Source organism: Choloepus didactylus, chromosome 15 (genome assembly GCF_015220235.1).
Source record: "Choloepus didactylus isolate mChoDid1 chromosome 15, mChoDid1.pri, whole genome shotgun sequence".
NCBI classification, from domain to species: Eukaryota; Metazoa; Chordata; class Mammalia; order Pilosa; family Megalonychidae; genus Choloepus; species Choloepus didactylus.
Window position 1 is genome coordinate 71838994 of NC_051321.1, and position 69806 is coordinate 71908799.

The 69806-nt window shown below is 51.0% G+C and overlaps 3 protein-coding genes and 1 long non-coding RNA gene across 18 annotated transcripts in view; 2 read left to right on the forward strand and 2 right to left on the reverse strand.

Annotated features, from left to right (window-relative positions):
• Positions 1-15724: 15724 nt before the first annotated feature.
• On the reverse strand, positions 15725-19551 carry LOC119510362. The gene is made up of 2 exons (XR_005211903.1): positions 19416-19551; positions 15725-16361 (listed from the first exon to the last, which is right to left on the reverse strand). It is a non-coding gene; the product is annotated as an uncharacterized LOC119510362 (long non-coding RNA).
• Positions 19552-22523: 2972 nt separating this feature from the next.
• On the reverse strand, positions 22524-41416 carry ZNF503 (zinc finger protein 503). 14 transcript variants are annotated; one of them, XR_005211893.1, is made up of 10 exons: positions 40135-40260; positions 31709-34476; positions 29727-30166; positions 29066-29143; positions 28782-28866; positions 25503-25724; positions 25077-25335; positions 23835-23905; positions 23591-23750; positions 22524-22721 (listed from the first exon to the last, which is right to left on the reverse strand). XR_005211893.1 is itself a non-coding variant. In XM_037804636.1 (2 exons), exons 1-2 carry the CDS (start codon positions 40435-40437, stop codon positions 37693-37695), a joined length of 1938 nt encoding a protein of 645 aa, XP_037660564.1. In that variant the 5' UTR covers positions 40438-41416; the 3' UTR covers positions 37656-37692. The 14 variants fall into 14 exon arrangements, 1 of the variants encoding a protein (XP_037660564.1); XR_005211892.1 differs by having other exon boundaries at positions 23835-25335; positions 29727-29928; XR_005211898.1 differs by lacking the exon at positions 25077-25335.
• Positions 40668-47586, forward strand: LOC119510358. Its single transcript, XM_037804639.1, has 2 exons — positions 40668-41355; positions 46295-47586. Exons 1-2 carry the CDS (start codon positions 41009-41011, stop codon positions 46821-46823), a joined length of 876 nt encoding a protein of 291 aa, XP_037660567.1. The 5' UTR covers positions 40668-41008; the 3' UTR covers positions 46824-47586.
• Positions 47587-65351: 17765 nt separating this feature from the next.
• LRMDA (leucine rich melanocyte differentiation associated) overlaps positions 65352-69806 on the forward strand; it is a 1132756-nt gene continuing 1128301 nt past the window's right edge. The window contains exon 1 of one of the 2 annotated variants that reach the window (XM_037804641.1): positions 65352-65617. In XM_037804641.1, coding sequence (XP_037660569.1) covers positions 65414-65617 — 204 coding nt within the window. In that variant the 5' untranslated portion in view covers positions 65352-65413. The remainder of the gene's footprint in view (positions 65618-69806) is intronic. The other variant, XM_037804640.1, reaches the window with a different exon arrangement.

Genomic DNA, 69806 nt, shown 5'->3' on the forward strand with positions numbered 1-69806 from the left:
TGGGTTTCTATACCTTGTAACCAAAAGACCTTTTATGAGAATATTTATTGAGGGCCTATGTGCTAGTAATTTACTGAATTATCTTATTTAATCTTCACTAGCATCCTGTAAGAGAGACATTATTATCACTCTGAGGTTCAGAGAAGTTGACTGACTTGTCCAAGTGACATAGACAGTAGGAGGGGGGCAAGGAAAGATGGGGCCAGGGGCATCTAATGCTGAAGGCTACTCCTTTCCCACAGAACCACATGGCCACCCAAGAATAAGTCCTCTCCTCCCACAGGAATTCTCCCCCCCTCCCCCGACTATCCCCAGCTTTCAGTATCTTAGATCAGGGTTTCTGGGCCCCTCTCCGCCAGGATTACAATCTTCAGAAATTTCTTCAGTTGGTCTGTGACTCTCTTACATGGCCACCTCCGGAAATGAAGTTGGCATTGAGAGGTATGTTTGTCTATCCTGGTTATCTATTGCTAGGTTAAAAATTACCCCAAACTTAGTGTTATAAAACAACCCTTTATTATGCTTATCGAGTCTGTGGGTCAGGAATTCAAAGAGGATATGGCAGGGATGCTTTGTCTTTGCTCTGTGATAGATGAGCCTCAGCTAGAAGATTTGAAGACTGAAGGTGACTCAACCCCTGGGAGCTGTGTCGTCTGAAATCTCACTCACTCACGCCTGGTGGCTGATAATGGCGCTTAGTGGGTCCTCTGCTGGGTCCTTGGTCAGGATATTTAATGTAGCCTCTCAAGATAGCTTTGGCTTCCTCACAATATGGTGGCTAGATTCCAAGGTTGAGTCCTGAGAGAGAGAGTTGGGTGAAAGCCACATGGCCTCTTACGACTTCTATTAGGTAGCCTTGCAGTGTTATATCTCCCACATTTGATTTGTCAAGATAATTTCAAGGGAAGGGGAAGTAGATGCCACCTCTCGAGGGAGGAGTGACAAGATTCTAGAAGTGCAGGTGGGACTGGAAATATTATTGTGGACATTTTTGGAAAATACAGTCTGCCTTATCAACCCTGCTTGGAGGATGCTCTCCACACAGGGTGGTCTGAGAAGTGCCCCAGGACCTCACAGTGTCATTTGTTCAGTCAACACATACTTGTCTACCATGTACCAGGCACAGCTGCCCCCACTGATCCCCGACTGCATGTCTTTCAGCCCCACCCCACTGACGTCCTTCCCTTGACCCCAGGAGAGAATTGATCAAGTTGCAGGAACTTTGGGCTTAATTCTCTCCAGTCTTCTGGGAAACATTACTCTGGGTTCCAGTGGCTACAGCCCAGAGAATAATTTCTCCCTCTGAGGCTGCAGTTGAACTAAGTTTTATATTCCCATTTTTAAGAAGCAGGCATATTGAGCAATTTCTGTTTACTGAAGAAAAAAAATAATAAAATGGTTTTTCACTTGTACATAACTATTTTATTGGCCCATTGGGGAAAGAAAGGATTCTCCAATAGGAAAGAGGCTCCCACCCTTCAGTGAGACTCAGAAATGGGAGTAGCCACTGGTGAATTAGATTACTTTGGTGTAGAGGAGGAAGCCAGGGCAGCTCCTCCAGACCTTCTCTTTAGCACACCAGCACGACATGGGGAGCTCATGACTGGTTATGGCTCTGGACATGTAGTGGGCTGGTCATGACAGGACGAGGCAGAGCTAGCATAATAGTCATGATAATAACCAGTGTGTTATTATTAGGCTCTGGGCTGAGCATTTTACACAACGTGGTCCCGTTCAACCCCACCCCACCCCCTCCAATGCTGTGAGGAAGGGACTAATATTGCTTTCACAGAGGAAGAGACTACGAAGGCTCAGAGAAGTTAAGACATTTCTTCCCCAAGGGCCCCCAGCTAGGAAGTGGTGGGTCTCCAGACCCTGTCCTCTTAACCTTGGGCCATGCTGCGCAGACACGAGGCCTGGTGGCTTACGAGGGAGGGGCAAGGAATGGAGTACAAGAGGTAAGAGGGGACAAGCTCTGCAAGTTGCCTCCCTCTTAGTTGGGCATCAAAGACTCATTCTGCTACCTCAGTCTTCTCATCTGTAAATGGGAATCATACCTAATTGCCGGGTCATTGTGAGGATAAAATGAGTGAGTTAGGCAAAGCACCAGCTTTAGTGCTCCAGACCCAGTGGGGGCTCAGTGCATGGTTGGCAGGTCCCTTTTCCTTTCTCCTTCCTCCAAGATTTGCATTGAGCCACAGTGTGTAGGGGGGTGGCTCTCTGTCTAGAATTAGGGGGACAGCCAAGATGATTTCCCTAAACTGTGGCCACTCTCAACTCCCTGCTTCCCTAAGCTCCAGTTTGGTGTCAGGATTCCAATCCCTCTCCACCATGATTTTCACTAGGCTGGGAGAACTTTAAATGATTTTTATAAAAACTGCAAATGTACAAGGTAATTGAGTCTTCTGTTTTATTACCCTGAGCTGCCTGGACCTTGCCTGGCCTCCTCCTCACTCACTGAGCGCTGGAATAAAGTTGGAAGTGTTTGCGCTGGTAATATATAGGACTTAATTAACCTGGCCTTTTATAGCATTTCCAATGGAGGGTTGAAACAAACTTGGAGGCAGCTTGAGGAAAGGGAAGGGGGGCCTGGGCTGGGAGTATGTATGTATGTACAACACTCGATGTTGGTTTTTTCCCTCCTGTTCTTTTCTCCACTACTTTAATCAGCATTTAATGACCCAGTCAAAGATCCATCATTCGGACCCAAGCACTGGTGGGAAGGGCTGGAGGGGTAACCTGCCTTCCTCCCTGCCTCCAAAGCCCTACAGTAGGCCGTGCAGTGGTCCGGGTGTCTCGGCCACACCAGCTACATTTCTGGAAACTTCCAGAAGTCAATCCTGCTCATCTCAGGTAGCAAGCAATGAAGCGACATTAACAAAGGAACTCCCTGTGTTGTTCAATGCCATTCCTTACTGAAATGCAAACCAACCCAAAGATGGATCCAACAGAGCCATTTCCTTAATCCCAGGACACACAGCTGGGTGAATCTCCTATCCTGCCTACCCCCGGTCTTTCACTCCCCAACATCCTCACCCCCTTCCCCTCCCAGCATGAAGCCATGCCTGAACTGGACACATTTCTAAACCAGCCCAGGAAAAAGTGACTCAACTCAGATCCACCCCGGGCGCAAGGAGACGGCTTTATAATTGACAAGGTGCCTTCATGTCTTACAACCATTATTTTCAGGAGACTTCCAAGTGAGGGCAGTCAGGGTAATTGCCTCTCACCAGCTGCCTGCTCAGACCATCGTGCCACAAACCATGGATTATAAATCCTGCCCTGACGCTGCTGAGTGGTTACATCATCCCCGAACCTCACGCAACAATTCGATTTGGAAATAAAAAGGCAGGTGTTAATTGACTCACTCCCTCTGCCCCTTTGCAGTGCCCCTGACTCACGATAGCTTTTAACCTTGCAGTTAATAAAAGTTGGGGGCCCAGCCCCAGCGCAGTTCCTCATCCATTCTTTCATACGTCAGCAAATTCTTACTGAGTGACTACAATGCACAAGTCATTGGCTAGATCTTTGGGGGAGAGAGTTAGGTGGCCAAAGAGGAGCAAGAAGCATTTCATACCATAGGAAAGCTCACAGAAGATGCCCACTAATAACTCAGATTGGGGTAGCAGGTGCCATGGGCCCCCAGAGAAGGCCTGGGTGCACCAGAGTTGTAGAAGAGTCCAGCATCCATCCCTCCTGCAAGAGCACCCAGATTCTCCTTTGGGGAACCCACATCTTTTTCATTAAGTCTGTGTGGTTCCCAATGGGGCTGAATGTCCATCGGCCCCAGGGGCCAGCTCATGACCAGAGCAAGTCAATCAGAGCAGGTTACCCCCCAACCACAGTGGTTAATTCAGGGGTGGGCTCGGGACTAGAGCTGGCAAATGAGAACTATTGCTGCAACCGTTGGGAAGGAAAAGCTCTTTAATCCATTGGGGCTGGCCAGATGTAAGCCTGGAGCTCCTGGAGGCCACCTTCCCCTCACTTGGGAGAGGCTTCCTGAGCCTGAAAGCAAAGCCATCACAAGAGAAAGCAGAGCTGTGCGATGGAAAGTAAAAGATGGTTGAGGACATTGTTTGAGTAACTGTATCCAGATCTGTCTAAGGCCAGACAACCCTTGAGCTCCTAAACTTTTCACTTGAGTGAGATAGTAAATTCTGCTCCCACCTCTGCTTTCACTTGCATAAGTCAATTTCTTTATAGAATTTCTGTCACCAACCCAGCTCCCATGTCCCAAGCTTTCTAGGTACAGGGACAATCAGAAGTCACCCTTCCTCTCCCACCACCATTTTCATCTCCCACCCACTCAAGGGTAGGGGCATTTGTAATGGAGCCAGGGCTTGAACTAGAAGCTCCTTAAGTTTTGTACTCTAGGTGCTTCCTGTCCCACCCTAGTCTGTCCCTGTTCAGGTTGCTGGGTGTATTAGTCAGGGTTCTCCAGAGAAATGGAACTGAGAGTGTGTGTCTGTGTGTAAATGTTAAGAGATTTATTATAGTAATTGGTTCACATGACCATGGGGACTGGCAAGCCCAAATTCCAGGGTTGTGTGTGTGTGTATGTGTCATAATTTGGATATTTGTTGAAGGTGAGGTTGAATTCCCCAGAAGTTGGCTCCCTGGAGTAGAGATAGAAATTCTTCTTTCTGACAGCTGAAATCCTTGTTTTTTGCTTTAAGGCCTCCAACTGACTAGATGAGAAGACTCCTCTCCTAGCTGAAGGCAGTCTCCTTTGTTGATTGTAGATGTAATCAGCCATAGATGCTATCAGCTAACCAATGGTTTAAATCTATGAATTACCCTCATAGTAACAATCAAGCCAGTGCTTGCTTGACCAAATGGCTGGACACCCTAACCTAGCCTGGTTGACACTTGAAATTAACCATCTTCCTGGGGTCTACCTGCACCTGTCCCAGACCCAACCTAAACAATTCAGTTGATTGCCACTGTCCTTCCTCCCCCACATGTGGGCTTGGTCCCATCTCTGGGCCTTGGAGAGTGTTTAAATTTCCTTGGCTACTCAAGCAAATTCCATGAAACAGGTTGGGTTAAACAATGGGGATTTATTTGCTCATGGTTTGGGAGCTAAAAGAAAGTCCAAATAAAGTCATTGTCAAGGTGATGCTTTCTTCTCAAAGACTGTCGTGTTGTGGGGCTTACTGCCAGTGAGCCTTGGTCCCTAGCTTGTCACATGGCAAGGCACATGGCAGCCTCTTCTGGCTACTCTCTTCTTTTCCAGGTTCCATTGATTTCAGCTTCCCGCTGCTCCATCTATGGTTTTTTCTCTGTCTGAATTTCATTCTGCTTATCAAAGATTCCAATAATAGTATTAAGACCCATCCTGATTGAGGTGGGCAACACCTTAACTGAGGTAACCTCATCAAAAGGTCCCACTTACAGTGGTTTCACACCCACAGGAATGGATCAAGTTTAAGAACATGTCTTTCTGGGGTATGTACAGCTGCAAACCACCACAGAGGGTAATGTTTCATAGAGGCCTGTGCTGGGGTCTTACTAGGTCTGACCAGAGCATAACCCAATACAACTCATCATAACCCAAGTATCCTTTGGGGGCAATTGGGCTACAGTCATCCAAGTATGAGAAGAGGCTCAGGTACAGATGCCCCAAATCAGTACAGAATCTTCAAATTCAGGGGGACTCAGAATCCATTTGGGGCATCAGATTTACTGTTATTATTATTTTATTTGTGTTCACCCATGATTTGACTTTTCTTAGGATAAGACGATCTTCTCCTTGTTCACAGACTATCTGAAGGTAGACAGAGGACATAAAAGACCCCACCTGGGATAAAATATTCATTCTTTCCCATGACCCATGGCACTACTGGCTGTGTGTCCTTGAGTACAGCTCTCCTCCCATCTTACCTTGGTTACCTCCGTTTGGAGAGGTAAACAATTTAGGATGGCTCTGGGGGCAGAGAGACCTACTTACAATCCCTCCTGGAACTAAGCTGGCCAAGTCCTATTCTGAGACTTAGTTTCCTCATTATTATGCCTCAGTGGAATCACAAAGGCACTTTACTTGTTTTCAGATTTGATGAGAATGAAATGCCGAGCACAGTGCCTGATATAAGCTCTCACTTAATTATTATTGTTGTTAAGATTATTCCATAAAACATAAGGACATATTAGAAGATCAAAAGTATGGCCAAGCATTGAAGCACTAATGCCAGATCCAGTCTCAGCCCCCCTGAGAAGTGATAATTATTGTTTTCAGGGCATTCAAAAAACAGTATGAATTGGACACCTCCTATGGGCTGACCTGGGCAAGAGCCAAGTCCTGCTTTTTCTATTAAAGCATCTTCCATGCCTCCATTCCTCCTAGACAGTGGTTTCCCAGGGCTGCCATAAGAAAGTAGCACAAACTGGGTGGTTTAAAACAGCAGAAACTTCTCCCCCCACAGTTCTGGAGGCTAGGTGTCCAAAATCAAGTGTCCACAGGGCCCTGCTCCCCTGGAAGGCTCGAGAGAAGGCATCCCGCTTTGCCCCTCCTTTGTCCTGGCCTCTGGTGGTGGCCGGTATTCCTGGGCATTGCATGGCTCGTAGCTGCCCCACTCCAGTCCCTGCCTCTGTCTGCACGTGGCTTTCTCCCGTGTGTCTGTGTCTCTGAGCCTCTTTTCTTCTAAGGACACTGTTCCGGTTTGCTAATGCTGCCATTAAGCAAAATACCAGAAATGGATTGGCTTTTATAAAGGGATTTTATTTGGTTAGAAATCTACAGTATGAAGGCCATGAAAATGTCCAAAGTAAGGCATCAACACAAGTATACCTTCAGCAAAGGAAGGCCAATGGCGTCCAGAAAACCTCTGTTAGCTCAGAAGGCATGTGACTGGCGTCTGCTTGCTCCCAGGTTGCGTTTCAAAATGGCTTTCTCCAAAAATGTCTCTGGGCTTAGCTTCTCAGGACAAACTCTGGGCTAGTATCTCTAAAGCATCAGCAAAAGTCTGCTTTCAAAGGCCATCTCCAAAATGTCTCTTTAAGCTGCAGCTGCTCTGAGGTCCTTCTGTCTGTGAGCTTTTATAGGGCTCCAGTAAACTAATCAAGACCCACGCTGAATGGGTGGGGCCACACCTCCACAGAAATAATTTAATCAAAGGTGTTACCCACAGTTGGGTGGTTCACATCTCCATGGAAACAGCCTAATCCAAAGATTCCTTCCTAATGAACACTTGTATGTCTGCCCCCACAAGATCGCATCAAAGAGCATGGTGTTCTGGGGACATAATACATCCAAACTTGCACAGCCACCAGTCACCTTGGGCCCATCCCACTCCCATATGACCTCATCTTAACTAATTATATCTGCGATGACCTAATTTCCAAGTCAGGTCACATTCTCAGGATGTCTGCACATCTTTGGGGTGAGGGCACAATTCAACCCATAATAGGTGCCTTTTTTTTTTTTTTTCCTAGAAATCATACAAGGAAAAATGTACTCCTTAGATACACCACTCAGGTGATCCTGAAACCTCGTGCCTCCTGCATGGGTCATTTCTTTTCAGATACAGACCCTTTTCCCCAGTGAGACCATCAGCAACTCGAAGGCAGGGTTGGGTCCTGAACTTCCTTGGTGCCCCATGAACCTAGGTACAAAACTGGGTGTGTAACTATCAGCATCAGACCTGCCAGCCCCTGCTCAGCAAGGTGCTGGGTGCCTGGGCAGCAGGATGACGAAAGACAAGGCCCCAAGGAGATTCCGGGGAATGCAGAGGCCCTCTGACCATGGAAAGCAGCCCGTATTCTTTTTGGAGAACTGGAATAATCAGAAAGTTCCTCTTAAAGTAGCAGGAATCAGAAAGACCCTTCCTGAGGCTGTGGTGGCTCCAGGTAGCCAGCCTGACCTCCCCACCAGCCCCAGAGCTGCGACTGAACAACATTGGCCTCTTAATAAAAACAGCACCTATGCCAGGCCCTAACACTGCTGGAGAAATAGCCCCATGCCCCTCAATCCCATTAACATTTCACACCTTAATGCGGCCATAATTTTGGAAAGCCAATATGAGCTGAGGAGCTTATTGGTATGCAGCTTTGGCTGGGGGAGAGGGCTCCAGGGAAGGGGGGAACTCTGAAAAAGGGATGTAATTAAGCCTCAGAATGTTCCATATATGCCCCAAAAGGGGAGGACACTTGGGGGTGTGCAAGCCAGAGCGATGGGCTTGCCCAGGTTTATGTGCTTGGCAGCTCGACTGTTACTGGGAAGTCCCACCGTGGCTCCCACTTGACAAGGGCCACCCACTCACCCTTTGGGTCCCTAACTTCACATTTCCCAAGCAGACCTTTTCGGCAGCTCTTCTCAGATAAAATACATCATCATTTGCTCCATTAGAAAATAAATGTATGGCTATATTACGGGATTTGCATTCCATTACCTTGGTTTGCATGCCATAAAACATTTATTACACCCTTGGGCTAAAGTCTTAATAATGACTGGGTGCGAGGCACTAATGCGGTGCTGGTCTTGCTTGGGAACCAGAGATTAATGCCTTTTGATGTCACCCAGCTAATAGTCGTGCTCACCAATTTGTCCCATCAGAAGACATTAGAGTCAGGCCTTGTGTGGGGGCGGGGACTGCTGCTCGGCTTCAGCTGAAAGTAGGGGCTCCCCTTTCCTGTCCCCCGCCACCCCGGTCTGATCAGAAAGAAACCGGAGACACCCCCTCCCTTCAATCTCCCATTCTTCCACCCCAACTCCTAGCCCTGGACAAATATGTTAGAATTCCCCACCCCTGGGTGTGATGGAGCTACAGAGAGGGGTTTCCATGTCTCATTCCCTGTCAGACAGCAGCAGCAGCTGAGGCAGCAGCAAGGAGAGTGTGTGCAAGCATGCACACACAGGCACACGTACACACCCTCCTCTGTTAAGGGATTTACAAGGCCTGCCCCATTCAGCCTCCCTGGCAGTCCAGCAGCTCAGGGCCAGCAGAGGAGGCTCAAGTCCATCTTACCCCACAGCTAGGTCCAGTCGCAGCCCCTAGCCCCTGGCTGGGGGACAGGCCCAGGACAGGAGCTAAGCAGACCCTCCAGGGCTGTTCTGTGGGTCCTTTGTCTCCTCAGCTGGCTTGAGGCTGGGCCTTGAGGGCACAACCACCTGGTTTGTGGGCTCATGGGGCTCTCTGTGGGCTCGTGGGGGCATCTCTCTTGAGACACTAAGCCAAAACGCAGAGCTGCACCCTACCCCCACCCAGCATCCACCTCTTTTGCTCAAGGCCTTGGCCAAGAGGTGGCCAGTCTTGTCTGCTCTACAGCCACGGTTAAAAGTCTCTCCCGATTCTGTTCAGAATCGCCTTGGAGATTTATAAGAGAATACAGAAGTCCAGCCCCACCCCACTTTGCCAACTCCAAGCGGCCCAGGCCATCAGTATTTTAAAAATCTTTTCTGCTGATAATGTTGCTTAGCCTCAGACTGGGCCCTGTGGGGGCATCAAAAGTGAGGCCTGGACCCTGCTCTCTGGCAGCTTCTGTTCCCAGGGAAGGCTGGACAAAGGTCAAAGCTCACCATCACAGAGCAGCTCCAGGCCGTGAGCCTGGGAACCCTGCAGTAGATCCAGTGGGCGATGACAGAATCCTCTTCTGTCTCCCCCAGGACCCCACCACTCCCTTCAGAGGTCCCGGGCTCCAGAATCTGTATCACTTTCCTAGGGCTGCCATAACAAAGTACCAAAGTGGCTTAAAGTAGCAGAAATCTATTCTCTCACAGTCCTGGAAGCCATAAGTCCGAAACCAAGGTGTCATGGGCCATGCCCCCTCATGCTCCAGGAAAGAGTCCTTCCTTGCCATTTCCAAACTTCCTGGCAATCCTTGGGGTACCTTGGCTCATGGCTATATCACTCCAATCTGTCCGAAGAAGTCTCTATGGCCAAACCAGCCTCAGCCCCTCTCTTCTCCACCCTTTCTGGGATGACAGGGGAGATAGAGAAGAGGGGGGGGGGGCAGAACAGTAGCACAGCACAGGACAACATGCTGAACCAAGGGTCTCATTCTTCACCCTCTAATAATGTAACGTACTCTAATAACAAAAATCCATGCTGAGCTGTATTGCTAAGCCTTGTCTAGATTAGGAGGCAGCACAGATGTTTAATGAGATTGATGACTTAAAAATGAGGCCAAATAGTTATAATGTGGATTTAATTTAGCCAGGGACAAATTAGTGAAATACTTTCTCACTGGAACCTGTTGGCACGGTGGCCCGCCTGGCACCGTGTTCTAAACGTGGCAGGGAGGCTAGCTGGCTGCATCCCAGGTCTTTGGACCCATTGCTCTCACCACGTGTCATGACCACTTGCCTCCCTCATCCTGGTAGGAGGTGGCAGCACCAACCACGTTTGAGAACGACTGGATTCAGTGCTCCCTCTTGATTTCCTCCACCACCTCGGAGCCCAAGCCATCGTCCTTTCCCTGCTGGAGGATGGCAGCAGCGTTTAATCTTTGCCCCAGTAGTTCGTGCCCCACATCATCAGTGCCCACTCAGGAAGCCCCCTAGCACCCAGCAGCCCATTGATGGATCCCAGGCCCCACTTAGGCTGGTTCTACCTTACACCCAACCTTGATTCTCACTGAGGCCCCCAAAGCAATAAGTGTTGGTCGTTGCTCTGGAGGGAGAGACACACACTACAAAGGTGTCATGGCGTCTAAGTGAGTTACAAATAAAACGCAGTGGGAGCACACTGCTCCTGACTATGAATTTCTGAAAAGACCAGGTGAATAAGGTGGCATCTGAGGGCGGAGATGGGGGTAGGTGAGGGGAGCCTGTCAACAAACGGAAGGGCCTGAGCAGAGGTGTGGAGGTGGGAGATGCTTGGAGAATGGGGGTGGGTGGGAAGAAAGATGGACATGAAAAGTTGGGGTCCGAGGGAGAAATGCTGTCAGCATGGGGATGAATTCTGAGCGGCGCAGGGTGCGGGGAGAAGAAAGGCCTCTGCATCACAATGCAGAGAGGCGTTGCCTGGCTGGAAGGGAGGGGCCGAGGCTGGAAGCAAGGAATCCAGGGCGATCCTCTGCTGGCCTGGGACAGAGGCTCTGAGGGCTGTACCAGCGCAGGTGTGGAAAGGGAAAGATGAGTGGAGGAAGCAATCAGGAGGCGTGAGAAGAGGCCGATGTCTGCCTGCCTATGGGAGCGGCTGGAGCTGAAGATGGCTCTAAGGCAGCATGGTTCTCAATGGGGTGGTCCCACCAGGGGCCAACTTAGAAATTTTGGGGGTTGGTTCCATTGCTGGCACTTAGGTGTGTATGGGGGGAGCCAGGGGTGCTGCCTAGATCCTGCAATGTGCAGTACAACCCCACACAATGAAGTCTCCTGCAACCCATGCAACTTTTGAAGATGGCACCCAGGCCACTTCCTGGTCATCACCCCTAGGGGGCGCCCTTCACTCACATCCCACTGTAACTCCTGCACCACCAGAGACGCCTGGGCCCGACAGTAACGTGGGGGAGCACAGCCTGTTTACAATCCACCCGAGCTTCCGCCCAGCTCTGTTTTGCTTATAAGCACAGAGTATTTTTGCATATTTTTAATATACATTGAATTTTCTGGGAACTAGAAATTTTCAACTCCTGGGACAGTTGAGGGGAAAATTATCCTCTCTTCTGTCCAGAACTCTACCAAGAGTTGTTAGCCCTTTCAGAGACTCCTGTTCGCGCCGGCACACCACCCGTGGCCTGTATGACACCAGCACCCACGTGGCCAGCACACCCTGTGGCAGGTGGTGCTGTCAGCTGTCCCACTGGGTGGTTTTGCATTTAGGTGCAAGCATTTGACTTCTTCACTATTCCCGAGCATTTGCATATTGAAATATGTGTTGTTTTATTGTAACTTACTTTCCTTTGATTTCTCCTTATGCTACAGTTGGGTCAATATATTGATTTTTTATAAAAATTATGTGCATAAGTTGGTTATATTATCTTTGCTCTCCATTCTGGTACAGGAAGTAGGGCATGACAAACCTGGTAATAAAAGGAAGTCGTGGGTGTGATGGGCTGGGAGCCAGGGGGAGAATTGCAGTCTCCACACCTTCTCCAGGAGGCCTCTTCTGACCACCTCTAACCTGCTCCCTCCCCATCGGCACCCCCAGCCTGAGCCCGAAGCCTGTTTTTCCTCCTTCCTTGAGTGAATCACCTTGCTGTACATATTTTTCCACTTTAAAAAAAATGATCATCTCACAAACAAATGTCAATTGTGTCCCAATAAACCACAAAGTGGTTGCCTTTTGTGCTCCTGACAAGGGCCTGGAGGAGGGGGCACTGACTTGGCTCACTGACTTGCAATCCTTGAGTGCTGGTGGTGAATGGGTCTCCGGTGGGTAAACATCAGAGAAGGGCGTTCACAGGGTAACCCAAAGTCTAGGAAACCCCACCCCTCAACTCCAGAGACCTGGGAAAAAATGGAGAGCCCCAAGCTCTAGAACAGAGATTTCCCAGTCTCATCAAAGTAAAGACTGACTAGAAACAAAATTAGAGGGAAACCGCTGAAAAAAACAAATAAGATCCCAAACCCTGAGAGCATTTAAAAACACTTATTAGAAGTCCAAAGACAGTACATGTTGATGATTGAAAAAAAAAAAAACCAACAACCTGGTGTGCTGAGATGGTGACTTCAAAGTGACTTCTGCAGGCAAAGAGGCATCATTTTAAATGGGAAGATTGCCCAAGCACAGGAACAGGGTTTAGATAAGTTAATGGGAGGTAGTGCCTATAGAATTATTAAGGAGAACTCGGATCCTCTGGAGGTAGGTGCTGCACTGGCCATATTCTGGGGGACAACCACACATTCCTGATCCTTGTGTCCTAACCCAAGGCTGACGATGGGCCCAAGGGCCTGGAAGAAAGGCGGCAATGCTGGGTTCTCCAGTTATTTCAAGGGGACCCCAAATAGATGTAGTAATTCACTTCACCTTTTCAAGGAGAAAGAAAAAAAGAGAGAAGCAATTTGGTCAAGCCCTGCATTTTTAGAAAGAGTGTTTTTTAGTGAGTGTGGATTTCAGTTTAGGGGAATCATGAAATAAAACCCAGTAGGTATGTAGTGGGTGTCAGAACTCCTAAGGAGTTGAATTCAACACTGTGGTCCTGGACTCAGACTGCCTGAGTTCAAATCCTAGCCTTCCCATTCAGTTGCTGGGTGACCATAGGCAAGTGACTTAACCTTTCTGTGTATTGGTTTTCTTGTCTCTAAAATGGGGATAATAATGTTACTTCACTGGACTGTGAAACTGAAATGAGTTAATATGGTATATGAAAATGCTTAGAACAGTATATGGCATATAGTAAGTGCCCAATAAAATGTTTGTTGCAGTTGTCGTTATTACTCCCTAGAAAAGGGCAAGTTTTATTAGTTCCCACTCCCTTCCTGCTGATTAACCAATGAAGGGTGGCTTTGGGAGCATGAGGGAGGAGTCTTGGGGAGGCAGTATGTACCCCTCACCTTCCCAGAGAGGCCCTGGTAGGGAGGTCAAGTGCACTAGGCCTGGTTCTAAAGCCACGGTTTAGGATAATGAGTGCATCAGAAATGGAGGTGAGACTCTTGGTTCCAGAAATTCAGCTAGGGAGGGGCACCTAGGGACTGTGCTGCTGTGTAATCTGGGCCACGCAAAATGTCTTGATTAGAGAACGTTGTGCTCAGGAGGGATTGTCTCAGTAGGCCAGGGGCAGCAAATAGGTTTTCTCTTGTGTATATACCTTTGCTTGATGGCCACTGCCTGCAGCCGCTGGTTGAGAATTCTGAATCCACATCTGGATGCAGTGGAAGGCGTGCCAAGAACACTTAGTAGTGTCTGCTGGGGATGTAGCATGAGGAAGTGTCAGCATTGGCTGGAAGAGAGTGAAACTCAGAAGCATCAGCCTGGCTGGGGCAGGTTCCTAGATGTGGCACCCACGTGTGAGGGGTATTGTGGAAGGGTGGGGAGAGCCTGCCACTGGGAAGTGGGGAACTGACTTCTCAGCTCTCCTCGGCAGGGCTTGAGTCACCTACTTAACATCTCTGCCCCTGTTTCCTCCGATGTAAATACCTTACAGGGATGTCAAAGGGATACTGAGGCAATTGTCAGGCTGTAGAACTGGAAGGGGTTCTAGAGGTTATGGGAGATACACCCACCTGCACCCACCCTTGTCCCTTTGTCCTTACCACATTGGGGCTCCAAGCCCGACTTCCAGCTGCCAGCAGTCCTCAGCCAATGACCCACAGGATAGTAGTGTAAATACCCTCCCTCCCTCCTCCACATGGGTGGGACAACTGAGACGTGTGTTCTCTGTTGTCTCCCTGAGTGCCCCAAGGGGAGTGAGCTCCAGGCGCCCACAGTGCTAACTTGCTTAATACCCCTCATTGGTTTCCTGGATCTGCTTCTGGGGGAGCCCAATTAAGGCAGAGTTCAGCTGGCTGAACCACTTTGTGTTCCTGGAGTGAGATAACCTGTGGGACACACTTGCATACCAGAAGGGCCATATGTGCAGAGTGCAATAAGTATCCACTAGCAGGCTCTACACACAGCCCAGAAAGAATCAGAACATTTGCTTCATTAGGAAGAAGTTCCCTCCACCAGCTCAGGACATCATCCCCCCCACACACCCCAGCCCCACCCCAAAAATCTTGTAGATGAAAGCCCTGGGATGAGCCCTCCCTCTGGCTTTTCTTTCACCAGCCGTCTGTTCCTAATGACCCCACCCATGCACTGGGGCCTCTCTGACTCGATATTGCAGGGTGCTGTCACTGAAAATTAATTGCAACTAATTAAAAATGATCCGGTTAGGACAACTGCACAATGGCGCTCCGGAGACCGCTTCATTCCCAGAGGTTTGGTGGCGTTGGTGGCTGCTGCAGCCCCGGCCTGCCGGACGGGGCCATACATCATCGTGTGATTTTACATTGTTATTTCTCTGAAAGCAGCAATTTAAAAGAGTCTCAGATGAACCTTGAGCAACTTCGCGCTAAAAAGAAAAATGTTACTGTCCAAGATCTGTAAAATATAACATATAGGCTCAAAGAAGCCACTTGACATGAAAAGCGGCCTTAAGTTTGTGCTGTGATTTGCATATAATATATAACACTGGAGGACAAGGACCCACAAAGTGGGTGGTGGCTGTGGAGCATCGATTCCCAGCCCCTTTGTTCAAACTGGGTCACCTACTGTTCCCGGTTATTACTTTATCACAGTCATTCTTCACTTCAGGGGACAGGACAGCATCTAACCGGCTGGCTTGCGGGGACTGCCATTCTTTCCCCGGTATTTAGTGGAGAACCCTGGAGCCTTCTCAACTCTGATTCTGAAGGCATTGCAGGTCTCGACTTGGCCCTGCCAATTCCCAAGCTCACTCCAGGAGTGACCGAGAGCCACTCTTCAGGCTTCAAGGGGCCAAGGAAACCCCGAATTGCGAATTGCGGGAATGAGCCCTGCTAAGCAATTCAGCAGCACACACGCCTCACCGCAGGGAGCCCAGGCGGCTCCACTGAAGTCTGATCCCATGTCCTTGAGCTGCAGATCTCTTAGCGAGGCCACCCACTGCCCTACCTGGCTTTTTCAGTCTCCAGGGCACCCTCCAAACCTCCCCGTGTCAACAGGGCTGGGGAGAAGCAGGCATCTGAGCAGGAAGGTGTGTCTCAGAAATGCATTTTCCAAAATTAGTTTTTTCTTGCCCTGGCTCATTCTGGAAAAAATTTTTAAAAAAGGTGATTTTCAATAGTACCAACAAAAATAAGACATTCCTGCTAAACAGGAAAAGAAAAGTTCAAAAATATAAATTCAAGATCTTTAAAATTAAAATCCAGAGGAAATATAAAAGACAAGACAGATAAGATAAAAATAGTAAGCAGCTATGCAAAGTCTTATGTAATTACTAAAATTTGGCTCTGGGCTTCTGGGAGGCCAAAGCCAAAAAGGAAAATGAGGAAAAAAACACACACTCCTTAAGGAAGAAGCAGGCCCGTTCCTTGGAAGGAACAAGACTTGTTTTGTGTGTGTGTGGGGGGGTGGGGCTCATGTGGGCCCTGAGTCATACAGAAGTCTCCGTCCTCCCTGACACCCTTGCTGGTAAGTCAAGGCCACACAGGAATGGGACCGTGACCTGGTGAAGGCCGTTCCCTGGAAGGCCCAGGAGAAGTGGATCAGATCTGCTGCGCACCGATGGTAGCTTCATTCAGAAATGACAGATAGAAGAATGCAAGGATTAACGCCATCCTCATCTTCAGATTATTCTCTGTGTAGAGTATTTCCTTCAGCTCTGCTTTTCAGAGACAGGGCGGCAGGCAGTTTGGGGCTACTGTCTCAGACAAAGACCTGGAATGCAGGTGTTCCATGTGGCTGGGGATTGGCTCTAGACACGTAAATCGTGGCACTCCTGGCCAGCGGGACAGTGTGTGGCTGTGAACAGAAGCCAGAGAGATGGAGACGCACTGTTAAGAAAAGTGAAGACATATTTTTAAGCAAAAAAAGTAAGTTGCAGAACAGTAGGAATGGCAATGATCCCATTTATATTAAAAATTAAATAATGAAGCAACATCTGGGCATAGAAAATTTCTAGAAGGATACCTAAGAAACTGCCAACAGTGTTTAACTTTAGTTCACCTAAGCCCTCCTTACTATAATTATGTATTACTTTTCAATTTTAAAAATAATTTTTAAAAGGTTAACCGAGAAAACTATGCAGTTTTGTTAAGAAGAATGAAACAGATCAGTATGTACCAACAAAGAAAGATAAGAAGGAAGAACCTGGATAAATGTACATCAAATATCTAAAAGTAGGGATCTCAGAGATGTAAGATAGCACCAGCCTTTTGCTTTCTGAGTTAATCATTTCTGTTACATTTTTCTAATAAATGGGTATTGCTTTTATAATAATAATTTTAAAAACAAAATCTTAAGTCATCCTGGGGGGAATGTTAGTTGACAACCTTTTATGAAAATTAAGGGGCCTAATTAAGACTTGTCCAAATGAATGGCCATCCTCCCCCTGCAGGGCAGCCGGCCAAGAGAGAATCTGCAAGCAAGACGAGAATTTTTCTTAAGGAAACAGTTGGATGTCTACTGGCATATGAATGAATGAATGAAGGAATGGTCTTGACATTACAATCTGGCCTCACAGAACAGTGAAATTCACCTGGAACAGTGCTTGTAGCAGAATCCAGAGGTGGGTGTGCTTTTGGAAAAACTATGTTCTAAAATTACTATTGTTTTGTGATGAGATAATATGTTTTGAGCTATGAACTAATTTTTAACAGTTCTGGCTATTTCCTTCTCTTTGTCTCTCCCTCAACCTCTCCTCCTTCAAGCTGTGCTGTTCTATGCTCAGGGCCTCGGGGAAGGGTTGTACAGTAGAAAGAGAAACCAAAAGGCATCTCCTGGCATTTGACTTTAAAAGCTTGGCTCTCAGTGAGATGGGGGTGCAGGGGGAGTACTGGGGGAAGGAGGCAAGAAGAGAATATCCCACCCCCAAGACTAGAAAAGAGGCACATGGGAGAATCTGAGGGAGGAGGGTGCAAAAGGGGCTGAGAAGGCTGGGACTGGCCCTGGGGGGCCTTCTGGGTAGAGCAGAAGCAACATCCTGAGAACTCCCAGCTTCCATCCGAGAAGCTAGCGGTCCCACAGGGTGTCCATTTGACAAGGTGGTGGTCTCACAGGATGAGCATCAGGAAAGGCCTGGAGCTCTGCTGGGCCTGAAGAGTGGCTAGCTCCCTCTCTGTCACTACTGTCTCTTATTCTATGTGTTTTTGCTTCATTCTTCTCTCTCACTGCCGAACATCTTTTCCTGCTGCTCTGTCAATATGGCTAAATATGGCTTCTCTGAGATTTACATGTCCTTGATTAAACACTCAGAGCCAGACTGGCCTAATTCCTGGAGAATGTCTGCAATTGGCCCATTGTATCAAAACTGCAGATATCATGGTAACCGATGGCCATGTGTGGCAGGGAGGATGGGAAAGAGAGGTCACTACACAGACCAAGTCATGTTTCTCCCAGGCAGCTCCAAGGCCACACACATTCCCCATGGCTTTCAAGGCTTATTCCACCTACCATCTTAATCTCCTGCTCTGCGACTTTCCACTCAACAGAGGCCACATCTGCCTACGTCACTCTTTCTTACTCTTGCAATTAAAAAGAGTTTTTATTGGGTGTTTTTCTTATTCTAAAAGCAACAAACATTCATTGTTAAAAGCATAAGGGTTGCTTGGATTTAGAAAGTCAAAAGAGACATGGTCTAGAGGGGGAGATAGACAAGAAAGTCAGGGACATTGGCGTGGAGCAGTGCGACCACACTGTGTGCCCACCTAGAGAGCCAGGCTCATGAGGGCAGTGTTGGTGTCCTCTACTGCATCCTGTCCTAAACAGTGATTAGGTTTTTCAGTAAATACTGAATGACTCAATGAATGACTGTACCCTAGGCACAGTCTGGCCAAGGTGGTTGGGAAATCGACTCAGCCTGAGACAGGGTTGTTTAATGATTTCAACTCAGACACTGAGAACACTCGATAAAAGTCTGTCATTATTTGACAGGAGTAGATGGGTGTTTTCAAAACCGACTGTCCAGTCAGGTTAAGCTGCCAGGGCCAAGTTTCCTGATCATGTTCATGTTGGGGAGAGTTGAGGAGGTATTTCCCCACCTGGAGCCTTCTTGGTTCCCCATGGCACCCTAGATATGGTTCCATTACAGCCCACTTAGCACCTTACCATACTCTCTCATTCACACCATTATCTGCCCAACTTGGCAGAAAGCTCAGACAAAGCAAAGACCTTGTCTTGTTCTTCCTTTTATCCCCAGAGCCTAATCCAGTGCCTTAAGCCAGCAGGGGCTTGATAAATGTTAGAGAAAAGGAAGGAAGAAAGGAAAGGAAGGGAGGTAGGGAAGGAGGGAAGGAGGGATGAAGGAAGGGGCAGTCTACCCACTCTTACCCTCTGGAAGAGTGAAGAACCTGTGCTTGTGCTGTGCCTGAGACCCACTCAGTGTAGGGGATCTGGGATTCACCCAGAAGATGTTTGTCCATGAACCTCTTCCTATGGCCATACAAACTCCACCCGGTCCCCTCTTCATGGTCAGGCCCTCATCCCCCAGCTTCTGGGAATATCAACTGCAGAGTGCTCACAGCTTGGGTCCTCTCTGGACATGGCCCTTGACTGCAGGGAGCTGGAAAAGTAATGGATCCTACAGTGGGTAGTCCAGGGGCAATCACTGGCTGGTGGGGGTGCAAAGGCTGGCCTCTTGTCTCAATTTAGGACAACTCTGAGGGACCACCCCAGCTCCAGAGCTTCCGTCAGATTGGCCAAGGCCTCTGGTACAACCACATTTGGGGTCAGCGTCACCCTCGGCCTAGTCCTATCTTCCTAGCTTCCTTACAGTTGTACGTCCTGAGAACTCTCCCCAGTACACCCTCTGCTTGCCCTGCTCTGGCTCAGCATCTGTTTCTGATCTGAGCCACTCACCTTGTAGACTCTGGCTACTAACACGATATCTGGAGTCAACAGGAAAGGCCATGGTTGCTCACCCATCTGGGAAGTGCTTCCCTGGAGAGCGAATGGGCTCCGAACACCATCCCCAACACCAGGCAGTGTGAGGCTGAGGAAAGAGCACTGGGATGTGAGAAGTCTTCCCCTGGTGATCTGCGTGACTTGACCTCCAAATCATACCACACTCAAGTGCAAAACAGGAATAGAGATTTCCCACCTCACAGGGTGAATTAATTACTAGAGAGGTTCCAAGCTAGTGGCCCTGCTACAGAGCTTGGCACACAGTGGAACCATAATACTCGTGTGAAACAGATCGTCTGTCTGAGTGTCCTGCCCACCTCTATCTACCGGCCTCCCTCCATCCCCACCCTTTTCCACCCTTTCATCCCAGGACAAGTGTGGTCATCAGCAGAAGGGCCACCTGACCCCCACCAGGAAACCTGTGGCTTCGTGAACCAACATTACATTCTTTGACTCTCCACAGGGACTTTGCACACGCTGAGATGTAAGTCCCACTAAGTTGTATTAAAAGGTAAGTCAGACTGTGCCATGCCTTCTGCTCGAGAGGCTCCCCGTGCCCCTCAGGGCCTCACACTCCTGCCACCTGCTATCTCTCTGACCGTTTCCCTGCCCCTCACCCCTCTCTCCTTTTTGCCAGGCACGTTGGCCTTGTAGCTGTGCGTCAAATGCACAAGTCATACTCCCACCCCAGGGCCTTTGCACTTGCTGCTCCCGTTTCCTAGAACACACTTCCACCTGGCTCACCCCGTCCCCTCCTGAGGGTTTTTATGTAAAGGTCAGTGAGGCCCTGCCTGACACTCCTACCCAATTTAAAACAGTAAAACTCCCCTGACACTGCCAGTTCCAACCCTCTGCTTCATCACTCATCACCATCTAACTGCCATGTATTTTTATTTTCTCACTGTTTATCTTCTTCCTTCAGCTCCATGAGGACAGGGATTTTTGCCTGTTCCTGTTTTATTCTTATGTATCCCCAGTGCCCACAATGGCATCAGGCATGAAATACATGCATTCTTCTCTCTCTCTCTTTATATATACATATATATGTGTATGTGTATATATGTATATGTATGTATGTATATGTGTGTGTGTGTATATATCTGAACATGAATGAATGAACATGTTTGCATGCTTTATAGGCAGGTGAGACCAGACAGAGCAAATCTACTGGAAAACTGATGGCTAACTGATACCAACCCATGGGAAAGAAGGAGACAAAAGGCCCCGAGCTTGGATAGACCCTGTAAGTCTCCCTTGCAGGCTACAGCAGTGCCTGGGCTCTCCTCTTGCACCCCAGCCCCGGCACTCTTTCTGGGAAGGAGCCATTGCTCTGCTATCTCTATATTCACTCCCCCAGAGCCTGGCTCCGTCTTCTCAATCGGTGTCAGCTGAATGAGCCAAGGAGCTGGGAGCTGGGGGCCTTGGGGAAGTGGTCTGCACCCTCAGCCATAGGGGAAAGGCATCCCTAGATTCTGACAAATTCATTTGCCTCTTACCTTGGTCCTTGGTATTGGCCAGCGTTTCCCAAAGTGTGTTCCATAGAACCCCAGTGCTGAGGGATGCTAACAGATATTATGTAGAAAAAGGGTTCTCTGGTCAAATAAGTTTGGGAAATGCTGTGTTAAGCAATGTGAAACAGATTTGCTGACTTTGGGTCTCTTTAGAACTTTAATATGCTAATATAAATTATAAATCTAAGAGGGGGGCTTATGTTTTGAAAATTTTTCCAAACTTTTCTGACTATGGAAACTTTTTCAAGGAGAGCAAATGTGCTACAGAGGACTCTTTGGGAGATGCTGGCATAAGCTTACACCTATCAGAAATGCAAGGGATGTTGGAGAAAATCTAGTGCAACACTGTCTCTTCATCCGGAGGTGAGAGGAAGCCCAGAGAGGGTGAGGGATGGGCTGCAGGCCACACAGCAAGTCAGAGGTGGCGCCGGGGCTAGAATTGAGCTCTTTCTGGCCTCCTGGACATGTGCTGCTGAACAGATTTGACCTTTGGGGTTCTGGACCTTGTCTTGCCAGGCCGGTTTTGTTCACTTGCACTCTGAGAATCACCGTAACATAGAACAGGGCAAATCTCAGAGATGCGCATGTCCCACTCATGACCAAACTTCCTCTTTCTGGCCTCAGCTTCCTGCGTGACCCGTCACTGGGCTTGTGATGTGCCTGGGAGCCTGATGTGTCCCACCTACACATCCCTCCCCACCCCTCCACCTCCATGCCCCAAAACCTGTGGTTCTCAAAGTGGGGTCATGGGACCCACAACGTCAGCATCACCTGGAAACTTGCTAGAAATGCACATTACCACCCCCTCTGCAGACCCACTGAATAAGAAACCCTGGGGTGGGGCCCATTAGTCCGTATTTGAACAAACCCCCACATGACTGCCCTAAACCGTCCTCACCCAGACTAAGCAGCAGGAGGGAAAGGCCTTTCCCGAGGCCCCCAATGAGCAGACAATCCCCTGGGCTGTAGTAAGGATCATGGAAAACCCAGGACACAAAATCTTTAGAGATTCTTATAGTTCAGTGGGTTCCAACCACTTGACCTTGGTGCCACGTAAACCCTGAAGTTAATTTACTCCCTGCATCATTTTATTAGTTGGTCTAATCGATAGATGTAATTTTACAAAATGTAGACCCAGGTTGGGGAGTTTTTCAGGCTCCTGTTGAATCTCCCAGACACCAGCTTTTAAAATAAATCATGGCAGCATTCTTGGGGGGCATCTGGAAGTATCTTAGTCCTACCTCAGTCTTCGTATGGTGGGGTAGGCTCTTTTCAGTGCATCAACAAAAGTGTTTCAGTTGAGTTCCAGGTTGGTCTGGGACTGATGCAGGAAGGGGGTGGTGACCCCAGCATAGCAGCTGAACAATGCCAGGGAGCACCATTGCATAATGCAAGGCCTGCATGGCCATGCATGGTGGCCCTGGGGCCCCAACCCCCCTGCTGGCACTCAGACAGAGGAGAACCTCTCTCTTCCCCATCCCCCACCCCTCACTGGCTCCACAGGTGAGCACTAGAAGGGTGCCTGGGATAAGGTGGGATGCTACCTGCCTGCATTGAGAAATCCAGCCCTGCCAGGTCCCTGCAAGGCACCTCCTGTCCCAGTGCTGGTCCCCACGGTCTCTGCGCTCCTGGGGGAGGGTGTAGACAATTTGGGCACCCGCTCGCTCGCTTGCTCAGCCCAGGCAGCAGTGCCATCTGCCATGGCAGCCATCCATCCATCCTCGTCAGTCAGGGGCCTCTGAAAGTATGCCTGTCGGTATAATACACGGCCTGTTGAGGGGAAGTGACATTATGAATAGTGGACGCTTTTCCCGGGGCATTCATCCCGGGTCAGCCTCATGATAAATACATGCATGTGGCGTTTGAAGGCAGCAGGCAGGATACAAGTGGCCAAAGCACAGGTGCACGTGCCAGAAGGCTGGGTTGACGGGGTGGAGGGAGGATGTAGGAGAAAGTGGGAGAGGGAAGGCCCCTGGAGCAGGTTTGGGGGAGAATTTATTCCCCTTCCTCCTGGCACCTCCAGGGAAAATAGGAAGCAAAGGACGCTGGAATTTCCCTTTATTCCTGAACCATTTTCTCCTCTTCCTTTCACCCCTTCTGCTCCTCCCTTGTCCCTCTCCTCCTCCCAAATCCCAGTCCCAATCTTAATTACCCCTAACAGTGCCCTAAAAAGAGTATTTATAAGGCTTACTGCGTTTGTCTTCCCATTCCTATTAATAAAATCTGGGAATGTAGGGAAGAAATATGGGTGGATGACAGGGATTTTAATGGTGCCTCACCTTAAATGCATTTTAAAATATGTAAATCAATAAAAAAATTATTTGTAATAGCAGCCTAAGAGTGCTGGTTAGCCTGGTGCAGAGTGAAATGCATGCTACAAGCCCTATTACCATACATCCTGGGAGCTGTAGTTAGGATTAATCTGTCAAAGGGGATGGTTTAGTGTTGATGAATATGACATGTGACCATTAACGATGTTGATTTTATCTCCCGAGATTAGCATGATTTACTTCGGATGGATAATAATGTCATTTGCTTGATGCAGTAGATCTGTTTACGAGCTGATTAAATTGTAAGGCCTTGCCTCATTTCATGCTATTTGGTTTACAGCTTCATTACCACAATCACAAAAGCTGGGGAAATGTCCCACATTCCATGTCACAATAAATCACTGCTTCACGTTGCCGGGATGGATTTTAGCAGTTCTGCCCGGCTCGGACCCTTCTTGGCTCCCCACGAATCTGTGATCCAGAATACATTATAGGGATCCTCAGGAGCCCTGGAATGAGAGGGTGCAGGAATCCTTTTGGATCTTTTAATTGAGATTAAGGAAGTCCTTGAGTAATTAGCTGTAACAAATTACCTGATTATTTAGACAGTGAAGTCCCGTTTTCGTTGCAGGGCTGATCACCATAAATATTCAGAAGAGCGACACTGGAGTAACCAGAAGGGAAACTTGGATGCAAACTCCACTTTTACCCCATTATCTTTTGCTCTAGGAGAGGGGTGATCTGAATGCAAGGTGTGCAGGGGACTTGAGGATGGGGTCCTCCCCACCCCGCCCCCGCCCCATGATTCTTCAAAGTGGAGCAGGAGGGATGCACATCACACACCCCCAGCGCCTCTGGGTGGGGTGTGGCTGGAGCAGAGGCATCAGCGGGGAGCTCCTGGGACCTGGACTGTGAAGAGATGTCTGTGAACCACAGGCCCATCCGCTCCATGCCCACTCGGCATCCAGACCAGCCTGGCTGTGGTGAGCCTCCCTTGCACTCAGTGGGGACAGGGAGGGACCTATGGGTGCTCATGACAGCACAGGCGAGGCACCAGGTCCTGTTCTCCCCACTCACTTGACCCCGTGAGGCTGGTATGTTATCCTCAGCCCCATGTTATAGAGGAGGAAACTGAGGCTCAGGGAGGTTGAAGTATACCCAAGGTCACAGAGCCAGCCAGAGAGCTGGGACTTAAACCCAGGCCTGGGAGCCCTTGCCCTTAAGCAGCTCTGCTTAACTGGGCCTGGTGCCACCACTGCCCACGCAGACCCTGCCGTTTGGCTTCCGGGCGAGGGGTGTTTGCTTCTTACTCTGGAATTCAAGCCTGCAACCCCGAATGGGCCCTGTCTGGAAAGCTGTTAGGATCCTACAGTAATTAGGAGCACTGGGGCCAGGCCTTGAGTGGGAAATTCCTTAAGGTTGTACGTTGAGTGGAATCAAGGAAAGGTAAGATTTTTCTTTGTCAAGGCAGGGCCTTTGGAAATAGAAAGCAATCATTTCAAAGGGCAGAAGTGATTTCTCTCTGCCTCACAGTTCAGCATCTCTCTCTAGGATAGATAAAGGGGAAAAAATGTGGGCTTCAAACAGTTCTGCAGAAGAGGTAATGTCACTGCAAAGCTCTGTGAAGTTCCACCTCTGAACTTGAGACTTGGCTTTCAAATGTTTGCATTCTTAACCAGAACCCATCACTGTCCCCTTATGGCAGAGACCACTAGTGGCCTTCCAATCTCCATTTTCTTATAATAGAACCCTGATTCGTAATTGATTTTAATAAAATAAAGACTACATTTCCCAGACTCTTTTGTAACTATATGGGCCATATGACTAAATCTGACCAGTATGATGTAAGTGGAGGTGTTATGGGCAACTTCTGGGAAATGTCCTTAAAAGGAAGGCATCTGCTTTCTTATCACTTCACTGCTGGCTGGAAATCAGATGTGATAGCCGGCACTCAAACAGCCATCATGGCCCATATAGATATGAGAGTAGAGCAACAAAATAGAAGGAGCCTGGGTCTCTGATGACTTTCTGGATTCACCATGATGGATGGTGGATGCCAGTCCTGGAATGTCTGCCTCCAGACTCCAGTTATTCCTAACAGAGAGAGAGAGAGAGAGAGAGAGTGAATGAGAAAGTCTTTTTAGTTTTCTGTCACTTGCAGCAGAACTTAATCCTAACTGACAAACCCTTAATTCAGCTGTGGGCCAAAATGGTGGCCACTTAAAGTATGAGACAGTCTTGCTACCATCCAGTTTACTTACTCCCCTGACTCTGTGTTCTAGGGTTTCGTGAGGTCTGTCTTTCCAGGCAATCCAGCACTGTCTAACTTCTAATCCTCTTACTGATGTCTGTCTTTCTTCACCTAGGTTCCAACAGACTGCTCTGGATCCTCCAGGTTGGAGGTTCAGCTGTGGCTGCAGCCCTCGACTTGCTCTTGATGTCAGGTACTGGATGGGGAGATCCAGGCACCCACTGTTCTCATCCTGAAACATGGGAGAAAATGGGTTCCCACAGGCAGGTCCCTTGTGATCGTCCTCTAAAAGTTTCCCCTATTCCAGCACATGCCTTGCACTCTCCATGCATTAAGACCTGAGCTCTTTTCTAGAGTTGCTCCTCAGCCCCAACCCTTCCAAGGTGAGCCACAGGCCCCATCCTGCTTCCTCAAGGCCCCAGCTCCTCCTGCCCCAGCTCCATCCACTTCTGCTGTTTCCAGAATCCCCAGGCTCCAGGGTCTCCCAGGGCAGTCAGCCTCCCTGAGCCCTGGACTCTGTTGGCCTCCCAGTCCCGGGCTCACCCAGGCAATCGCTGAGTCACTTTGTAACTCAGTCATTCAGTCTTCGAGTCACTTAGTCACTCGGTCAGCTCCGTGGGCATCCAGTTGGGACCTCGGCCAGGCGCTCAGCCCCTCTACCACTCTGCCATTTTGCCTGCTCACCTGTTCATCCATCAACTATTTGTCAAGCATCTATTCTGAGTCAGTGTTGGTGGGATAAATATACAGAAGGCGCTGACCCTTTCCTCTGCCCGCCGAGCATTGGCCTGGCAATCCCACGGGTGCCTAACTGATCCATCAGCCAGTCAGCTCCGTGGCTCTTTGACCAGCCATCCAGATCCTTGCCCTGGCAAGCACTGGTCTGGGGACTGAACCCTCAGGGTGCTCAGGTGGGGGTTCTCGGGCCACCATCCTGGGACACGAAGGCATAGGGATAAACCCACAGGAAGTCGATGTACTCATCGGCCCGTTCTTCAAAGGGGTAACTCTCCCAGAGGCTTCCAGGAGGAGGTGCTCTTGGGACTGCACTGGTTCCTCTGGGAGCTGGAAAACCTATGGGGCTTTCTCCAAAGAGAGGCCTCGACTCAGGTGCTGGGAAGGGGGGTGGGGGAAGGAGGAAGGAGAATCTGCCCTGGTGTTGCGGGTGCTCCTTTCCAAGAACACACAGGGCCTCGTGTTCCAGCCCCTTTGCTCTCTCCCTTCTGGTGATAGGACAGACAGGAAGATACACACTCACACACATAGTCTCGTGCTCACACACACAGCCTCACACAACACACAGGGTCACACACCCAGACTCACAAGCACATACACAACCGCACATGCACACCACATCATACAGACCTGTCCCCCGTACACAGGGTGTCCCACGGGCTCGTCCAGCATTAGCCATGCACCATCCCACACCTCCAAAGTGCTGCCCGGCTGCTTGGGGGCACACTCAGAGGTTGAGGAACCCCAGGTCCTGGCTCGGGAGCAAGGCCCCACTTGAGCCGATTTCCTCTGAAGGTCTGTGTCCCCCCGGGAGGTAGCGCCTCTTGCCACCTGCCCCCTCTGGCCCCTGGCCTGACTGCCTCGCCCCTGTCCCTCCTCACACAGACACTCTAAGGGGAGACAAGGGTGGTAATGGGAACACAAAGGCCTCTCCGTTCCTGGTTCTGAGACCCCGTGCTCTCCTCCCCGCTCTCGGCCCTCTGGGGACAGAGGGAGACATGGGGGTCGAGCTTGGGCACATCCTTTCGGTAGCACTGGATGGGCCAAGCCAGGGATGGAGCCATCCTGGGCATCCAGAGGGTGATCAGAGCAGAGACCTGGGGGCTGGGGGCACAAAGTGGCAGCCACAACCGGAGGAGGAGGTAGGACAAGCTCAGCCCGGGGTTACCTCTTTCTGTGTGGTTTGGGGCATTCTCCTGGAATGGGAGAAGGTATTGTGGCCTCTATCAGTTATCTATTGCTAAAAAAAAAAAAAAAAAAGACTCTAAAATTCAGTGGCCTAAAACAACACCAATATTTATTTTGCTCATGAGTCTGCAGTTTGGGTGGGGCTTGCTGGGGACAGCGTGTGTCCACTCCACTGGGGATCAGCTGGCAGCTTGAAGGCTGGAGGCTGGGATCCCCTGAAGGCTCGATCACGCACATGGCTGGATGTGGGTGCCAGCTGTTGGCTGGAGCCTTAGCTGGGATGTTGGCCAGAACACATGCTCACTCGTGGCCTTCCCACGTGGCTGCTGGGTTTCCTCGCAGCAGAGGGCCTGGGTTCCCAGGCGAGCCTCCAGGAGTCGTCTGCCTCACCTTTCTTGTCTCAGTCTTGGAAGTCATGTGGCATCACTTCCGCTCTACCCATAGGCTGCCCAGTGCAAGGGGAGGGAACAGAGACGCCACCTGTCTGGGTAGGAGCGTCAATCCCATAGCGTAAGAAAAGTACACCAGATTGGGATATATTGATGCCACCATCTTTGGGAAATCTATTTGACAAAATGGCCATTTCTCACAAGCTGCTCCTCCTTAAGACTTTTAGGATCTGCTCTTAGTCCAATGTTCTATTTTCTCTTCCCAGGTACCTACCACTCACACCGCAGGTTTCAGTTCTCTTTCTTCTCTGCTTAGGACTCACAAAGTGATATCTCCAGCCCTGAACCTTCTGCAGGTGTCACATACAAAAAGCACACTCTGTATCTCCCTACCAAAGCCTGCTCTTGGTACACAGACATGGCAGAGTCCTGGCCAGCACTCTACCCCCAAATCCATGCTCCCCTTCCTCCTTGCACATGGCCACCAGCCAGAAACTGCCTTTCACAGCCCCTCTTGCAGCTGGGTGTGGCCATGTGACTAGGAGCACCTTCTTCTTCATTTGTTTAAAAGGCCATCCATTGCCCTGGCCGTCCTCCTTCTACCCTTCCCAGGGGCTGGAATAGTGCCCAGCCTCGAGCACACATCACCCCAGGGGATGAAGGAGCACCAAGCTGGAAGGAACTTGGGTTCCTGAATGACATCATGGAGCAGAGCAGCCTCTCCAGCATGGACAAAAGAGACCATTATATGAGAGAGAAACTTCTTTCAGATTCAGGATCTTCTATCTGGAGTTCTCTTTGTTGTAGCAGCGTAGCCTAAAACCCTTGGTTAGAAAGTTCCTTCTTCTCCAGCCCATGCCCTTCACCAAGTAGGGTCCATTCTCCCTCCCCACTGCCTCTGGAACTGTCTTTGCTGATTGTCCGGCAGCCCCTCCTCTGTATCCAGCTCTCACCCTCTCCTGCATCAGTCACCTCACCTCCAAACCGGTCCCTTTGCCTCCAGTCTGCCGTTGCCAAATCTCATGTTACTCCTCTGTTAAAGACCTCGGATGGCTCCTGTGGCTGTCAGAGAAGCAGCACCATCTGTTCCAAGCCCACCTTTCCAGCATCATCTCCCATCACACTCCCACCCACTTCCTCTGCTATAGCCACATCCCTGCCAAATGCCCTGGGTGCCCTCCTGCCTCCAGGCCCTGAGCCTGCAAGCCTGTCCTCCTGGATTCCCTCGCCCCCCATTTCCACCTGTCAGAGGCCTACTCACCAGTTGAAGCCCAGTTCAAGCGCTGCCTCCCAGCAATGAAGATTCCTGCTGCCTCCCATCAGAATTAATCCTGGGCCTCTATTGATGACAGCCCTTATTGCAGCCTGCCTTAAGACAACAGCTGTTTCCATGACCCACTAGACTGCACAGTGAGGTATCTGAGGGCAGAGGCCATATCCTGGTCATCTGCCCACTGCCTCCCTACTTAATACTGTGTATGCAGCAGGTGCTCAGTACATGCTCATCAGTGACTACTCGCTTTCCACAGCTGGAGGCTCTCACCCTGACTGGGCACTGATCTCACCACAGGTGATGGAATTTGCCTTCCCTCCCACCTTGGAGGCTTCCCTGGAGATCGTCAAGAGAGGTGAGAGGGGCTGCCCTTCGCCCGCGTCCCTGGGGGATGGAGAAGGAACAGCCATGGACATTCTGCCATCTCTGAGCATAGAACCCATGAGTGAAAGTCCACAGGTTTACAGACATGGGCTTTGGAGTGACACAGACCTGGCTTTGAATTTCAGCTCCATCACTTGCTGGCTGTGTGACTTTGGGCATATCACTCAACCTCTCTGAGCCCCGGTTTTCTCTTTTATAATATGAGGATAATATAGTACTTATCTCCTAAAGGTCCTGTGGGGATTAGGAAAGATAATATACTTACTAAACAGTAGTAGTAATAATCTAATTTCTTTCCTGCGGCATGAGAGCTCTGCGTGGTGAGAGGTGTCAGGGCAGGTCCACTCTCCAGGCCTGACCCACTGGAATGCTTGCTGTTGGATGGTGGTTTCCCAATGGACAAAGGTCAGAGAATGTGCATGTCACAACTGCCTTGGCTCCCGCTGGGAAGAAGTTTGCTGGGCACTCTGGAAGGTGGGGGAGAGGGAACAGGGCAGCGTCAAATAGCCAAGGGTCTGATGAGAGGGAGGCAGATCTGGGCAGGCTGCAGGAGCTTCCAGGCAGCCAAGGGCTCCCCACATCAGGTGGGCTGTCAGAATCGTCCCTCGGTGGTCAGTCTGCTCGACTTGAAGAATCTGGACCCAGGTGGGAAAGAGGTCCAAGCCTCCAGGTGACTTAGGTTTGGGATCCAGGAGACGGACAGCGCTGAGGGTAGTTGGAAGATGGCCCACATACAGTGGGGTCAGAGAGGGGGGCTACACTCTCCCCAAATACCACTCCCACCAAACCCCACTGGTAGAGAGGAAGCTCCCTGCTTCTCACTGGCTCAGGGCATGGGGGGTTGGATAGGCAGGTTGCAGCTGTTTGGGTGGGATGGAAAAAGTAGGTCCAGTGGTGTGCTGGTGTTTAACAAACAGCTCTCTGAGGGGAAAAAAAGCCCTGATTTGGACTATTTGCCAGCAGCTGTAGTGTAAATACTCCCACCGTGGCTGATTTCAAGGCACTGACACGAAGCCGCTGAAAGAGGAATTGGGAAGAGATGGGCCCCCAGTTGGCCTTTGCAAGTCTGTACAAATGGCTCCAGCACACCCATGTTCCAGGAGACAGGAGGGTGTGTGTGGCTTCAGTGTACAGAGAGGTAATGGCCAGCAGGCACAGAAATCATGCCACTTCTTGGCTATGTGACCTTGGGCAAGTCACCTCACCTCTCTGTGCCTCAAGAATCCTCATATATAAAGAGGAGCCAGTGATAATACCCGCCTCACAGAGTTCTTCTGAGGATTGCACAAGTTAAGACTGGTCCATGGTGGTAGGTTGTCATGAAGGTTACTTATTATCTTAATCCCATTGGAATGTCTTTTTTCTTGATCAGGATAATTTCAAAGGAAAACCCAAAGTCCCTTGGGGCAATTCCCCAAAGGCATGCTGCTTTTATAAAAAATCTTGGATCTCTTTTAAGATCAAGAATTTTAAATCTGCAAGTCCATGAACACCCTGAACTTATTTTTCCTTATTGCGAAGGGAGAGGGTCCATAGCTTTTATCAGATTTTCAAAAAAAAAAGAGGCTGTGGTTTCTGAATCCTTCCCTTCACCCACAAAGGGGTTAAGGATTATCAGTGTGGGTGGTGGGGAATCCCCACACCCCAGGAACAGCCCCTGAAGGATTCTGGGGCAAGGAGATGTTTGTAAAGCTGAAATGGCTGAGACACAGACAGTGCAGAGCTCAGCAAGAACTCTGAAATGGCTCTCCCTTGTTGAGATGAAAGACTCAAAGAGGCTTTCAGGAACAGGGGATCCCACAAAGCTCACATTCACGGTCAGTCCCCCTCTCAGCGCTCTCCTCCTGCCCCGTTCCTGTCTTCCCTTACCCCCTCCAGGTCCCTGTTCCTTTCTCCAAGTCTCGCCCCTCCCCCTCCCCCTCCCCGCACCCCACCCCAGACCCACCACGAATGTCCCTGTGGCTCACGGGTGTGCAGGGCTATGATTGCACAATTACAATTTGCTCACGCATTACTATGATTCAACAATACTGTTAGTGGGTTTTTTTTGTGTGTGTGTGCTTTGTTTCTTTTAGTTTCCTATAGCTATACTATAATTATTTAGGGCAGCGTTAGCTCAAAGTTGATTTAGCAGAGATCAGCCTTTGTTTTCAGTTGGAGGCTATATCCAGGTGTGAATTAATACATGGAAGGGGGAATTGTATGGGAGTTCCAGGAAGACCTATTAAGCGGAGAAGACCCCTTTACCTCTTTTTCCCTCCTCCTTCCTGTTGTTTGTAATGAGGTGATGGTAGCTGAACTCAGTCAGCTTAGACTCAGAGATGACTTGAGAGTGAAGACTTCCTGGTTGGGATGGCAGAGTAGAAGATAGAAGAACCCCAGGTCCCTGATGACCAAGGGCCATTCTCAACCTGGACTGCCCTGCCCACCTCCAGACTGAGAGAAAGAACCTCTATTTTTTTTAAGTCTTTATACCTCCACCCTCTGCCTTAGCATTAAGTGCTGGGGGAATGCAAGTGCAGGAAAGATCAGTGTATGGCAGGGAGAAATCTGGAAGGCTTCCTGGAAGAAGAAGGTCTTGAGAGAATTTTCAAGGATGGGGAGGGAGGAAGGCATTCTAGGGAAGGGGTATATGAGAGGCACAACTGAGGAGGGTGTTGGGGAATGGGGAGGGCAGCTTACTAGCTGGAAGAGGGTCTGAACTTTGAGGATTGGTGAGATGCAAGGTAGGAAAGTCAAAGAGGGGCCAGAACAAAAGATGAGTGATAATTATGGGCACCCTGATGGCCAAATGCTGGAGTGAGGATTTGAGCCAGTGGGCCACAGGGAACCACAGGAAATTCTTGAGCAAGAGGGTTGGTCATGATGAAATGAGACTTTGGGGAGAAAAGAAGTTAAGAAACCTGTCATTAGTAAGAGCCAGTATGGACCAGCCGGTGTGTTGGGATTTTCACATTCATTATTTCATATGAGCCTCACAACAACCACATTAGATGGGTAACAATATCCCCATTTTACAGATGATGAAACTGAAGTCTGGAGAGCAGGTGTGACTTGTCCTGAGTCATAGAGTTGGGCCAGAGATAGAACCAAAAGTTCAACTAAGGTCAGTCTAATCCCAAACCTGTGCTCTTTCCTCTGCCCCATGTGGCTTTAAGCTCTTCAGAATTCCCCCTGTGCTGTGTCCCCACCAGGCACTGCTGCTGAGCCAGGGGCTCAGGAGCCTTTTCAGAGCCCATATATCCCCAGTGGTATCCCTGGGACTTTTAGGGACACCCCAGAACAAGGTAGGGTTAAGATCTGAAAGAAACAGGTTCAAATCCTAGCTGTACCATGCACTAACTGGAGAACTTGAGCAATATCCTTAACGTCATCATGTCTCAACTGAGGTGGGCAGAGGGAAAAATCCTGGATCAGGAGCCAGGCAGGCGGAGGAGCTTTAAACCCCCAGCACAGTGGGTTTCCACCCTGACTGAAAGTGACAAACACCTGAGGAGATGGACTAAGACGTCTGCATCTGCATTCATTTCACAATTATGGCAGGGTGGGGTAAATGAGAGGGGGTACAGAGGAAAGAACACTGGCCATGAGTAGGTGATTGCTGAGGCTGGTGATAGGTTTGGGGTGGGGAGCTATTGCACTAATCTCTCTACCTCTGCATGTTTGAAAATCTCCATTATAATTTAAAAAATCACTGGGGACCTAATGAAAAAAAACAAAACCTATATCCATCCCCTTCCACCCTAGCTGAATCAGAATATCTGGTTCCTATGTAACACTATGCTTTAAAATCTCCTCACATAATATCAGCCAAAGTGAGAACCCTGCCAATACTCCATCACTTGCTAGTGACATGAGCTCACTGAACCTCAGTTTCTCACCTGTAAAATGGAAGTATTGAATGAACTTGTGGAATTGTTGGGATGTTTAACTGGGATGATATAGGATAATATAGACTTGACTCAGTCCATGACAGATGTGAGCAGGTTGGTTTGGGCTTTGCAGCCACACTGAGCATGGCCAGGCCTCTAGCTGGGGTGGGAAAGGAGCCCTGAGCCAGTGTGTGCAGCAAAGCCTGGGGAGACAGTCCTGCAGGGACAGGCTGCACCGTCTTGGCAACTTTCACACGTTGCATCAACTAGAGGGGCTTTCTTGTCTGCCTTTCCTCACTACCTAAAGATCCTGCTCATCACCTTTCCTTCTTTGACCTGTGTGTGAGTGCAAGTGTGTGCCTGATCTGAGCAGATGGACTATTCCTGTGAAAGTGAGGGTGAATGTGTGTGAGCACGCATGCTGTGATTCAGTATGTGCTGTTGACAGGCACCTGTATTTGGGTTGAGTATGCACACCTGGGGGTAGGCAGGTCTGACAGATTTGGGCAGCTGATCCCTCTTTCTGGGGCAGTCACCCAGCACAAGGATGCTAAGGTCACTTAGGGTCACCACCAAAGGGACAGGTTGGGGGGGGTGGGGAGGGTGGGAGGAAAGGCTGGACTTTCTCTGTGGGCCTTGCCACTGGCTGCCAGAACTGAGCCTCAGTTCCTCCGTCTGTGTAAGTAAAGGGATGGCCAACCCTTGGCAAGCGGTAGGCGCTGGGAAATAATCAGTGAATGAGGGAGTGAAGGAATGTCTGGGATGTATGGTGACCTGTCAGAGACTCAGGTTGGGGAGGGGTCTGAGACGTTAGCCCGACCCCTCTGGGGCACAGAAAGGGAGCGAAGGGAGAAGAACCGCAGAAGCTGGAGAGGGTAGAGAAGAGCAGGGGAGACGGTTGACAGCAGGAGAGAAGAAGAGAGGAGCGACAGAGAGGGGACTCCGGGACACCGCCCCCGAAAGGCGTGGGAAGGTAGAGGCGAGGGGTCTCTGAATGACAACTCAGCCCTATGGCCCGCGCGCTGGCGGGGCTTCCGGGTCTCCTTCCCGCGCCGCCGGGTTCCGCATCGCCGCCTAGCGGACACGCCGCGCTCCGCCCAGGCTCTGGTGGCTGTCGGCTGGCGCACCAGGGATCCCGCCGCTCTGGAGGAGAAAGCGGGAGAGATCCGAGGGGTGCGCCGCAGGGAGAGGTGTTTGCCCCAGCGGGAGGCTCGCACCTCGGCTGGACCCGTCGTAACACACTTTGGCACCCTCCCTTACTAACCCTGCGTCCGGGGTGACTCGTTCCGTCCAACACGTCGGGGAGCCCCTCCCCCCCCAGCTCTGGCCCCTCAGCTGCGGATATTTGCTGCCTCTGCGCAGCTCCTCCTAGAAGAGAGTTACATTAAAATTTTAAGGCTATTTGGTTTTGATTTTTGTGAAAAAAAAAAAATTTCGAAATTGGGAGGGGGTCAAAGGCACAGACGCCCGAGATCATCTCCCTGCCGGTCCCAGGCCTGAATCCCATTGTAGGGGGATTTCTGGATCCCTCCCCGCCCTGGCAGGGTGCGGTGAGCCAGGCGTGGCGGCCCAGGGACCCCTGTCTAAAGACGTGAGGCAAAGGAGGGCGAACCCTGTGGGTCGGAGTGGCCAGGGGCGTGTGACTTGGTGCTCCTAGAGGGAGAGCTGGGCCCTTTGCGAAACATCTCCGTCTCCTACTTGGGAGGTCTGTCCGAGAGCCTGGGGGCGACAAGCCGCCCCGTCGGCCGGGACTCTCAAGGAGCCAGGCCCAGCCAGGCTCTGCGCAGCCTCTCTTCGCCAGAGTGGGAGCCCGGCCGCCGCGTCCCCGGACACCTCGAGAGCCAACCCCGTTCCTGGGGTCTCAGGACGTCCGGGCGTGAAGATCAGAGGCCATGGAGGCTGACCCCTCGGGGAAGACGTCCGCGGAGCCTCAGTCTCCTCCAAGTCCCCTTTGGGCGGCGGTCTGGGAGCTCCCTGCGGCGGTCAAGGGGTTGCCGGGGCTACTTTGCGTCTAACCCGGGAAAAGGCCCTGCAGCCCTGGGGCTGGCGCTGGGAGTAGGGTGGAAAATCTTAAAGGACGCACAGTTGCCGGACCCAGGCCTGAAGCCGAGTGGAGACTCTGAGAGGCGGCGAACCCCGCATGGCAGCAGACGGAGCTGGGCACGGAAGGAGGCCGGTGGCTCGGAGAACCCAGCCCGACCTGACCTTAGGGATCGAGGAGTTCGGGGTGCGGGCATCCCACCAAAGGAGCGCTGTGGGCCGAGAGCTGCCGCGAACACGGGACTGCGAACGCCCAGACGCGCCCGGGCCTAGAGTGTGAGTGTGTATGTTGCAGAGGGGAGGGGGTTATGGACCTCGCCTCCCCCCCTCTCCCCCAGCAAATAAAAGATTAAGGCTTTTCTCTGCGTTCTTGAATGTACTCCAGACTGCTCAGTCCCGCCGCTGTTGGGGAAAAGGGAGTAGCGATCACCGCAGGGTCCGCGGCTGGACCCAAGATCCCGCAGCGCCTTCGCAGATCGGAGCTCGCGATCCAGAGCCGCACTCGGCGCCCAGCTGGTCGCCCCAGCAGGGCTGAGAATGGGCCCCAGGGTCCTCGCTGGAGCCGAATTTGGAGGGGTTTCCAGGTCTCACGCTCCGGCGTGCTCTCCCGCGCGGCCGACAGGAACAGAGCGCCGGCCGCAGAGAAATCGGGACGGGGAAAACCAGCCTCGGCGCCGGCCCTCCGCGGATGCGGACTCCGGAGGAGGAAGGATGAAGCCGGGACCCAGGAGCCCTGAGGGGGTGGGGTGGGGGAGACCGGCTGACGGCCACCTCCGGCCCTCTGCTGCTAGAAGAAAATGAGAGCGAACTCACTTTCCTCCAAAAGAATGAGAAGTTCCGCGCGCAGTCCCCAGGCCGGGAGAAACAGGTTCCCCAAGCTCCCATCCGCCGCCCAATGTCTCCGGCCTGCCCGCCCCGGACAGGGGATGCTTCGGAAGCGAAAAGGGGAAGCCGACAGCAGCGCATCCCGGGGGTTGAGTCCCGACCGGCGAGTCCCGGCCTGTGTCTCTCTCCGCAGAAAACGAAACCCAAAAGCCCCAAAATGTCAAGGGGAAATTATTAAAAAAAAAAAAAAAAAAAAAAAAAAGAATTTTTTTTTTCCTTTCACTTTTAACAAACCGGCTGCTGGGAGAGAAAAGTTAAATAAAAACGAAATGAACGCTAGCGAAGGGCAGTATCTTTCCGAAATGTGCAATACCCTCTTTAAAAATATTCTTCCCAAGGCCGACCCCGCGGCTGGTCGGCCCTCCAAAACCTTAGCCTCTTCCTGAAAATCCCAAGAAAACAATTGGAAACGCGGCCACGGTCTTGGGAAGAAGGCGTAGTTGGGAGGCTCCGGGGAACCCACTGTGGCCAGAACTGTCATGCTCTTTTCTCTCTCGAATCAAAAAATAAAAAAAAATAAGAAGTAAAACCTTTTAATACATCAAATATACGGAATTTTAATCTTTAAAGCGATACATTGTCTATTATTTTAGTACATGACGTAAACCTTACTTGTCCCCTTCTCAGCGGGTGGACTTAAAAATTAAAAATAGTTACGTGTTCCTTTTAAAGAACAAAATAAGGCAAATGAGGTTTTGGAATAGAATTGTTTTTCCTTTTTTTTCTTGTTTTCTTCCAGAATACATACAAAAAAATACCCATTCTCTTTCGATGGTATACACCTTAAAAATAATTGCAATCTGAAATCAGAACTGACAAATTGTGACTTGTTTTGTTTTTTTCATTTTTTTGTAACAAACATGCATGTAAATTTGTTTCAATCGGACATTAAATAAGAACGTACAATACAATCATAGCAATTTTAAAGTAACATTAAAGAGAAGACCTCTAGTTCTGTGGTGGTTTTGTTTTTATTTATAATCTACAAGGGGCGGGAGGGTTTGTATTCCACATTTTACCCTCAAGGTTTGATTTTTTTTCCTCCTCCTTTTTACCTACGGAGCTCAAACTAAATAATGCACTTTTGAACCACGGGTCCGCTTGGAGCTAACATAAATAAATACCAGTGTCCACCGATGCAGTCCTCAGATGAACACTTTCTCAATTATTTTTTTTCCTTTTTTCTATAAAAAGTCAAATGATTTTTTTTCAACTTTTATAAAGTTTGGGTGGGGAGGTGAGAGGTGGGGGAAAGGCGAGTTTCCCACCGGGCCTCGGTCGCTGTTTTGTCTGCTGGATAGATACGGTATATATTTTTTCTCTTTCCTGGCCCGGGTCTTCCCCACGCGCCCCTCCACAGAATTTCCCCCCCTCCCTCGACTCCACCCCTCCCCCACGCTCCTTCCTCTTCCTCGCCAGCTCTCCCCGCCGCCCTCACTGATACCCCAGAGCTGAGGCCGTGGTCAGTCTCTGTCCGTAAAGGGCGTAGGGGGAGTAGTAGGGTCCGGTGGCGGCGGGCACCGGCACGGGGGCGCCCGGCGTGGGGAGCGGGCTCTTGGAGTAGGGGTGGTAGCGGCTGCTGAGTCCCAGCGCGTGGTGGGGGCTGCGCAGCGCTAGCGTCCCGGGGCTGCCCGGCGCTCCCGAAGTGGGGATGTGCATGTGGCAAGCCATGGCGGCCGCAGCGGCGCTGGCCAGAGACGATGAGCTGGGATAGCCCGATAGCAGTTTGTCCGTCCCGGGGAAGGCCGTATGCGTCCGCAAATGGCTCAGCAGCTCTTCGGACGTGGCGAAGCGCTTGTCGCACGGCCCGTTGGCCGACACCCAGTTGCAGATGTGGGGTAGAGGGTCATTAGGGAGCATGAAGCCGTAGGGGTAGAGGGGGTGGCCGGCCAGGGAGGGCGGTGTGGCGCCCGCAGCAGCGGCGGCCGTTAGCGATGAGTGCACGCCGTGCAGCGGGTGTGTAGGGTACACCAGCGGGTATCCGGACTTGAGCGCCGCGGCCGCAGCGGCCGGATCGTGGGCGCACGATGCGCTGGCGGCCGCCGCCCCTGCTAGGTGGCTGGCGCAGTGGTAGCTGAGGCAGTACGGGTCCCGACACAGACTGGCTGTCATCACCGACGGCGGCGACGCCCCGGCCAAGGGGCTGGAACCTGCTGGTTTACTGCAGCCCAGAGAGCCGGCCGCGGCCGCTGCCAGCTGCGCCCCCACCAGGCTGCCCGGCTTGGTGGGGTCGAGCGCCACCCCGTGCGGCAGGAACTGGGGCGGGTAGCCGGCGTAGGCCCCGGCCAGACTGCCCGGGTAGGTCATGCCCGCGGGAGGCAGAGGGAACACTGTCTGGCCTGGCTTGTAGGGCGACACGGGAGCCACCAACCCCGAGCCCAGCACCGAGGAGGAGGTGGGCGCGCTGGGGCCCGAGCCGGAGCTGGAGCCCGACGAGCCGCCGCAGTCCGAGCCTAGAGCCTTGCCCCCCGGGCCCCCGTCCGGGTGCTGGTTCACGTCCACATTAATACCGCCGCCACAGCTAATCCGGCCGTGCGCTAGCCCCGTGGGGCCCCCTTCTGCCGTGGCGCCCCCGGCGCCCTTGCTGCCGCCGCCGCCGCCCGCGTCGGAGTCCTTCTTGTCGTCCTTGCCCTCCGGGCCGCCCCCGGCCGAGGGCAGCATGCCTCCCGGAGAGCAAGCCGAGGCGCTGGAGCTCGGGCTGCCTGTCCTGGGAGTGAATGGCTGGCAGGTGGCGCTCGGTACCCGGAATCCCGACTTCTCCGCCGAAACCCCCCCGCCGCCGCCCCCGCCACCACCGCCTCCGCCACTGCCGCCGCCTCCCGGCTCCTTCTTATCCGAGCCGGGTTTGGAGTACGGCTTGAAACTCGACTTGTCCTCCACGCCGATGTCGCTAAGCTTCAGGGGGCCCGACTTGGCGTCCTTGTCGACCCCAGCGCCGCTGCCGGCACCGCCCGTGCCGCCCCCATTCGAGGCGACAGAGGAGAGTTTGGAGGAAGGCGAGGGGTCGGGCTTCCCGATCTGCGAGCATGTTTGAGCCAGCAGCGCCAGCGGGCTCTTCTTGGCATCGAGCTGTGGGGTTAGACGAGTGGGGGCACACAGAAAAAGAAGGGGAAACCCTTTAGAATCCTGACTTCTAGGATTCAAAAGCTCGCCCGTAACAGCCCGCGAAGATCCTCCCAGCCCGGAGGCGCAATTCGAGGCGGCACCTCCCACCCCTAACAAACATTCTCGCCCTTTGGAAAGCAGCAGATTCACCCCCACCCCCGCCCCCACCACCCAACACACACACACACACACACACACACACACACACCCCATCCAGGTTCTTTCGCAGCTCTCTCCGGGTGCTAATTGGATTTGCAAAAAAACCACACTAAAAACAAAAAACAACCCCCCCCCCCCAAAAAAAACAAAAAAACCTCTCCAAATGTTTTGGGTTTAGTCTCCCAGACCCAGAACTGTAATATTCACCCCCACTCCTACCCCCGCACACTCCCCTTAATTCTTCAGAATAAGGCCTTGGACTGTTGGCGCCTCATAGGCGCTTGGGGGAAGGGGGGGAGGGACCGCGACTTTGCCATCGTAATCTCGGACCTGTTTCGGAGCGGAGAGTGAGGGGATCTGTGCCAGGGTTGCGACTTTAATACCAGAGGGGAAACAAGTTTTGGCCACCTTGCCCCCTAGCATGCACACCCCATTTTTCATCCCCTCCCTTTCCGCCCTAGTTTTGAGGTGCGGAAGCACTGCCCCTCCTCCCCACCCCACCCCCGAAGCTGAATCACTCCGTCACCCCCTCCCCAGTTCCCCACAGAAAGAAACCCGTATGGCAGCAGCCAGGGTGGTGGTCCCAGCGCGATCCGCCGAAAGGGTCCTTACCTCGATGGGGCTGACGGGCGTGGAAGGCAGGGGCTGCAGGTACTCGGGGTGCAAAATGTGGCCAGTCCGTGCCGTCAGCATCTTCAGCACCTTGATGGGCAGGCGGTTGGCCTGGCGCAGTGGGTCAGAGGGGGGCACGGCGTGCACAAAAGGTTTGGTGCTGCCGGCCGGGGACGAGCCTGGGCCGGGGCCGGAGCTATTTCCAGAAAGCGCGCTGGTCCAGGCAGGGTCCGCACTGCCGCCACCGCCGCCGCCGGTGTGCTTACTGCTTCTTAGGGCAGAAAGCGAGGGCGCTGTGCTCATGACCCACCCGCGCGCATGGGAGCAGCGGGGGGAGGGCTCCCGGAGGCGCGGGGCGGACTCGGGGCTGCGCGCTTGCCCGGGGAGCAGAAGCAGCAGCCGGAGGAGGAGGAGATGGCGCGGCGGCCACCGGCGCCCAGCGCGCCTTCTCGGCGCCTGGAGCCAGAAGCGAATAATCCTGGGTGGCCCGCGGCGGAGCAGTGACCGGGAGGGAGAAGCCGGCTGGACTGCGGGAGTGAGGAGCGGCTCGCCGTGTCAGCCGCGGGCTGCGCCCTTGCGTTGCGCTCTCGCGGCCCCGCGCCGGCGCTGCGCTCTGCGATGTGAGCCGCTGCCTGTCCAGCCGGGGCTCTGGCGAAGAAACTCACTTCAAAAGCAGCTGCACGGAGGGGGAGATTAAAGCCTTTGCCGCCTTCCAATCAAATGGGAGCCCGAGGTGATTGGAGGGTCAAGGGGATGTGACGCGCCCCGCGCTGCCGCCGCCGCCGCCAGGACTCTCAGCGCCGGTTTTAATGGGCACCTCTCTCCTCACCGCCCCCCTGAGTGTCCCCTCCCTCGATTTCGCTCCGAGGACGAGATGGACGTTTATTCTACGTTTGCCATCCGCCGCCTTCCTGTTTTTTCCTCCTCGTCTTCCTCTTTTACCCAGCTCGAAAATAAACTGAAACCTTTTGGAAGGGGGGCGGGTAAGTGTGAGGAACAGACTGCGGAGGTGTCCAGAAGGAGCGCCGGCGAGACTCTGGACCCCAACCGGACTGTCAACCCCGGGGGCGGGCAGGGGCCAGCACACCAGCTCTCCTCAGTAATTGAGATCCCGCGCAGCGCAGCCGCCAGGGTAAGGAAAGGTGGAGATCCGGTGCCGGAAGAAGTTCGCCCGCCCGCTTTGATTTCCAGAGGCCCGGCAGCGGAGAAACCAGAAGCTAGGTGGGCAGCGACCTCACTGGCGGCTCTTCTGGGGGACGCGCGGCCTGCTCCCCGCCCTTCCTGGCCACGTGACGCCCGGGAAAGCACCGATTGGGGCAGGCGCTGGGGTCACATGTTTCCTCTGTTTCGCACTCATCCACACCCCCACCCCCATTCTGACTCTCCCCTGCCACCCTCTCTTCTTTTTCCCCCCACCCCTCGTTCTTTGGGCATCTCCACCCCTCCATCAATTGTCAGTGTTCCTCGACCGCAATCAATCAGTTATTTGTCAGCTCTTGTCAATCCGCCCGTGATTTATGTCAGCTTTTGTTGCTGATTACAAGGCGGGCGCGACTTGAAGGGAAAAAGAGAGAGGGAGAGAGAGACGAAGAGGAAGGAAGAGACCGAGGGGGAACCGGAGGAGGGGGAAAGAGGAGCAGCCGCCTGGGATGGGAGTGGGGAAACGCTGAGAAAAAGAATGAAAGAGGAGAAAGAGGCGCTCAGTGGCAGGAAAATGAATCGCGAGAGTAAAATGCGCAGGTGCGCCCCGGGTGCGGAGAGGAGCGCGCAGGCTTGGGGTCCCCGCCTAGCCCCTCTCCGTATCGGAGAGGGAGGCACTTTTGCATCTCTGGGAGCTTCTGGCCTTTGGGGCTGCGGAATTCGGGGTCTCGGGGTACCAGAAAAGGGCGATGGCGACGTCTAATACGGGAGATTTTTCCTCGGGGGATAATCCCCCGGGAGCGCGTAGCTTACGGGTGTCAGGCTGCCACCCTGCCGCGGGCGCCATCCTCCTTAGTGCCTCGACCCTAAACTCGGAGACTTCTTTCCAAAAGCCCCACCACCGACTTAACCTTGAGTCCTGGAGGTCAATGGTGGAGTAAATCCCCCGGCTCTAATTCTTTGACCCCCTTGGACCGTTGTCTAGGGCTGAGAGGCCCCGAAGGAGAAGAGACCTGACCGTGGGGTGTATAGAGGAGATACTTCTCAGACTCACTCAGGCCCTCTTCCCAACCCTCCCACGCCGCGCGTCCGGCGCTGTTCCCGCAGGCTTGGGAGCCGGGGTTAAGCGGGGCTGCTGGTTCATATTTATCGGAACGGGGAGCCGGGACTAACCTGCGCAGGGACAGCGGGAGAGGGAGGGGGCGACTGACTGTGGGAACCCGGGCTCTTCCAGGGAAGCGGAGCGGGACTGCCGCGTTCCCCTCGATTTGCACCGTCACTCGGGCTGTTTGGAAAGAAGAAGGGAGGCGCTGTGAGTGCCGCCGTGTACCTGGATCTGGGTGCACAAGTGTGTACATATGTCTTGAGCCGCTGTGTGAGTTCTCAGGGCTATGGTAGCGGCCGGAGCGAGCGGGAGGTCACCTCCAGAAACTCGCAGAAACTGGAAGGCGGCGAGGTCCCCCCCCCCCACCCTTTGGAGAAGGACTTGGAAGACTTTGAATCTCCCCTCCCCCACTTTTCGCCCTGGTTCTTTTGTTGTCAAGTCCTTTTGATAAATGGTGGGGCTGGAAGCGCTGAGGCCGGGAGCCAGTGTGTGCCCGCGCGGGGGGTGGGAGCCGGGCATGGAGACCGGGTTTCGACCGGCGCGTGCACTGCGCTGGGGGCAGGGTACGCACCGGGACTTAGCCTAGGACCTGCCCTCGGCGTGCTCGCCCTCTCTTCTCTCACCCCACCCCCTCCCTATCTGTCTCTGACTCCCATTCCGCACAGGTATTGAGAACTTTCTTAGGTGAGCTTCAGAATTTTCTCTCAGGCATTCTTTTAATGCGTTTTACTCTTATCCCTAAATTCTCTAGGTTGGTAAACTTTATAAGATGGCAACTTGACTAAAGATAATTCGGAGAGGAGAGATGAGGAAAGAGATCCGGTGTGTTTTGGACCAGTGTTTGTCAATGTGTGTGTAACTGTAAGACCATCCGAGCGTATAAGGGGGTTTGTGCGACAGCCGAGGAGGTGTGAATCGATGAGACGGTGGCGAGGCCACACGGGAGGTTGTGAATGGGTGTCTGAATTATCTTCGGGGAGCGAGTCCCAGGTGCCGGTTTCTGAGGGCAGGGCAGTCCTCAAGCTGTCTGCCGGGCAGCGGGTCTGGGAGGTCGCTTGTATCCTGCCGGTGTATCAGTGTCTGCTTGTGTTGTTGGGTGTGCGGCTGTCAAAGTTCCGGCCCAAATCAGCTGCATAGCTCCAGCGCCGCGAGCTCAGCCTTGGATCGCTTGTCGCTGTGGCCTTCTCGCGAGGTCTGAGCACTGAAGCCAGAGCTTGGGGTGGCCGCAGGCAGGGGGGCGTCCCTCTCCTATCCCCATCCTCCCACAGAGCCAGTCTCCAGACTCAGCTTGAGACTTTTTCCCTCCAGTAGCTTTCATATGCCCCGGAGGCTCCGAAGCGATAACCCCAGCACCCTAAGCCTCGGGGAGCAGGTTTATGGACTCTGCGTCCCCCGGCATGGGTTGTCGTGCGGTGCTGTGTGCGCTCCGGCGGTGGTCCGCGAGCGTTTGCTCTCAGAAAAACCCAACTCCGAAGGTCTGAGCGCATGGGGGCGCCTGGGGACCTTTGCGCCCCGGAGGCTCCAAACGTCCGAGCCTGCGCACCTGGCCCTGGAGGCCAAACTCCCCAAGGCCGAGCGGGCCGTGGGGGTGGGGGGATTATTAATTACCCCGCGCTAGGCCTAAAGCCTCCGAACCCCTAGCTGCGGTTGGCAGGGATGTCCTGCGGATTTTATTTGCACACAATGGAAATGATTTGTTTTCTATAAAAAAGGAGAGGGCTGGCAGATATTTGAGGAGGGGTTGGGAGGAGGAGAAGGAAGGGGAGAGAGCTGAGGAAAAAAGTTTGAAAATGCCTTGAACTATTCACTGTCGAGATGGCTAATCAGTATTGAGGCCGGAGGGCAGGCGAGCCGCCTTTCACCGCCGCTTCCCTTTCATCTCGGGCTCGGTGGAGGCGCTCAATTAAAAGCCTATCAGTTTGTAAGTAAATCAACGCCTATCAGAGTTGTCACATCAAACAAAACGATTATTATTGCAGCCCGCCTCCCCTATTAATCTCCCTCGAAGATAATCCGCCTGACAGGTCAGGCCCGGCGAGCTGGAAAGTCTGGCCCAGAGCGCCCAAACAGTCCCGGACTGGCGCGCGCCCCCAGGGGCCTCCTCACCCTCGCCTCGCCCCGCCTTGCGGTCCCCCGGGAGCGGAGAGAGAAACAGCGAGTAGAGGTCGCTGGACCCAGGCCGGCAGCTCCCGACTGAGAACGGAGCCCAGATTCGCGGGGCTCGTGGCGGACGGTCTCGCGCGACCCTGGCCACCCCTCCCGCTGGGGAGGCACCGGCGTGCTGGAGCGGCGGCCTGGCCTGGTTCCGGGGCCTCGCCACCGCTGTGCCCTTCTAGGCTCTCCTCTCCTACTATCCCGCCCCCCCCCCACACACACCCCTTTTTGTTTCCTCTCCGGATTCTTTCTTGTCTGCTTAACCTTTTTCTTCTTTCTTTCCTCTTCCTTTCACCTTTTCCTACGTGCCAGGGAATATTTCCTAGTCAATCACTCTCCGTCCTCTCCGTATACCGTATATACTGCTTCGTGCACACACTCTCTGGAGCAAGTATTCTCAGGTCCGGGTTATTTCTCTCGTGGCAGGGCTGCTTCAGGAGGGCGTGCAGTGCCTAGGAACTCATGACAAAGTCTTCCCTAATTTTTTCCCAAGCAGGGGCTCTCAGAAGCTCTGCCCTGTGTAAAATGGGTGTGCATCTGGAGCCTTGAGGAGAAAAGAGAGAGACCAAGGCAGAGAGATGGCTGGACGGTTGCAAGCGCCCTATTATAGAATTAGTATTTGGTCCTGAAATATTCACAGCTGCTATGTCGCTGACCTTGCTGACAGCTTTGCCTGGACTTTGCAAATATGCGCAGGAGGCCCAACAGGAATCGGCGCTTCAGCACTGAATATGTGAGGCGGCGCCGAATATTTCATGAGTAAATACACCTAGGTAACTGCTTCCACGGCCTCAAACTGGCGCCGCGCTGGAGTGCTGGGGGCCTGGCTTCGGGATTAGCGCAAAATCGTGGATTCCTTCTCTGTGGCCTCCGGTTTGGCTCTTGGAACTAAGCAACCGCTCTTTTCCTTTTGCACTCTTGCTCCAAATCGATAGGCCCCATCGGGCCCTGCACCCCCCCGGTGGAGCCAGTATTGAGGGTTAGTTGGGGATGTCTGAGGGAGAAGAGCTGCCCGCGGGACCCCAGGCCCTGCTCCCTAACTGCCGAATTCAGCGCCCTGCCGAGGCGCCTTCTCTGCACCTGCATCTGGGAGAACTCCCCACGCGCGGCGGTACTGGACATCCCCGCCGAGCCTCTCCCAGCACCTAAGTCCTAGACCGCGGATTCTGCGTATCGAATAGAGCTGATCTCAGTGTGCTCTGCACTGGGGGCGGTGAGACCCATGATGCCCACCCTGGGTTCCCCAAAGCCCCCATATTTGTGGCTCTCTCCTCAGCCAACCTGGTAGGAATTTTTATTTCTGTACCGAGAAATATTATGTCTATGCAGTGGCTCGCTTGTCTACGTACCTGGTTTTCTTAAATGCGTTTATTTCACCTCTGCCAAGTTGCGGATAAAGGGCTGCAGATACTGCACCCCTCAACGATGCGGGATCCACTCTGACTCTAGGAAATATTCACTAGGTGATTATTTGGACATAAGTACTTTCTCGAGCCCAGATTACACTCAAGCAGGGTCTGTAAAAAGACACTTGCTCTAGATTTTTTCCAACCTAAATATATGTGCACACACCGAGAGTTTAAGAATATTTTATATTCCTTTATAGATCTAAACATTCAGAAACGTTATGTTATATGCCCTTAAAGCCGGAAGCGGCCTATAGTGTTCAAACTTGACATTAGGCTATTTGTATAAATTTTCACCTCTCTGCACTTTTATGCAGGAATCTCGATCTAATAAATTCAACCTTGTCATTTTTAGAATCGACAGGATTTCTCTGACTGCCGTTTGCGCCGCATTTATCCGAATAAATCCAGCTTGCAGGCATCTAGCAGGAACAGCTACTGGCTCGCATGTATGCGGACGCCTGGGCCCTGAGCGGGACGCGAGGTGGCTCCTCTTGCCCGGGCGGCGGCGGGTCGGGCCTCCGGTGAAGGCTGGACGAGTGGCGCCCGCAGGCGGAGCAGCCCCTCGCAGCCGGGCGTGGGAGCCCCCACCTCTGCTGGTGCCAAGTTCGCCCGCGTGGAAAACTGAAAGCAAATTCCGATGCAGAGGTAGCCCGAACTTTTCTCGACGCAAGTCTGTAGCCGAGCTTCGGGAAGCGGCTTTGGGAGAACAGCGCGCTAGAGTGTGCGCGCAGCCGGGTGGAGCCGGGGGCGAAGAGGGCGCCGGGCAGCTGAACCTGCCTGGGGGCGAAGAGCTAGGAAAGGCGCCTTCCCTTTCTCATTTCGCATCAACTCCTCGGCCTCTGTCCGTAAAAAATAGTTTCCAAGCTGCTGCGGTCTCCTAGGATGTGTTTGTGGGGGTCGCATGGAGGAGAGGGCTTTGCAAAAGTTGCAGAAAGAGCTTTGCTCAGAAGCGTCTGCCAGCAGGGCTAAGAAAGTTTGGGACTCGCACGCCTTCCCAGGGGAAGAATGGCCAGGAATAGGCGCCTAGGAGAACCCTTCCCCCCCCTTGCCGGTCCTCTCCCCATACCTCGAGCCCACGCGGAAAGAACCTCCTGCTTCCTGCCTTGCAAACTTCCCTGCGCGGCGCCGCGTTCAGCGGGTGAGGCCCGGCCGCAGCCCTGTGAAAGGCTCGCACGGAGGTGGTGGCGGTGGTGGGAGTGTGGCCCCCGTTTTCCGCTTGGACGCCCAGATCCTCGTCGCCGATCTCCCAAGTCCCCGGAGCTGGCACTTCCCCCTGGGAGCGGCGGTCTTAGGGGGCCCGCTAGGGCGCAAAGTGCGCGCGTGGGCCCGCCCGCCTGTCTCTCCGCGGGACCTGTCGCCGGGCCAGCCGTGGCGGGTGAGTGATGAGGGCAGAGAAGGGCGCCCATAAATCGCGGGTGTCAGGGCGAAAAACTCTCTTTATTGTCTGCGTGATGGATGGGCCCGGGGACGAGACACCAAATACTTCGTATCGCCTTTAAATGGGAACACATTTTCCGCGGCCATAATTCATGTTTTTTAAATAGAAAGTTTGAAATGTTGCCTATATTTCACCGGCCCTGACATATTTATGAATCACTCCCTGCATGCAAATATCATTATTTAAAACGCCAGGGCGAGCGCTGGGGGAGGGGAGGAGGTGCAGTCCCCAGGGGATGGGGGTGGTGAACAAGGGAAATGCGGACGGAGGGGGCCATCTTCCTAAAGTGTGGACAATGAGGCGCGGGGGAAAGTCGTATCCGGGAGCCGAATGCGCCCGGGGCTCCCCTCCCGCCGCCCGACTCCGCACGGCAGCCTCTGGAAGTTTGCGCGGCGTGGGGCAGAGGACAGACCCCGCCCCCTGTAAGGAAACTAGGGGTCATTTTGAACTCCTTTCCGAGGCCTGGATCCGAACCGAAGCCATCTTTTCCAAGAAGGAAGAAAAATAGAATAGTAATAAAAAGAATTTAACAAACGCAAATAACAACAACCCAACGTGTTTCTCGTTCTTTGCCATTACGTCGATTTTATTGATTTTCATTCTGCAAACCTGGGTTGAGCGCACCCGGGCGGGGCGGCTGTCAGACTCCAGTCGCTGCGGGGAGGGGGCGGGGGACAACTCCCGGGTGCCGCGACCCGGTCCCGCCTCCACCCAACCAGCTCACTAACTCCCGGGCGCAGCGGAGCCTGCGCACGACGCGGGGACACAAATAACCCGGCAAGCTGACTTGCCTTCCCTTCCTCCCCAGCGCTCCCGGGTTCTCCGTCCGCCTTCCCCAAATCCCTACTGTCATTACAGTCGCTTTGGAAGAAGCCGGGCAAGTGCCTGGGGCCTCTCTCCGACCCGCCGGTCCCAGGAGGCGCCCACACCTGCGCCCTCACTTGCCGAGACTTTACCTGTGCGATCTCCCGCGGCGCCTGCGACCGCGCGGAGACAGAGGAATGGAAAGGAAGGAGGGGACGTGGGGTGGACAGAGCTCCTGGCCCGATACAGCCAGATGAACGGACCGTGGGCCTCCTCTCAGGACCCCGCGCGGGGGCATTAGCCGAACCCGCTCCGGGAGCAGAATTGCACGGGGGAGAACGGGCCGGGGGAGGGGCGAGGGGAACGGGTCTCCGGTGGGAGGGGCGGACCCGGCGGCACTTCCGCTAGGGCGGGGCTGCGGGCTGAAGCGCAGGCCCCGCCCCGCCGCCGAGCCGCTTGGTTCCCGGCTCTCCAGGCTCCGCCCGCGCCGCGCTGGTGGCGGGATCTCAGGCGGGCGCCCCGGGCCTGGCTTTGAACCCGGGTCTCTTGGGGAGGACAGCAGACAGCGCCCTCTCCCCGCTCCGGGGGTTCTTTCTTAGGATTTTTAAATCACAGGAAGACAAGCACCCACACACTAGCTCCCCCTTCCCACACCTGAACGTAACCCTTGTTCAAACTTTAGTCTTTTGATGGTCCAGAGACCTGCCTGGGCCAGGGGGTCCCAAATATTCCCCGGGATCTGACCGAGAGATACGGATCCGGGACCACGGGGTCCTTGCCTGCCTTTCAAGAACAGAAACAAAAGGTAACATTTTCTGAGGGTTTACGGTGTGCCAGGTACTGTTCTAAGAGCTTTGTATGAATTATGACCTCACAGCAAATCTCTGGGGTAGGTACCAGAATGCCCGTTTTAAAGATAAAGAAATTGAGGCACAGAGAGAAGAAAACGGTCTTGCGTTATCCCCATCTCAGCCATATTCTCATCCCTTCTTTTCTTCACATCTCCAGCATGCCAACCCATTACTCCGAGGAGCCTTCCTTGCCCGGCTCCCTTTCTTCTTTCTTCCTTGTGGGGGGCGTGTGGTTCCATTAACCACACCCACTAGCAGCGGGGTCCGTACTGAGCCCGAGGGGCCTCTGCGCAGGGAGGAAAGGAATGAATGGGATGGGCTCAGCTCAGCCCCCGGGGAAGCTCCCAGCCTCGTGGGAAGACGGGACCATGGGCATGCCCTGTTGTTTCCCTATAGTCCGTGCCCAAGCCGGAGTGATATATTTTTTTAAGCCACTGAGACCACGTTTCTCCTCTGCTTCCAAGCCTCTGGGTTCCTATTGCTCCCCAGGGTTGGGGAGCCTCAGCATCACCTGTCCCAGCCATCTTTCTGCCTTGGTCTCTGTCCTTCTCCTCCTCACCCTTTGCTTCAGCTCTCCGTAACTTCCCCTTGGCTCCTCAAGTATGCTATGTTACTTCTCACCTCAGGGTCCTGCTCATGGCTTTTCTTTCTGTCTGAAACACCCTTCTGACCTCTTCACATGGTTCATTCCTCTTCTGCCTTCAGGTCTGCTGAAACACCACCTCCCGGCACCCTCGCATGTGGACTTGGTCAGGGCCCCAAGGGCCACCCTCAGAGCACTTACCACAGGGCATTTCCTAGGGAGAGTCTGTCTCCTCCACTGGACTGTAAAGGGCCGAGGCTGCTCCTTCAGGGAATGGATGAAGGAGCATTTGTATGTACCAAAATTATGCTGAATGAATGAATGATTACTTACTGGATTCACTGCACTTTTGGGGGCCAACGATAAATATTTTCTATAGTTTCACATCCTAAGATGTTTTCAATTTAATGAGGGAGAATATGCAAATCTCATGAAAAGATAATTGTTATTCTGAGTCTCTAGATCTTAAGTGTCAAATGAGTGAATACTGGAGGAGGTTGGAAAGGAGAGAAGGTTGGTTTTGTGGCCATTTATTTATTCATGCCTTCAAAGTGCAAGATGTGCTGGTAGCCACAATTTAGTGGAAAAACACCCCCACCCCATTCCACTCTCATGACCACTCCTACCATCAAGCTCTGGCCTGGGCCCCTTTCCTTCTAATTCTCTCCAGAGAGACTGTTGCCATCACAAATTAGTTCTTTTTAAACTTCTGACTGAGTTGCAGCAGCAAGAACTTTCTAATTGTTCTGCCTATCCTCAGCATCTCCCGGCTGTAATCCATCATGCATACTCCTGCCAGATTAATTTTCCTAACCATCATTCCCTTGCTCAGAAATCTTCACTGGCTCCCCATTGTCCACATGTGGCACTCAACTCTTCGTAATCTAGTTCCAAACTGCTTTTTAAAAACTTTGATTAAATTACATTCAAAAACTATAAAAGAAACATATGTTCACTTCAACCAGTAAAACACTGAAAGATATGTAAAGAGAAACAGGAATCATTTCCCTATCTCTTCTCCATTTCCCACCCAGTCTGCCAAAACATCGAGTGTTAGCCTCAGGCATAACTTCTACCCCTTTCTCCCTGCTCTCCATGCTCATATAAGCTACACTGATAAATATGGGGCCATTATGCTGTTGCTTGCTTATGCAAAAGATAATTATACAGAGTCCTCTGCAACTTGCTCATTTTTGCTTGTTAACAAATGGGTGTATAGATATAGAGCTAATTTATTCATTTTTTAGCTGCATAGTATTCCATAGAACTGATACACCACACTTATTCAACAATTCCCCTATTGATGGGTATATGGGTTTGTATCAGTGTTTTGTTTTTTTTTTTATTTTTCACTAATACAATTTCATGTGTCCGTATCCTTACAATGGTTTTATTTCTATATGATAGATTACCAAAAGTGTTGATGCCTACACCCAGGCAAATCCAATTTCTTCATTCTCCCCTGTGATTTTCTACCCTTCTGTCCCCTCTCTGGAAGGTCCTTTCACCCCATGTTCATGTGTTCAACTTCTAATCCTACAATGCCTAAATCTGATACCAGAATTTATATAGCAGTTGATGGCCAATATCCACCTCCCCCCTTTTTTCTCAGTTTAACACTGTTGTGGGTAGTAATATGCCAGATAGCAATATGGTCAGCATATCACGATTGATCTAGGCTACTTACGACAGGCCCGTTTTAATCTTTCCTAACCATCATTACAGCTAGGGATAGTCATGGGACCCAGTTTTGGGCAAATGAGGCACAATTAGGAGGAGGTAGCAAAGCAGGATGGGGAGTGTTGGGAGACACCTTTGTTTTCCAGATTAAAAGGATGGCCCTTCCTTTTCCCCTTCTTCTCTCTACTTCCTTCCACGAACTTGGATATAATATCTGGAGCTGTAGCAGCCATCTTGTGACCATGAGGAAAAGTCCAAGAGACTTGCAGAAAGAGACTGAGCCTTGATGTCATTGAGACACTAAAGCTGTCACCAGCAATCACTTATGTCCAAAATTTTTGTTATGTTAGAAAAAGAAAATCCCTATTTGTTTAATTAGTGAAATTGGATATTTTTATACTTACAGCCAAACACATCCTTAACCTCTCTCCTTTAGCACGTATCATTTCTAACAGCAGCAGGCAAACTGATTTGCCATAGCCTTGTTCCTTCAGTGGCTTCTAAACAAGTTCTGATGGTGATTACCAAAACAGCCTGACTGAGTAACTCCAACCTGGCCAGGCAGTGATTTCAACTGAAGAACTGGTAGATTCAGTGAGGAGAATCAGTCATGCCAGAAATGAGTGAGAGAACACATATATCCAGATGATTTTATTGAATGCCTACTGTGTATGGGACACTATTCTAGGTACCCCACAACATTAGTGAAGCCCAGTGAGAAAAGACACTTTACTATCCCCATCTGGTTTGACAATGTGCAGAATTTCTCCCCTTTCTTCTAGTCCTGCCCTGCCCTGCCCACCCAAACAAGCCCTGATTGCACTCAATATGTCTGATTAAGGTTTCTAGGGCATCAAAGGACACTGTCAAGATTGACCACCTTAGCTTACAATCAACTTTGATTCTCCATTGCAGAGCTTAAGGGCATGAGTGCCTGGTACCTTGGAGTGTTCAAAAAATGTTTGTGAAACGCACTCAGTGGTATGGAGAACTCCTCTGGGTTACATCCCCTTGGGAAGCATTTGAAGTTCGCATATGGGGGTAGCATCAAGGAAGAGGTAGAAGGTTTTCCCTCCATCCTTTGCTGATTCCCCCTCATGCCCTGAACTTGATCAAGATGCTTCATGACTCAGGATTGGTGTTTTTTCTTCTTTTCTCTTTCTTTTTCTGTCTTTATCTCTATTCTGTCTTCCCCTTCTTCAATTCCTTTCCCCCCACCTTTTCCAAAGCATTGAGTACGGGCATGAATGATGTCACCCTATTTTATTTCCTGCAGAATCTACCATGTACATCTAAGGTCTCCAATAAACATTGGGTATGAATATGGTCGTTGTTTTTTTCAGGAATGTTCCTTTCTCAGCTCCCATTCTGCTACTGAACCTTCTGTTCTCCAGGGAATCCTTTCCACACAGTTCCTTTGCCACACTTTCATGTTCACTAAGTTTTGTCTGAAGAGCCAAAGGCTTTGCCATGTCTTCAGTTTCCCTACCCTGTTTCTTCTTCATAAGAGGAAGCCTGTTGGCCACCCACTGGTGGGGGACCAGCCCCTTCAGCAGTGGCCCGAGGAGCTGGCCCCTGTGGGGAGGGTGGGCCTGCCAGGCTCTGGGGAGGGGGTCTGCTGGGACAGAGTGGCCATTGGCCCTGTCAGAGGACCAGCATCATCTCCCACCTCCTTCCCCTCTGATGATAATTTGCCGCTAGTTTGAGTCAATTCTGCCTTTGAAATGGGAGCTCCATAAGCACAAATGGAGTGAATGAATGAGCTACTTCCTCGGAACCAAAGTGCAAAAGGAGTTAGTCAACATGCCAGAATGAGGCCAGAGGTCATAAGAACCAAATGCCAATTAGCCAAAAATGTCACACAGATAAAAAGTAGGGGTTACAAGCACTTTCTAAGAAGATTGGGGTCCCACCTTCCCTGGAGTGCTTCTGCCCCAGCCTTGTCCCCCCTCACCTCCTGTCTCGACAGCTTCCTAACTTACTATCTCCTTTCCTGATTCTCCTCCCAGCCCCACCTTCCTAAACACTGCTTTGGCCGGGCCCTCCATTGCCCCCAAGCCCTCATGGTAACTCAGGAACATTTCACATGCCTTGACTCCTCTTCTTCAGTCTTCTTACTGTCCACACGTGGGCTCTAGGGTCTGGCTGCTTGGTTCCAAAGAACCAAGCTGTGTGACCTTGGGCAAGGTTCTTAGCTTCTCTGAAGTCTCTGTTTCCTGATCTGTAAAATGGATGTAAAGTGGTGCCTACCTCCTATGGCCAATGGGTGAATTAAATGAAACAGCGCATGTGACTGGCACGGAGAGAGTGCTCAGATCATTATTTATTATTCTTATTATTATCCCCTGGTTGTGTTGCTCACCTCTGAACCCTGGAGTGCCACCTGTGTCACTCACCTGGCACTTAATTATCTACTAATTTATGATCTCTCTTATTAGCTACTTAAACTCTTATTGTTTAACTTTATGTGGGTGGATGTGTGTTTAACTTCCCAATCAGATTCTAAGCTCCTCTGAGCTTGAACCAGCTGCATTCTTTATATTCACAACACAGGCTAGCAGAGGGTTAATTATTAAGTAGACACTAATGAAATGAACATTTAGTAAAAGGAATAAGCAGCAGATAAATACATAAACAAAATGTGTTCTATCCATAAAATGGAATATTATTCATCTTTCAAAAGGAGTGACGAACTGATACATGCTACAACAGGGATGAACCTTGAACACATTAAGCTGAGTGAAAGAAGCCAGACACAAAAGGACAAATATTAAATGATTTCATTTGTATGAAATATCCAGAATGGGCAAGTCCATAGAGACAGAAAGCAGATTCGTGGTTGCCGGGGGCTGGGGGGAGAAGTGAAGGGGAGTGACCGCTTATTGGGTACAGGGTTTCCATTTGGGGTGATCAAAAATGTTATAGAACTAGATAGTGGCAATGGTTGTACAATGTTGTGGAGGTACTTAATGCTACTGCTGTGTAGACTTATTAAAATGGTTCCAGTGGCAAATTTTATGTGTATTTTACCACAATAAAAAAATGCACAGAAAAAGGACAACAAAATATCCTACCCTTGTATGGTTCTTTTGCAACCATGATCTCCCTTAATCCTCCCAACAGCCCTGTGGGCCTAGTACTGTTATGTCCATTTTATGAATGAGGAAACTGAGGTTCAGAGAGAGGAAGTGACCTGCTCAAGGTCCAAAAGTCAGGGCCCTTTACTGCCTGACAGACACCTCCTTCAGCTTTCAGACATTCTCTCTGGCAGTGCCTCTTCCCTAGACTGACTGCTGTCCCCCTAAATTTAAGTCCACCCAGAACCTTGGAAGGCCATCTTATTTGGAAATAGGGTCTTTGCAGATGTAAGTAGTTGAATTAGGATGAGGTCATACTAAAAGCTAAATGAAAAATAGGGTGGGATGGGAGTGGTAGTGGAATGATTTGGGTGTTCTTCTTTACTATTATTTTTTATTCTTATTTTCATTTTTTTTGAGTAATGAAAATGTTCAAAAACTGATTGTGTTGATGAATGCCCAACTATATGATGGAACTGTCAACAGCTGACTGTACACCATGGATGACTGTATGCTATGTGAATATATATCAATAAACTGAATTTTAAAAAAAAAGATGCGGTCCTACTGGATTAGGGTGGGCCCTGTGTCCCATAACTGGTTCCTTAGGAGGAGACACGAAGACGCAGAGACTCGGAGGGGAGAAGGCCGTGTGGTGATGGAGGCAGAGAGTGGAGTGAGGTAGCCACAAGCCAAGCAACGCCAAAGACTTCCGGCCACCACCAGGAGCCAGGAAGAAGCCAGGGAGGTGCCTTCCCTAGAGCCTTCAGAGGGTGCAGGGCCCCGCTGACACCTCGATCTCAGACGTCTAGCCTCGCAGACTGTGAGAGAATAAATTTCTGTTGTTTTAAGCCACCCCATTTGTGGCAATTTGTTACGGCAGCCTAGGAAACCGAGACAGTCTTTTGCAGTGCTCTAATGCCCAGGCGCCCCTTTTGCACCTGACGGGGCCAGCATCCCTGCCGGCTCAAGCATTCTCTCCCTGTACCGCTGGGGAAAGATGCTGGAGAGGCATGAAACGAAAAAGTCAGTCACAAAAAGATGTGCACCCTCATAGTGAACGCATATCACCTACAAAGTGGGAGGCAAGGGCGTCCGTGAGGCCACTGGTCATCTTGGGGGGGCCAGGATGTGGGTGAGTTCAACTTGCTTTTTGCTCACCTCAAGTTTTTGCTACAAACATATATTACCTTTACATGCAGAGAAAATGCAGCACAAGTTTTGTTTGTTTACTTGTCTAACAGAGACGACACTGCAGAGCCTCTGAAACTCTCTTAGCTTCCTTACCCCTCCCAGTTCCCTTTAATTAAAAAAATAATGTTCCGGAATCCAGGCAACTTCTTCCCTCTGCTCTGTCTCCCCTCACAGCCAGGTGGGCAGAGACCCATCCCTGGCCCTTCTTAGTCACAGGTTTGAAATGCAGGGGTGCGGTGGGGAGAGAGAAGTGACTGGTGTGTGGTGGGAATTTGGGGCTTCTTTTATCCCCTGCATCTCAAAGGCTGACAGGCTCTTGAGGGGTGGAAATGACTGGTAATTAGTGAACCTTCTCCGCAGCACACACGAAAAGACACACTTCACAGTCTCTGTGACCTCTGAGGCCCGGTGAGTCTTTGTTATGTAGATGCTCTTAATTGGGTGAGTCACTTACTGCAAACAGCTTCGGGGAGAGCATTGTGGGCTGTTTGAGGGCGGCTTCCTACCAGTTCTGACTGCTCGGTAGTTATGGGGGGGCTGGCAGCGATGGCCTGCAAGTGCCTCCACCCCTACTCAGAGAAGTGAGAGGTGGTCCCCAAGCCTTGGCAGCCAGCATGGCGTGGTTCCTGGGCACCTTTGGCATGGGGAGTGTCCAACTATATCCTGGGTCTTCCCCCCACCTCCTTAAGTTTATTGATCACCTAGTTTGGGCAAAGCTGGTCACATTTTGAGATATAAACTGAGTTCCCGACATTCAAGGAGCCGACCGCCCCATTGGGAAGTCAGGGACACACCAAACCAGGCACGTGGCACAGGCATCAAAATGATATTTCAGTATCTGGAGCAGTCACTGAGGGCTGGAGCATTGGGGGAAAGCTCAACAAGGACAAGCAGGGCTTGGAGAAGGGGTTCTGGGGACAGGGATTCCCAGGACACAGAGAGTTCATGAATGAAGGCATCGTCCGGGCACTGTCACAGCCCAAGTCTGGCCCCAACACCCTGAGCCTGGCTCAGACGTGAGCATCAGAGTGCTGCATGGGAAAGACTCATCAGGTCCTCAAGACTCATCAGGTCCCGCCTGCTGCTTCCTCCAGTGGAGGGCGCAATCGATGCATACAGATTTACTTTTTAAACACAAATGTCCCCCCCACCGCCACCAATCTTCTGGTGAATGGACCAAATGGCACCATCTCAGCCTCTCCATCCTCTGCTTCCAAAAGGGCACTGGATCCTGGTAGTTGGGCTGCAATCTCTTTGCACCACACCCTCCTTCACATTCCTGTTGCTCTCTCCCTTTAGGCCTTCATGCCCCTTCGTGGAGGTGGGGAGTGCTTTCAGAACCTGTGAGGACTTTTTCCTGCCCCTACTCTCCAATCCTTCCAACCCATCCTCCCCATAACAAACAGACTTTTTGTTCTAAAACACAAATGCAATTGCTTTACTTCCATTGTCCTCAGAGTAATGTGGGGTCCTCCCAGCTCTTTCTGATCTGGCCCTTCCCCTTGTGCTCCTCTATGTCATCAGGGCCACCAGTGACCTCCATGTTGATTAATCCCACGCTTAAGTCTCAGTCCTCAATTCACTTGAGCTCTAGTCACTGTTGATCACTCCATTTTCCTTTCATTCCTTAACATTTTATTTATAAAATATCCAAACTTAGATATGGATAAGTTTGAAATGCATAGAATAGAACAATGAACACCCTATACTTTTTGCTTTGACTCACCAATTGCTAACAGTTTGCCACACAGGCTCTCTTTCTCATAACACACACACATTTTTTTTTTCCTGAACTATTTGAAGAAAGGTGTCGGTATTGTGATGCTTCACTCCTAATTTTTTCAGCCTGCATTTCCTGAGAATCCACAATACAGTTAGCAAATCTAAGAAAGGTAGTATTAATCCAATATCACCAATAATATCATCAAATGGTTCAAATGTAAACATTTCCAGTTGTCCCTAAGATGTCCTTTTAGCTGTCCTCATCCACTCCAGCATCCAATCAAAGATCAAGTCTTTGATTTTTGTCATCTCTTTAGTCCACTTTTATTTAGAACAGTCCTCCCTGCCGTTTATTTTTTCTCATGATATTGACATTTTGAGCACTCTAGCCTAGTTGCCTTATAGAATGTTCCATCTTCTGGATTTGTCTGTTTCCTCATGAATTCCTCATGAATCTGGTTACATTTTTGGTAAGAATATCCCAAAGTGGGTATGTACATCCCATTGCATCACATCAGAGGTCCATGATGTCATGTCTCACCCTTGGAGATGCCAAGTTTGACCTCTTGGTTAGGGTTGTGACAACCAGATCTCTCCTTTGTAAAGGTCTGTTTTCACCTTTGTAGTTTATAGGTAATCTGTAGGGTGATAATTTGAGACCACGTGAATATCCTGCTCACCCAGTGCTATCAACAGCCACTGATGATTCTCAGCTGAGTCGTTACATTGGGGCACCTCAACTTTTTTGATAACTTTCCTTTCTTGGGCCTGCCTTGCCATTGGTCCATCCTTGACTCTGGCTGCCCCTTCTCAGTCTCTTTGTGGTTCCTCCCCTTCCCCTTGACCTCTCAATGTTGAAGGACTCCAGGGTCCAGTCCTCAGATCTTTTTCATCCTGTCTCATGGCTTTAAATGCCATCTGAAAGCTGAGGACTCCCAGACTTCTCTCCCTGTCTCCTGAGCTCCACACTCATGTGTCCAACTACTTCCCTGACATCTCCACTTGTTTGTCTCAAAGGCATCTCAAACTTATCAGGTCCAAAAATGGTCCTCTGACTCCCCCCACCCCCCATTTGCTCATCCATCTCAGTATGACAAACCCATCCTTCCAATTCTAGGCCAAAAGCCTGGAATTACAACTGACTTCTTACACTCTTCCTGTCCAATCCATCAAAAAACTCAGTTGATGCCATCTTTAAAATAGACCCAGATGCTGCAGTGTCTCCAGGGTCCCTGCAACGGGCTGCTGCTCAGTCTCCCTGTTCCTGCCCTTCTCTCCCCCGTGTCTGTTCTCAGCACGGAAGCCAGAGCTGACTTCACAGAGTGGGTCAGGTCATGCCCTTCATCAGCTCAGGGCCCCTCCTCGCACTTGGACTAGAAGCCCAGGTCCTACCCTCAGCCCATCAGGCCCTACGCAATCTGCCCACCATCACCCCCGTGATTTCACTCTCCCTTGTGCTCATTCTACTCCAGCCATGCCGACTTTCCTTCTGCCCCCAGACATGTGAGGCGCCTTCCTGCCTCGGGACCTTTGCACTTGCCATGCCTGCCGCCTGGAACACTCTTCGCTTTGATACCCACCTGGCTCTCCCGGGCTTCCTGCAGGTTCTGGCTCATGTACCACTTTCCCAGTGGGGCCTTCCCTGACCACTCAGGTATCCCCGGCTTTATTGTTCTCCATAGCACTTATCACCCAGAGACCCTGCATTTACTTGTTTGTTTACTATTTATGTCCCTACTGAAACTAAGCCCCAGGAGTAGAAACTTTGTTTTCTTTACCGCTCTGTCCCCAGAACTTTAATTAGTGTCAGGCACGCAGTAGACATTCACTGAATATTGAACAAGTGAACTGAATGAGTGGATTTCTAGCACCTCAGCACCGACTGGGCTCTAAATAAGTACTGATGGTCTGAAACGTCTTTAGTCTCTACTGGCCACTAGGAGTTATTGCAGTGAGATGGGGGCCAGGGCATGCCTGGGAATGGGTTTCAGGGTTCACAATGTAGCCATGAGATGGAACACACAGACCCAATGTTGGCAGGTAGCTGTGCACTTACATGTACATTTGTGTGATTTCATGTGCCTATGAGAGTTTGTGCCAGCGTGGGCAGGTATAAGGGCTAGTGATCCTCCTGTGCTTTTCTCTGAAGGAAGCCTCAGGTGATTTATAGGGCTGTAGAACCTCTGTGCATCCGTGAAGGCCTCACTTTCAGCTGTTGCATCTCGAGGCCTTGGCCCACCTGTGCTTTGGAGCTGAGGAGCAATTCAAAGCCTGATGTAGCAGTGCCCGGGATACTCTTCTCTGACTGGGGCAATGCTGTGGCTTGTCTCTTTGCCCTTAGAAGCATTCAAGTTCAAGTTCACCCCTCAAGCAGAAGCAGGGAGAGGACATGAGACTCAGAGACCACTCACGGCTTTTGCATTTGATATTCCCTCTGCCCAGAAAGCTCTTCTTCCAGGTCTTCTCCCGGCTGGCTTATTATTATTCAGACTTCAGCTTAAGTATCGCCTTCCTGAGAGAGGCCTCCTCAGGTGCCTGAGGCCATGCAGATTCTGCCTCACAAAGGAAAAGAGGCGAGTGGGGCCTGAAGTCAAGGATTTCACCGGAGAAGATCTCTGAAAGGGCTAGCAGAGGTCTTAGATGCTATATCTAAGTTAGCATACTGCCCTCCCCCACCAGGCACTCTCTCTCACATTGTCTGCTGTTGTCTTTATGGCACGTTTCAGTCCTATCTGAAATTATGTATTTGACATGTCTGAAATTTTATCATTCATCTACTTGCAATCTGTCTCCCCTAAAGAGAATGTAAACCTCAGGGGAATAAGGACTGTATCTTTGTTCCCACTCCCCACCCCCCCACCTGCTGCCTGCCCAGTGTCTAACATATAGTAGTTGCTCAATAAACATTAACTAAATGAGTGCAGTTTCTCTCTGCTTTGGGGAGATGTGCATACTTACCCACATTTGTATTTTCACAATAAAGGACTCCTTAGATCAGCTAGTTTGCATTGGAGGAAACTGAGGATCTTAAAAGTGAATGGAGTCATTCATGGGCACTGAGCTGCTGGGTGGCAAAGCTAGGTCTTGAACCCAGGACTTTTAGAGCAGGGTACTGACCACCACCATCCTTGAGCAGCTCTTCATCTGGCCCTCGAAGTTCTGCCTGTGGTGATGCCGACGTGAAGCTGATACTTGCTTTGCCTCCGGCTCATGGCAGCAAAGAGAGCTGGGGCTCCTCTGAGCGGAGTGGGAAGACTCTGAATTAATACTGGTAAATCTCAGTAGAACCCTTGTGTGCACATTATTATTATTGCCCCCCATATATTCTAAAATAATTCCTGTAAATAATTATAAAAATAAATCTCGGTGACAAATTTTTTTATTTTATTTCCAGGAACACATTTATTCATCATAATCTCTTCAAGGATAGGACAAATTGGAGCACTGGGTAGTGAATACAATTTGCAAATAGGCAATATAAGTAGAGAGAAAATTAATATGTATTCCTCAGCACTCTAAAAGGAGAGGAAGAACATTAATAGCCATTTCCTTGCAGATATAAGTTGGAAAATGTTATTTCTGATCCATCAGCGGGGCTCCATAGGAGGAAAATGGTTACAACGTGACAAGAAGCGATTAGATGTGAAATAGCATCTTTCAGGCTCTCCTCCCCAGTTTCCTCACCCTGTTCTCACTGTGATGTTGGAGGAGCCCCGTTTTCTTTTCTTTAGAAGATACGAGTTCTAGACTGGGTTAGGTGCTCATTTGCTGGGTGACCTTGGGCAAGTCCCTTCCACTCTCTAGGCCTCAGTTTCCCCAACTGTACTAGATGCTCGCTAAGGTAGTAGCTTTTGGAAGAGCACACATCCAAATTACCTAGTTGGGGGGGAGGGGTTACTTGCAATAAACAGATGTTAGGGAACCACCTACTGAATCAGAATCTTGGGGGATAAGGCCCCCAAATTCCTGTGTGGAAATGCTGTCAGCCCCATCAGCATAGGACTGTGATAACCTAACCAGTTTGCCAGGTTCCATATATTTTAATTGAGGGGTCAAACCTCCATGTGGCAGGACCTCTCCAAGTGGAGTTGGGATTTGGGAATGGCACCCATGGTTCAGGCACTGCTCACCTTTCTCTCACTGGAAAATAGAAAGTTGGATAGGTTTTTCTGGTCATCGTTTCCCTTTTCTCCAGGAAGTCCAGTATGAGCCCCTCCCCGCCATGTCAAAGATGATTTACCTCTTGAGTCTAGCTAAGGACTTGGAGTAATTGGCAAGCTGCAGGCAAATAAGATTTCTCATTGCTGTTTTCAGGATTTGTTCAAGTCATGCTAAAATATTAGTAGATAGCAGTTTCAGTTTTAAGTTCTCTTTCTCCTACCCCTTCCCAGCCAATCTCCTCCCTTTTTATTACAAAAGAAGTTCATGCTTGTTGCAAAAATCACAGAATATGGACTGAAAAGTGGAAGCCCCTTTCCCATTTGCACTTTCCCCAAACCAACCCCCTCCCCCACTGCCTGCCAATTTTTTCATTTTAATAGAGAAATAACAGCAACCCCTTTCAAAACCCAAACACACAATAAGGAAATAACTGAAACTGTGGAACTGTAACCCATAATATTCTTTGAAATTTGCTCTCTAACTACTTGTTAAATTGCAGTTGGAAAGTTATTACTTCTATGTATATATGTTATATTCTACAATAAAAAATATGATTAAAGGAAAAAAACAAAGGGAAAGGAAATTGGAAGCATTGAGAATTAATAATAGTTAAAACAATGGTTATAATAGTAAACAATAATAAACTAACATTGATGGAAGGAATACTCATGCCAGACATTATGCTGATGTTTAACAGACATTTTAAAAAATTTCACTAGCTCTGATTGGGAGATGGAGGAGGTGTTTTGGAGCATGGCTAACCCTCCAACCCTCTCACAGAAGCGCAGATACTGGCAGGGGCCCTGGAAACCTGTCCTCTTTCCTGCACCTCCTAAAGGCTTTGGCAACAAAGAACATTTCACATGCAGAATCTGTTTTTTTTCTTTTCTTGTTTTAATTGAAATCTGAATGTGGTGAGTCTGAACTGGGGCGGGAAGAGGGGGGCACGATTAATTACAGTGACCGACTATCCTAAACTGCCTGAAAGAAATGAGGCAAGGCGAGGAGAAATTTGGCTGAGGGTTGGTAAGAGTGTTAAGAGAACCTTGTTAATCGGCCTGGTCTTTCTCTCAGCTGCTGCTGCATAAGGTTGAGAGATTTAAGGAATCAGTTCCTGTTTCTTTGGTTCTGGCCGACCCCAGAATCAACTCCCTTGATTGGAAATAAACAGGATCTTCCTTTTTGTCCCCAAGAATGTGCTGGAGGAAGGACTCTAGGGGAAAGGGCCTCTTCTGCCAAAGAATAATAACAACAACAATGATGACAGTAGGAATAAAATATTGTCCTCTTCATCAAGGGTGAGAAGGAAACCCCCAGCCATGTGGGGTGTACCCCTCACTCCCTGTGTGCCCGTTAGTGCTCCAGAAGCCACGGGCCGAGGATTTCTAGCCCAGGTCTCATTTGTCCTTCCTGTTCTGTGGTCCTCACAGGTGCACCTGTACAAATTGGGCTACAGGCCTCGATTTTAGGTTCAGAACATGGCATCACACTTGTGGTCTGAGCATAAGCCTGACCATGTCTCCTGGAAGGCCATGTCTTGGTCATCTATATCCCAAGTGCCCTGCACAGTGCTTGGTACTTGGAAGCTGGAACAGAGAGGCTGTAGAATCAAAAATGGGGAATGGGTGTGGGTGGGAATGGGAGGGGGGACGGTCCTGCAGCTCACTCCCAATTGGTCAGAAGCTGAAGGGAGTAAGGACAAGTGAATCTAGTCTCTTTCTGGTAGAGCCCTCTTGCAACTACATATCTATATGCAACAAATCACTACTCTGCTCAAGAACTTTCAATAACTCCCCAGTGTCATCAGTCCACATTTCAACATGAAAGCTCAGCTAAATCTGAGCTATCTTGAATTTTACTTTCTGTGATTACCTAACATTAGCCATCCCCCGCAGTCAACTGGCATTCCCCATGTGCTCACAAGTGGAGACAAGAATGGATTCCAGGCAAGGATGGATTCCAGGCAAAACTCACAGCTTGAATAAAGCCAAGCCATCCTGAGTGGAGCAGCGGGAGAGGAGGCTGGGGAGGTAAGGATGGGGAGGATTACAAAAGGTCTTGAGGGACATACTGGAGATTTGGGACCATATTATTAGTTGATAGGAAGTCACCAAAAGATTTTAGGTAGGGTCAAATGGGCTTTTAGAATGATTACCCTCTGGCTGTGTGGAAGCAGGAACAGTAATGAGGGGGTCTGAAAAGGTATCATTAGATAGTGTCTGTGGGACAGTCTGTGCATGGAGGCAGGGGCATGGCAGAGACAACCTCCAGCAACCCCGTTGAGGGTGGGGATGTGGAGTCTCCAATTTCACCTGTGGGTAGATTTGGGCCTGCTTCCATAGGTCCTCTTTGGCAGCTAGTCAGAGTCCTTCTAGGAAGTCCAAGGTGAAAGGGGTGGCGAGGACAGAGGATCATGACTGTCAGTGGCCTGGGCCCACTTCCTCTTTCTCAGACAGGAAAGGCAGACACAAGTGGCTATGGCCAGCCCAGCTCCGGAGGACAATGGGCCAGAGAGGGGTGTCTAGCAGAGAAAGGAGGGAGGAGTGGGGGGAGCTGGTCAGCAGGGCCAGCAGTGCCTGGAACTCTCCTTTGATCCCCCTTATCTCTGAAGGGCAAGCTTTCTTCTTTTGCCTGTAGGACCTTTTGTTGCACCATTTCCTGGAACCCCCCAAAGTAAACTCAGTTGAGTCTGTGTTCTTACAGCTCCACTCTGCTGTGTCTGTGCCTCCCAGCAGAGAGAGGGGCGGGCAGATCAACACTCGGAGATCAACACTGCTCATCAGAATGCTGACCCTAAGCACCCACCTAACAAAGTGTTAGGGCCAAGGCAGTCTGAGAGAGAACGAGGACAGCCAAAAAATGCAGAAACATGATCACCATCAGCTGTGATTTAGGCGTAGGGGACAATGAAAACGAAAGCCCCATGCACACCACTGCAAATCAGGCAGAGAAGCCACAATTCTCATTTAACACAGTCCTGCTGAGTTGAAGTGCCTGCAGTGTGTGCAAGACGTGGAGTCTGGCCCGCCCGGGCTCAGTTTTCCCATCTCTATTAGAGTGGTGCCTAGATCCATTGGCGTGAAGGGGACAGGGTGGAGAGGCCAGATAAGGCTGAGCTGGCTCATAACTGCACTGGACAGTGGGCGATGATATGGCAAAGAATTGGTGTCTGGTAGTGTAGCTTCGTTTATCCTGGGGACGAGGCAGGAAAGGTGGGAAGAGGCAGGGAGAACATTGGCAGACATGAGCTTGGGGTTTCTGGAGTTATCTGCCCACTGGGCCTGATTTTAGCCACGCAGGAGGGGGAATTTGGGGGGTTAACCCCAATGATGACCTTGAATCTCACAAATACCTTTTTCCTGTGAGAAGGGGGAACGTAAGAGAAACCTGGATTTTGGGGGAATCACCCAATTCTCCTCCCCCAGAGTTTATTATTTTCAGCCTCTGGGGGCCCAGTAGAGAGAATGGGGGTTGTATTAGCTGAGTCAGCAATTTATTTTAGTTATAGGGAAATTCACCCACTCCCCATGGGAAACCTTATCTCCCCAGGTGTCCTTTCAACCTTCTGACTTGGTCCTTCCACACCAAAACTGGGGAGAGGGGAGTTAGGGCCAAGAGGCCCTTCCTTTCTGCAGTTGAGGAGAGTTATGTAATCTGGATTGTGAAACACAGGAAAGACCCAGCTCTCTAAGCCTCGGGTTAACGGCTCAGATGGGGCGACCTGGATGGGAAGACACTCCTCGCCCCAAGTCGGGCCCAGACTAACACAATAGAGCTCTGGATATGGAGTTTGGGGGTGGGGGTGGGGCGCTGTTCCTTTCCTTCGGACCCCTCTCAGGGCGACACGGATCTGGGACGCACGGGGTACCCAGGGGAGTCAAGAGGTCACACTATTCCGCCCAGGTGCAGCCCAGGTGCGCCGCGGGCCACCTGTTGAAGCGCGCGGTGCGGGTTCACGTGCATGAGGGCCCGGCCGAGGGGCCGCGCGGGGCGCACAGCTGAGCCGCGTCCCGGCGCCCCGCCAGGGCCTCGGGCTTCCGCCGGGTCAGCTGACCGCCCGGCGCGGAACTGCGCGCCCTGCCCGCGCTCCCCGCCCCGCGCCCAGACCCGCGCCGCGCGCCCGCCCCGTCCCGCCATGGCCGGGCTCGTGGTCAGTGGAACTCAAGTAAGTCCGCGGGAGGGAGCCCCAACACCCGCCCGGGCACGGTCCGTCTGGGGAGGGACACCCGGGGCGAGGGGCGCCCCCAGAGAGAGGTGCGGGTCCCCTCTGAGACGCGCGGGGCTCCTGCCCACCGCCAGGGGCTGCGTTGGCAGGTGGTGAGTCTGTCAGGTGCCCGCGTCCGAGTGTGGCGGGGACAGAGCCCGTGTCGGGCCGCCCTGGCGGTGTGGGAGGAGGCCCCGAGCGCCCTCAGCTCCCCCTGCCCCTGGCGCCCGCGCTTCTCCATTAGGCCCGGGGGGCACAGGGGGCCGCGACTCGCAGCACCTGTAAGGGCCCCCAAGAATGTTTTCATTTCTTTCATAATGGAAGGAAAAAAGAACTTTAGGTCAAAGAAAATGTAATATATAATAATGTATTTGTCTTCATACCCGTGCAGTCATAAAATATACTTTTTAATATTTTTTTATGGGAGGAGGGTCACGCAAAGGCAAAAGTGCCCAGAGCCACTGAAGTCGTAATGGAAGTCGAGGGGTGTCCTTGCCGGCCCGGGGTTGGGATCCCGGCTGCTGACCAGAGCCCCTTCGCTAGGTGGGTGAGGGCCGTGGTCCACCCCGGTTTTATGTCCGCACCAGATTTCTTGAGCAGGTGTCTGTGGGGATTGGCAAAGCTGCCGTTTCCCTCCTGGGGACAGCCAGCCAGCCGCACGTGCGCTCAGCCCTGTGGCGCGGGGAGGAACCGACGGCGCCAGGCTGGGACCAGGTGCCTTTCACCTGTGGGAGAGCCAGGTCTCCTTTACCTCTTCCTTCCGTCAGAGAAGCGTGGAGCCGGCCCTCTTCCTTTCCACCTTTCCCTGCACACCCTGGAGAAATAGTTCTGAGTTTTTGAAGCTCTCCCCTTAGGTTGTCTAAAGCAGAATTCCATTTTGAGATTACTTTGGGCTAAAAGGAATGTGTCCCCCTTCTCAGAATTCTAGGGGTTTTACAACTCCTAACAGATAAAATAAGGGCAGTCTGTGCTTCCTGTCAGGCTGCCTGCTGGCTGCTTCTTTTTCCTGGAGCCCTGTCATTTCTTCAGTCACATAATTATTGAGCGCTTACTATGTGTCAGGCACCCGGCAGGGTGTTGTTGGAGATTAGCCCTTCTGTTTCCTCTCCCCCGTTTAACAGAGCTTTGCTGCCTGGGATGCTGGCTGGGTCCCTGGACTCACTGCCCATGAGGGGTGAACTGGAGGTCTGGCCAGGGAGGAGGGGTTAAAGGTGACAGGTCTTACTTAGGTGACAGGGGAAAGGGGAAAGGGGGCTTCTGGGAGTTAACCGGCTGCCCAAGGAGGGTCCCTTTCCCTGCAGGCCCCAGGTCTCTGCATTTTCCAATCCAGGATTCTCTGGGTGTAGCATCTTTCAAGTTCATGGAGGAGACAGTGGGGCTGAGGACTTCCTGTGCCTCCTTTTCCTTTTCTTATCCCCTATTTCCCAAGCTTGATTCTTCCTTTACCCCCTGCTGGGGAGGGCTGTCACTCAAGTGTGGGTGAGGTATTTTGGGCCCTTGGGGACTGTTTGAAGAAGATGGCGCTTCCTGGGAGTAGCTGAGAAGACAGGTTTAGGAAGAGGCCCTGGGGTGTTAGTGCCCGATTTCCTAAGCCACCTGAGCCAGTGGATCTGAGCGCCCAGCCCTGGGGTCAGGGTATTTATTAGCCTTCTGCTCTGTGCCATTTCTCATGACAGCTGTTACCTGGGGGAGCGCCTTGAACGTGTGCAGCCCAGTACTCCTCAAACTTTGGGGATCCGTCTTAAAGGGGAAAAAACCTTATGAACCCATAGTGTTGATACTGTTTTATTACAATACTTAAATATGCAAACATAAAACCAGATATAACATTTTCATATTTAGAGATTTATAAAACCCAAATAAAAGCATAACACCAATAAAATTAAAATAAACACTTTAATGAGATGAATGATGTTGTTTTGCTGAAATTAGGTCACTGCTTTCAACAAGACTATGTGCCGGCTGCCATTGCTCTGATTTTTAGGGTTCAGGGACCTGTACTCCCACACACTTGGTGATGTGGAAGTCCTCCCATCACTTTTCTCTTTAAAATATCCTTGTTCAGCATGACTCTGGCTTTATCTGGCCTTCTCTTGACTTGCAGGCATCGTTTATACTCATCATTAAGTCCTCTCCTTTCTTTCCCATTAGTTTATGACAATTAAAGTAGTGGCATCAATACAATTATAGACACAAATGCAAATGTGGAATTTGGGCACTGAAATCTTGTGCCCAAAACACATATGAATAACAAATTCCTTATATAGGGATGTTGGTTCTGACTCAACAACTATTTACCCAGTGCCCACTAGGTGACAGGGACAGTACTGCATGCTTTAAATATATTATCTCATTCCTATAGTATAGGTAAAATCGGATAATAATATGTTGTGACTTATGGGACTGTTTCATGAGGATTGAATAAAATAACATAAGTGATGGGCTTTTGGCACATGGTAAGCATTTGATAAATGCTGGTTGTTATATTATTTTTAACACCTTTGGAGGTGGCAGTTGTTAGCCTAGTTTACAGAAGAGGAAACAGAGTCTCCCATGAGGTGGTGACTCATCCAAGATAACACAACTAGTTAAGTAGCCACGCAGGGACTCAAGCTGGTACCCTGGGTGGTTTCTACTCTGACAGAGCTGCTGCAAGTATTGCAAATTTAAAATCAAGGTGTCTCACCCCCACCCCTCAGTCTGACTATTGACAAATACATCATCCCTCAAAATGCTCTGGGATCCGACCCTCTCAACTGCAAAGAGACTCCAGTCTTCTGCAGTTTGGTAATTTTCTGTAGCTTCTGCTTAGGGGGACTCAGAGGGGTGCATGTGAGGCGATTCCTCCCAGACATTCTTGCCTCCCTCTCAGGTGCCCCTCTCTTGGGGAGCTTTAACTTAATGTATTTCCATTTACCTGGTAGTGGTGTCCCATTCTGTTATCAATCCACACAGGGTGGGAGTGTTGGGGTACAAATTATAAAAGGTAGGAAAGTTAAAATTACAAAATTTGGTTCCTCTATTTAGTCTTAATCAAGATAATTGACTAAATGCAATGACTTCTGAATCCTCGATGTGCCCTTGCTTCTGTGCCATTTAAAACCTATTAATCTCTATGCCCCATTTCCTGTTTGCTGAAGAAGCATACTGTTTTTGGTCTGGCTTTTCTGGCCTTGTCTCTTATATTAGGTGTCCTGTGCTCCAAGAAACTTCTTGACATCCTGAGGGGTAATGCCTGCCGCTCTGAAGCAATTCTTAAACAAATCTCTCTTCTAGTTATGAGGGTTTTTTGAATTTCTGGCTATGGCTGCTTTCTGCTTTTAAGCTTTTCCCAGCTGATTTGAACCCTTTAACCTGATCTCCTTAACCCACATGTAAAATCTTCCAGTTTACCACAGTGGTGGTCCCAGCAAGCAGACTGCGGAGCAAGTTGATTCTCATACTCAACTTTGGAGCCTTGGTCTTCATCTCTTGAAATGGGGACAAGTTGTGGTTTATTTAAGTTTCCTGGGATATGGTGTTAAGAGCATGGACTCAAACAAGCTGATGAATGTCTGGTCAGGCAGACCGTGAGTGATCCAATGCTTCATGGCAATAGTTCTCCTTGGTGCTGCTGTTTCCTCTGAAGAGAAATCTTAGGGAAAAAAAGGGGAGAAAATAAGATGTCTATCTCCTTCTCCAGGCTCTGACACTATTCTTGGGCCCTCAACACGGAGTCATGAGGTAATACTCAACCCTTCCTGTTAGGAAGACTCATGTTGAAGCCACAATATGATGATAGTCCTGCCATTGGCATCTGCTGATCAAGAAAACCCATATTGACATGTGGATTTGGAAGATCTTTGTGGCTCCCAAGTTGGAAGCCCAGGACTTAGACCAGTCACCATCACTAAGAACCTGTATTATGCTGGGCAGCTCTCTGGAGTCTCACTTCCCTTGTCTATAATGGTGGACAGGGGTGGGGAGTGGTTTAACAAATGGGGTCCTCATTAGATTTAGGCCTTGGTACATCTGTGGGGAGACCTCGGTTTCTACTTCTAAATCTCGGTTTCCTTGCTATGTCATTGAAGCCTTGAATCATGATGATATGTACAAGATGGTGGAGCATGCAGGGACGAAAGGGATGGGTAATTCTGGAGAGCTCCATGCA

Bases quoted from the DNA above. Each gene is read 5' to 3' on its own strand.
- ZNF503 (XM_037804636.1), bottom strand. From the start codon at position 40,437: ATGAGCACAGCGCCCTCGCTTTCTGCCCTAAGAAGCAGTAAGCACACC. The intron at 39,328-40,134 runs GTAAGGACCCTT...CTAACCCCACAG, and splicing joins CGCCCGTCAGCCCCATCGAG to CTCGATGCCAAGAAGAGCCC.
- LOC119510358 (XM_037804639.1), top strand. From the start codon at position 41,009: ATGGACGTTTATTCTACGTTTGCCATCCGCCGCCTTCCTGTTTTTTCC. The intron at 41,356-46,294 runs GTGGGCAGCGAC...TGTCATTTTTAG, and splicing joins GCGGAGAAACCAGAAGCTAG to AATCGACAGGATTTCTCTGA.